Here is a 72,089-nt window from a genome sequence, read left to right on the forward strand (position 1 = left end):
TTTGGCTTCAAAGACTGCACGTTTGAATATACGCCCTTCGAGAAATTACACCTTTAAGTGGCAACGTTGTGAAAGACGGGACTTTCTTAGATTTCAATGACTTTGTGGTTTTATTTCACAGACTCCTAGAACGGTCCCTTCCAGGATGAATGATTTATTCTTTACAGACTAGAAATTTTAGTGAAAAGTTGGATTGTTTTTCAGCAGACTGCAGCACACTTCCAGTAGACCTGGTCATTAACGGACCATAAAAAAAAATAATTGTTACTGGTTCTACCAGAAAAGTGGATCAATGGATCATTGTTTTTATTTCCAGTTTGTCCCTTTTTTTTTTTTATAGAAGATCAGTGTTCCAGCAGTGAAATATATCAGAGCGCTGGGCAAATTGGGTACCGTCTATGGTCAGCTTTTTAGCCTGGGTGCACACACTGCAACTTTTCCTACCATCTAGTCACAAAATGCATTTTCATTAAACCCATTATATGGATTAAGGCTTTATTTTGCTACCAATTTCTCAACTTCCAGTTAAATAGCCCTCTCACGACTCCGATGACATATAAAATGATCAAGATGTTTGGATTGAGGCCAATATCTTAAATACTTACAAATTATATTTTTCTGTCTTTTAATTAAGTTATTTATTTGGACTTCATATCTGTTGATTTAAAAACTTGGCGATAACTATGACCACCAGTATACCTCCAACGGGAGCAACTCTGCTGGCCACAGAGCTAATCTGGGATTGTCCCGCTAAATGGACCTCCCCAGGGGGTGTTTTTGTGGGTGTTCATAAGTTGATCACTTGTTGGAAGGGGGGATTTCAATTTTGGGAGGTTTGCCATATTTCGACATAACTAAGCGGATTTAGCAGGAGCCTGGAAGAACTGGGTGACGACCCCTTGGGTAGCTGTAAGGGCAGCTATATTAGTTGTCTTCCAGTTTTCCCATAAACCTGCAACTGAAGAATGATTGAATAATGTTTTTTAAAAACTTGACAGAAGGGAGTCCCTCATTTGTGACCTTCATCGAATAGCCAGAGCCGAGAGTGGCTACAAAGAGTGTCTGTCTCTGGAGGACTCGGCCGTCTGTGCATTACACAAACTGTCCATTTATTGCAATAGGTACTGTGTAATGCTTCATTTCCCCTGTGGGGGTGCTACAGGGGAATTCCACACTTGCCTTTTTTCCCTACAGATAACTGCTGATCACAGGCCCTGCCAGCTGTAAGGCTGACTGTGATTAGCTTATTTTTGGGGGATCCTTCTAATGAAAAAAAGATAAATCAGACAATTTGTATTAACTTGTTTCGTTTTCTTTTGAGATGTAATCGAAATCTTTTCATATGAACAATATACACAAAGGGTAATAATATCAGCTGATGGAGACCGTTGTGGAAGTTTTGGTGCAGGACGTAACTATTGCAGGTACTTCTGTCTTCTCAGCTTATGGGGGAGGGGAGCTTTTTTTTTACGTGCGTTTTCATTGAGTGTTTTTGACATTCAGGACATAATATAGAAAAAGACCCTACATCTCTCCATCCTGCGTTCTGCACAATATGGAATGTAATTCCTCTTTTAAGATGTTTTCTAGTTATAGAATTTAGTAACCGGTTCACAGATCCAGACATGTCACAAGAACCCTGCATTGTGCTGTTCCTCTGTTATTCCTCCTGGAAGTGTATGAATAAATTGACAACTGGGTGTTGCATTTCATTTTTCCAAACCGGTTTGTTCCTACACAGTCTGACAATGTCTGCGTCGATTGGACAGTGTCAGTGTGTGTAGTAATTCGTTGTTATAACCAGTTGTCAAATTATGCATTCATTTCCAGGAGGAATGAGAGAGTATCTGACCAGATTTTGGTGCGTTTAAAAAAAAATAAATGTAAGCATAAAATTCACACCTGTTTCTACATGTAAAATCTGCACGAAAATGCAATATTAAGTGCAGCAATTACCTGCGTTTACCTGTGGTCTTGATGCGAATCTTCAGCATCATCTTCCACAATGTGTGCATGTTGCCTTACAGGCGTTTTCCCATAATAATTATTTATCTCCTATCCACAGGATAGGTGATAAATATGTGATCGGTGGCGATCTGTCCCCTGGGACCCCCACTGATAGTGGGCTTACCTTGCCGTTCCTGGGAGCACCATAGGAATGGAGCGATAGTGCGCATGCTCAACCACCTCTCCCTTCATGTCTATGGGGCTGCCGATGCCCTTTAATGTCTCCAATCAGTAGGACAGCTCTCCCTTATTTCAGATTGCGATATATAATACCACGAGCCTCTCTATTACAGACACTTTGCAGCTCACCGGTTTGCAGAACCAACACATCCAATCCTGTTCTAGGCATCGGTGGGAGTCCGACTGCTGGGACCCCAAATGATTGGACGTTGTTGGAATATTTAAATGTCATCAATGCATATAATGGGAAAAGCCCTCTGTCAATCCTGTAGAACTAGGAGAAGATCTTGTGTATAGAGTATATACAGGGTGGGCCATTTATATGGATACACCTAAATAAAATGGGAATGGTTGGTGATATTAACTTCCTGTTTGTGGCACATTAGTATATGGGAGGGGGAAAACTTTTCAAGCTGGGTGTTGACAATGGCGGCCATTTTGAAGGGGGCCATTTTGTATCCAACTTTAGTTTTGCTATCAGTGTGTGAAGAGTGGGAGAAGAGGGTTGCATTTACAATCCAACACAATGGGCAGCACTTTGAACACATTTTATAAGTGGTCAGAAACTTGTAAATAACTCATGAAAGAATAAAGTAACATTAAAACCAAGCACACCATTGTTTTTCTTGTGGAATTCTCGATACGTTTGATGTCACATGACCCTCTTCCCATTGAAAAAACTAAAGTTGGATACAAAATGGGCGACTTCAAAATGGCCGCCATGGTCAACACCCAGCTTGAAAAGTTTCCCCCCTCCCATATACTAATGTGCCACAAACAGGAAGTTAATATCACCAACCATTCCCATTTTATTTAGGTGTATCCATATAAATGGCCCACCCTGAAGAATGTATATTAGCCAATCTGTGTACATGATATAACTACTGGGTGAAAGGTGCTTTGGCGGCGGTTGTTACATTATAATCCACTTTCCGCCTGTTCTGTACTCCGGACTGTTGGGATAGTCTTCTCCCTGAAAGGGTCTTTTAATAGATGTGTTACGGCTTATAGTAATACAATACGGACAAGCAGGAAATAACGTCCTGCACTAAGCCCAAGATTTCTATGTATACATGGGGCTGCCGATGCCCTCAGCTGTTCATAACTTAATTCTGGAGAATCCGCATGCCACAATCCATCACCACAGGGGTGAAGACAGATGTGTGGGGGAGGGGGGTTCGACGTAAGATCATAGTCACTTATTGGTTTTTCATGTGAATAAAGTCATTTCAGATTCTTCACAGAAGGCCTATGGTGCCATTCATAGAGGTGTATAGAACTTGGCCTAGTTACTGTGCCTATGGCTTCCTGTGTAGATACTCAGTAAAGATTGCGGTTCTATTACCAAACGCATCCCACTGCCCCGGATACAGGCAAGACTTTGCAACGTCCTACATACTTTTCTACCTGTGTACGTAATAGGAGACATGGGATATGAAACATATAAGAGGACTCGTCTGCTTTAATTAAAAGGACCTTTTATTCTAAACAGATAATAGAAAAATACAGAATAGCTTTCTCATTAGGAAACATTAGATTCATTATATAAAAATTTTTTTTTTTAAAGTTTCTGGAATATTTTTGGGCAACGGTTTTTCCAAATGTAAGGAGGAACAGCATAGACTGGCATACAAATGTGTTCTGCAAAAGCCTTTTGCCCCCAAAGTCTGCCCAGAACAGAACTCCACCATTGGACTCATCAACTGGAGACGTCTTATACACAGACACCAGGGTCCAAATATTGGACATGCGCCTTATGCTAGGAATTAAGAGGTAACTTATTTCTTAAAGTGGCCATACCCGTCGCCTCATTAATTAGCATTCTGTAATGTATACGGGGCATTGACCCCCATCATGGACAGCACATGCGTACATTGTCTATGGCAGCAGCAGCAGCAGCAGCACTGCTCCTCTGTACAAGGTGCGGATCCAGACCATAATCTGAGGGTATGTGCACACGTAGTGACCAAAAACGTCTGAAAATACAGAGCTGTTTTCAAGGGAAAACAGACCCTGCTTTTCAGACGTTTTTTGAGCAACTCGCGTTTTTCGCTGCATTTTTCGCGGCGTTTTTTACGTCCGTTTTTGGAGCTGTTTTCATTGGAGTCTATGAGAAAACAGCTCCAAAAACGTCCAAAGAAGTGTCCTGCATATAATGTATATAAGTGTCCTGCATATAATGTATATAAGTGTCCTGCACTTCTTTTGACGAGGCTGTATTTTTACGCGTCGTCGTTTGACAGCTGTCAAACGACGACGCGTAAATAACAGGTCGTCGGCACAGTACGTCGGCAAACCCATTCAAATGAATGGGCAGATGTTTGCCGACGTATTGTAGCCTTATTTTCAGACGTAAAAACGAGGCATAATACGCCTCGTTTACGTCTGAAAATAGGTCGTGTGAACCCAGCCTAACTGTTCCTCCATAGGTTAGAGCATTATGGCATGGCCAGTGTTTTGACCTTCGGTATCTTGGGCCCATCTTCAAAATTTATTTACCCCACCCACCTTTAAGTATCATTTTACATAATGACCATGTTATCAATCAGGATTAATGGATGAAATAACCCAAATTGTGATGATCCTCTACATGGTCAGCTTCAGATAAGTTTGCCCTAAAATGGACCTCATGGGCTTTTGGCTGAAAACCTAGGCCCAACGGAGGAGCCTCAGGTCCTATTGTGAGCCAGTCTGCCCGATTTACTTGGCCAGACATTTGAGTACGTCACTGCATCATGCATGGAGATGCGACCACCTTCATTTTCTAATGATCGGACCTCTGTGGTGTTTCCAGAAGCTCAGCTATCAAATAAAATAAATTACGTTTACTTCATTTATTTGCAAATAAAATGTCCCATTTCCACATTTTTGGGGGATTTTCTTCAAAAATGACATTAATTCGAAAGTAAAACTCCACCTTTGCAGTCACTCTAATACATAAGGAAAGGGAATACATGCAGCTACTATGGGGCCCTTGGAGAGAGGGGGCCCAGTCCTGAATGGTCACATCCCTTTTGCCATTGTGTGGACTCCCTTCTCTAGAGGGACTACATTGTTAGCAAACCTAGAGGTGGAGAATTGGGTCATGGGCAGGGAGGGGAAAACAAACACCAGGCCCTTTCCTGCGTGGCAAAATGGCACCATAATTGAGGGCCATTTAGATTTTTGCTTTGGGGCGCCTCTTTTTTATGTACGCCACGGACATCAGGTAATGCAATATATACTGTACCTTTACTTGAATTCCACCTTCACAGATGGAAGCAATTCATTCATGTGATACAGCAGGGTATCCCATTACTGAGTACGGGTAGTCTTTATGGCAGCCTGTATTCTGTGAACGGAATGATGTCACAATACGCTGTGTCTGCTCCTCTATTCACAACATGCAGGCTCATGAGTAGCAGCTGAAGGGAATATAATTTCCTCTCACTGCTATATGAGTATCTCCCACTTGTTAAGTGAGTTATTAGGGTATTTGGTACAACCCTATAAAAGAAAAGCTCTTATGGCAGTCCTAATTTATTATAGTGTCCTCAAAGGTGAAACTTTATATTAGATCTTCTTGCAGAATATGTTGTTTCTCCTTAAAGGAATTGTATGAGATTATAAAAACATGGCTGCTTTCTTCCAGATACAGCGACAGTCTTGTCTGTGGGCTCGGTCTGTGTTGTAGTTCCCTGTACAATGGGCAACCAGGAGTGTCACTATGCAAGGAAAATCTGTGAAGGAGCAGCAGTGCTTAACCAGTCGGTTCCCACCGATAAGTAAGTGATGGCATATCCTTGTCATATGCAATCACTATAGTGGGAAGACCCCTTTAAGAACATAATGTAAAGGGCCTTTTACACCGGCTGCCGCTCGGCCGCTGCAGCGGCCACCGATCGAGACATCGTTGATCGGCGCTTGTTTGCTCCTGTCACACGGAGCTATGGATGGGGACGAGCAGTCGTTACTCCGATCGCTCGTCCCCATCCATTATTATCACGTCAGCCACGCGTCTCACTGTTCACACAGGGAGATGTGCTGCCGACGATAATATTTCACTTTTTTAAACCGATACGACCAGGAGAAGATCGAGCGTTTGCTCGTTCATCTGCTGATCGCTGCCCTGTTTACACAGGGCAATTATCGGCAACGATCGTTATATGAACAATCGTCTGCACGATAATCGCCCAATGTAACAAAGGAAAAATGTCACCCTGGACGCTGCCCAAGTTCCACTCTGCAAGGGTGATTTAGCACCATCTAGTGGTAGCACTACAACATGACCCTGACTATGTCTATTCTGTAAATCCCTGCTGTGTTGCATTTAGTATATTTGGTTAGATTGATTTCATTTTTCACGTATAGACTGCTACATATAAACATTTTAAATGCAATGTGGAAACAGTATAAATAAATTCTTAAAACCCTGATTGATGATCAGTTAAACTCTCACATTCCTCAACAATGCCAGGTCATGAATTTTAAATAAAACATAGGATCAAAGCAGGGAGAAGCAGCCACTTATAGGATTATGGCTACAACGTACCCTATGGAAATCACTTTTGGACAAATAATTTATAGAATCCAGTTTTCAACCCACCATTGTCCTTTCACTTAATCCCATCATTGTGGGAAATAGCAGTTTTTTTGAAAAATAAATACTAGGAGGCTAGTCCTGGGGGACATTTGTCAGCAGCCATTGGGAACAGATTTGGCTTGTAGTAAAGCGTCCTGAATTCTGAAATGCGTTCGAGACTCCATGGAATAATTCTTGTAGTTTTGTCTGGGGGAAGAAAATGAAATAATCAAAAATGTAAGCTTGAAATGTAACATAAAGGGTATATATACTTTTGCAACAAATTTGTTTAATTTTTTCTCCAATGGCTCTAAAATAAAAGATAAGCAACTTTTCAAAAAGTCCTAGTAAGAAATATGCTACCGTTTTGTGTCTACAGCTCCTATGCAGGCCTATGTGCCTTTAGACTACAAACAAACCCGGTGTAGTGTGATCCGGCACCCATACGCCCATCTGTCCCCTTCTTCTTGCTAATGTAGGTTAGCAAGAAATAGATAGATGGAGGGGAGTATGACTGCTGGATCAGACTACACTGCGTTTGTTTGTAGTCTGTAACTATGGAGACACACCGTAGTTCCCCATTGGAGCTGTAGGGATTGAACTGCAGTGAGTATTATACATAGCTTATAAGAGATCTGGAAACATCTTTACTGAACTGGATAAAATGTGAAAGCAATTTCAGATCATGTTCTTTATGGCGCAGGCAGAGCTTGCATTTCATTGTTCTGTGAGCCGCCATGGGACGCCGGTTACTGTTAGGAATTGACAGCAGTGAAATTCATTATTTTGAAATGTCTTATAACATTTCCGCAACTATTCACATAATTGGCAACAGAGGTGCCCAGGGAAATAATAAACCAATATATCCAGTTATAGCAGTTTATTGTATATATTGACTCAGGATCCAGCCACACAAATACTTAAAGGGGTTATGTGGGGACAAAAAAAAACGTATTAGCAGTGTAGTCCCTGCAGTATGTGATACACTCACTAATATACATTCCGCTCCCCCGTCGCGCTGATTCTGAGGGTCTAGTTGCACACCCTTCTTTGATGACGATACGACTCTTCATCATGTGACCGACCCTGCTGTACTATATGTACAAGCAGGAGCAGTAGTACAGTGAATACATAAAGTAAAGAGGGGTTGGTCACGTGATGAAGAGTCGTATCATTATCATCAAAGGAGGCTTTACAACTAGACTTCCGATCCCCCGGCAGCGCCATAGAAATCTATAAAAATCTCAGAATCAGCGTGACGGGGGACCAGACTGTATATTAGCGAGTGTATCATATACTGCAGTGACTACACTGCTAATCATTTTCCCTACATTATGGGATTGCATTAAAGGGGTTATGTGGGGAAAATGATTAGCAGTGTAGTCACTGCAGTATGTGATACACTCGCTAATATACATTCCGGTCCCCCGTCACGCTGATTATGAGATTTTTATAGATTTCTATAGCACTGCCAGGGGACCGGAAGTCTAGTTGTAAAGCCTCCTTTGATGATGATGATGATGATATGACTCTTCGTCACATGACCGGCCCCGCTGTACTCTATGTACTCGCTGTACTACTGCTCCTGCTTGTACATAGAGTACAGCGGGGTCGGTCACATGACAAAGAGTCGTATCGTCATCAAAGAAGACTGTGCAACTAGACTTCCGGTCACCGGCAGCGCTATAAAAATCTCAGAATCATCGCGACGGGGAACAGAATGTATATTAGCGAGTGTTCCCACATACTGATTGGACTACACTGCTAATCATTTCCCCCACATAACCCCTTAAATGCAATCCCATAGACAGCTTGTGTCCGGTTGGGTGGTGGTATTCTCAAGAAGAATTTTCCAGTCTAGATTAGTTAATATTTTAGACTATCCGATGGTCATCTCATGGAAACCTCAGGAATTACCAGTCTTCTGGTCTCGTGAAATGACAAACCATATTGCAATTATTTTTTTTAGAAGCAAGTGCCTAAATATAAGACTTCCTGGATGATCGGATGTATAGATAACGTCATACACTCCCAGTCATTGTCAGCTCTGCCACAGTGTGAGACGTTTGCAAACAATATGGTACATTTCTCCTTACTTTGCATTTTCAAGTAGTTTAATGGCTTCTTCCCTCTTGTCTTTCTGAAGATATAATAGCGCCAGCTCCAGCAGTGCATTGGGTACCAGGTATTCATCATATTTTATCTTCTTTTCACTGTAAAGGAAACATATTTGTGACGTAGCTTGACAGCACCTTGTATCTACGTATCTGATCCCGTTATTTCTTCATGGTGGACACATATGAGCCATTAAAATGATATGTTGATCGGGTGTTTTACCATTCTCCATTGCTCTCATACTATTCTGAATAACCACTCTACTGTCCATGAAAAACCTTTCCTCTACCAACATTAAGTATCTGGACACAGGGGTAGGCAGGATAGGTGGCTGCCTAGGGCGCCATGAAGGGGGGGGGGGCGCAATCTATGGATGCGGTATGGTCCAATCATGCAAACATATACTAAAAGTATGTTACACACACATATAAAACATGCATGGTGAATGAGGACTGATAATTATCAGCTGAACAATGGTTCATCGGACAGCTACCATGTTGAACTTCAGGGGCGCGCACTTCAAGAGCCCTGCTTTATGCACCCTAACTTATCCCATCCCCGCTTATCTATCCTAGATTGATGATCACAGTTGAAAAAAATATATGAGACTGGTTAGGTGTTCTGGACATACAAGGCTCTCATACCAATTGTACAGTAAGGCAACGGTCCTCAACTGGCGGACCGCAGTCCAAATCCAGACTGGGAATGCCAGATGTTCAGACCCCGCATACCTGCCGTCATAGATGTATTGACGGAAAGCAGTGGGTCCTCCAATGCATCCATGACGGAATATCTATCGTCAGAAGTGGAACTAACGGCAGGACCCGGACGCAAGTTCCTGCTGCTGGCCAGCGTCAAGACATTGTGAGTGGCGGCATCTGGAAGTGAAGAGGACCTGGGAGCGGTAAGAATATATATATTTTTTTTCTGGTCTGGGGTCTGAATTAATTTTAGGGGTCTTATTTATTTTAGGGGTCTGTGGTCTGAATTAATTTGGGACTGAATTCGTTTCAGGGGTCTGGTTTGGGATCACAATGAGTTTAGGGGTCTGATCTGGGGACTGAATGAGTAGAGCGGTTTGGGGTCTTAATTCATTTAGGGGTCTTGATGTAAATAATTCTAGAAAATTTGCGAAACTTTAACAAGACGACAACTTTACTGTAGGTGTTCAGTTCAGACTTTCACCTGAGCAGGTAAGGAGACCTTTACTAAAACTAGTCGAGTACTCCTGCTGTAAGATATATTCCAGCTTCCTATCTACCATCTGTTCATCTAACTGGATCTACTCCACTGTACCTAGAATAGACTGACATACACCATTGCCCATTTGGTTTACATACAATTTCAATATTATCTTTGCCACCCCTTACTCACTTTGCAGGGATGTATCTGAAGCACTCCTCGGCCTCGTCAATTCTGTCCAAATACTTGAAGCAAAGGCCTTTTAGCAGTTTCACCAGACATTGATCGTCCATCAGGAAATCAGACACTGACGGAGTACAAAACACATTTATTTCCATTATGTTTCTGAATTCACCAGATTCAATAATGTTCCTTAGTAAATACCAATGACCTTATTTTGCACAATGCACTCAAAAAGCAATTAGAAGAACATCCGAGGTAAGCCGACATGGCGTGTAGACTCACTATGAAAGGAAAATTATTATACGTCTGGATAATTGGAATTGTAACAATGAAAGCAACATTTACTGATGGGAAAATATATAGGATATATATCAGCCATAATGGATCTTTTACTAAAAGCATTAAAGATACTTTAGTTTAAGAACGATGCCACCTACAAAATCCACACTGCTTGACTGGAGCCACGAGTTCTTTCAGATTTTACAGTGTGAATATTTCCTGCAGTGCGGTCTCACTTCCCAGCTAAAACAATTGGTTCAGATGTTAAGGTCCGTGAATAAAGCACTTACGGGAATTTAAGGGGTTGTCGAAGGTTCGAAAATAATCTACTTTTTTCCATAGTACAGTGTCACTACTGTCCGTGGGATCCTTCCGGTCCTGCAGCTCAGCCCAATTCATGCTGCAATACCAGACAAAGCCCATGGACAAAAGTGGCACTGTTTCTGGATAAAAAAAAAAAAATCTTGGACAACCACAACATACGTATTGAAACCCCTAAGGCTGAGGCATATGTCCCGACATGCAAAAACACCCCAAAAATGAGTGCTTGCCTTAAACTACATCACTTGCTACCTGTAGCCTCTTCCAGATTTTCCTCTGCTTTGCTCAATGTGAGTAACATCTCTTCAGTGAGAGCCTTCTGCTTTCCAATAACAGCATAGCCATTCCAGATGTACATCATTTCCTGAAGGAGGAAAAATATAATAGTTTAAAATACAATAGTATAATATGACCAGAGTCTTAATCTCTTCTGTTGGACTTAGTTCTGATATAGAATACATAGAAGCCATCTCTATACCTGCATGGGGGTCTGCATCATGCCCCTTCCCTTTGGTATAATGCAAATCTATACTATCAGACCCTTTGTTTTACTACCAGCTTGCAGAATATTACATGATCTAGTATATTAAAATACGAAAATAAAGATATTGGTCTAAAGGGTCCACTTTAAATACCATTTACAGTTTCTATAGAAATATAATTTACATAGAAAGTTAAGTGAACACATTGCGTTACTTATCTTGTACTTATCCTGAGTTACAGCCTGTAATATAGTCTAGGGCTGCATTCATAATCCTACTGGTTGTCATTGGAAACAGTCAACTATCTTGTTGTCGGACACACCCCCTAACAACTTAGCTGAGCTCCTGTGATTCAGAGGGAAGTTTTCCCTTCCCTTTTCCCTGCAGGGGGGAGTGAAATTGGCAAGAGGTCTAAGAACAAATCATAAATGTCTTGTTCAGGGTGAGTTCTTGTGTGTACACCAGTTGTATAACATGGAAGATCTCTTCGTTCTTACACAGGTCTCTGCGATTGGTGCACAAAGGCACAGTCAAGATGCGGTATATATAGGAAAGTCAAACCCCCTCCTGGATTTCAGCCTCTTGCGCATTGTTTCATTATAGTGAAGTACCCCTTCTACTAGCCAATGCATAACGGTATCACTGTTTTAGGAAGAAAAAAATAAAATGTTCCCATACCAAAGGAGGGACAGGTAAAGAAATAGGATTCTGAGCTTGATATCTCCGAGATTTCCTTATAGCAAATTTTTCAGTTGGAAGAGATTTCCCGGCTATTTTAACTTTTAAGCTTGGCACCTGCCTGTAAAAAAAAAATAGAAACATATGTTCTGTTACGAATAGAAATCTGACATTGCTGGACTTTTTATACGAATATTAACATACTGTGCGAAGACCCAGGGCGAGGCATCTGGTCACATGACTTCCTGGCATTCACACTAATCCTCGGCTATTTTGCTGTGGCTCCAGATTTTATGAAAGAAAACGCCCAGTATACCATGTCTCCGGGCATCTGGATGGGTATCGGCTTCACTCCATTAAAATCAGTTGGATTTCATTCTCAGCTATTTGGTATCATGAAACTATCCAAGTCCGAAGCCAATGAGAGCCAAAACAGTCAATTTACCAAGTGTCTGACTCCCACTAATGCCCTGAATAAAGGGAAACAATGTTCCCAACGGGCGCAGACTGAGAGTGACCGGGGCCCCCAGACAATAAAAGTCATAGGCCCCTTACTAACCACTATAGTTATGATACACTTGCATTTATATTTATTTTTTTTGCATGCCACGCACTTTGAAGGTTTTTTTTTCCAGGCTATTATATTGATGGCCTATACTACGGGGCACTGCGGCCCCTTCACTCTAGTACCCGGAACAGCGACGTCCATTTGAGTGTAACTGTGCCTGGTACTGCAGCTCAACTATGCTCAGCACCATTCACTTTAATGGGCTGAACTGCAATACCAGGCACAGTTGCAGGGACATGGACTTTCTGCTGGTCGGTGAGGGTCCCGGGGGGTAGGCCATCAATGTAATACCCTTGAAAATCCTTTTAAGGCCCTTGCCTAAAACAAATAATTTTTGGGTGTACTTTAAGAGGTATTAAAATGTAAGAACTCCATGAAAATGTTTGGCAAAGTAAACAGAACAGGACAGACAGATTTCATATGAGAATGGGGGGTTCTCAAGTGTGGGATTTCCTATCAGGTAAACACACTTTGATACAATATCTCAGAATATGACCTCCAACTTTTCTGATCCCAGAATAAAATTCACTCGGAGACTCTTATATTGGAACAAACCTAAAAAGTCGAACTTCATCCTCTCCAAAAGGCTTTGTGTCCTTTTCTTCAAACATGCCGAGATAAGCAGCTTTCATGTACATATATGTAGCCTGTGAAGTTAATGGAGCACAAATTGTGTGTCATCCTACTAGATAAGATAAGTTTGTTGTAAAATATTTATTATACTCTTAGAAATCATATGCACCTTGTGCCAAACATTATACGGGAACGAACTGCTGCCTCATAGCCATATGAGATCAGTCATTTCTCACATAAGGCTGGGTTCACACGACCTATTTTCAGACGTAAACGAGGCGTATTATTCCTCGTTTTACGTCTGAAAATACGGCTACAATACGTCGGCAAACATCTGCCCATTCATTTGAATGGGTTTGCCGACGTACTGTGCCGACGACCTGTCATTTACGTGTCGTCGTTTGACAGCTGTCAAACGACGACGCGTAAATTGACTGCCTCGGCAAAGAAGTGCAGGACACTTCTTTGCAACGTAATTTGAGCCGTTCTTCATTGAAGTCAATGAAGAGCAGCTCAAGATTACGCGCATAATGCGAGGAGGAGCTTTTATGTCTGAAACGATGCAGCGGTTTTCTCCTGAACGTAAAAGACAGTTCTCGTGTGCACATACCCTAAGGTTTAATCGGTTGAAACAGGTAAAGGAAAACCATTCCCGCTGTGTACTGCATTACCCTTAAATATGTTGTCTCAACTTGACAACCCCATTCGTAAAAGGAAGCCACCATGGCCACATTGAAGTGAATAGGCGACAATGTAATACATAGCCAGGCTGACGTTCTTTCTTCATGGCTTTCCCATCTGGTAAATAGAGGGGGGGTCACGAGCGGGGGACCCCACTCTTTAAAATCCATAGGCCCTAATGTCATGTTGAGCCAGGACATATAATCAACAAGGTCTAATAGATTTTTTGTGAACCCGATAGAAATAGACCCTTGGGGCAAGTGATTGGCTGCAAATCAGCTCCAAATGGGGTTGTTCTCTGTTCGACCTCTGGTGTGCCCATTATTGTGTCAGAGCCTGGGCTCACTGGAGGATCCTCTGGGACTCTGGTGCCAGTCCCACCATAGTGGAGATACATTTTAAGAAGAAAAGAAGTAGAGTAAGACCATAACATGGTAAATCTTAGCGTCCGTTTGCACAGAGTTTTTTGGTGCTGACTTTGACGTGTCGGAATCAGCACCACAAAAATGGCAAAAATGCCCCCCCCCCCCCTCCTCCCATTGAATTTAATGAGAGGCAGAGGCGTTTTTTTTCCCAGACGTCTTTTGGCCCCTTGTGGGGGAAAAAAGCGGCATGTCACGGTTTCCACCTCTGATCTCCCATTGAATCAATCAAAGGCTGAAAAAAACGGCCTTAGAGATTGGATGGATTTTGAGTTGCAGTCAGTCATTTGGCCGCTTTGACTAATGACTATACATTACGTAATCCGTTATGTGCACATATGAGTTCTAGTCGAGGACTACAGATACTGGCTAATTTCTCAATTCTCATTGTTTACACACCTTTGACCAGGAGCTTTCCTTGCTGAGGAGATCCGCATAAAAATACGCCATCTTCCACTGCTGCTTGTAGGTGAAGCACCACATTAGCTGCCAATAACACATATGATGGAACTGCTTCCAGTTTTGTTGAGCTTCACAGCATTCCTCAAGCCTCTCGATAGCCTAGAACAAGATAATAGCATGGAACCATGTGGTCAGTGGAGCTGAATTTGTCATTTATCTCTTTGAAGCTCTTTGCACACCTTGAAAGTTAAGATCAGGGGCAGACACAGACGAGCCAAGGTCCCTGTTTTTTATGGACATAGAGCACCTTGCTCTTGCCAGTCTAAAAAAATCCCTTGTTGGAAGCAAATCCACCCGTAATTGGAAGCCATAGGAATCGTCAGCATAGTCCTAATCGAATAGACAATTGGAAGCTCTGTCGTTTCTGCAGTGGGCCCCTTTTCCTATGGGGCTCCTGTACAGGTTGCATTATGTAAATCAGCTCCTAGTTAATTAGGTTGTCAAGGTTTATATATTAAAAAAAAAGGGTCTTCTTTTTTTAAGAAGCAGCATCACTCTTGTTCATTGGCCGTGTCTGGTATTACAGCTCATCCTCATTTAATTAAATGGGCATAGCCGCAATACTAGACACTGTCTGTGGACAAGAGTGGTGCTGTCTCTGGGGGTAAAAAAAGCAGATCTTTTTTTTAATCCTGGAAATCCTCGCTTATATTCCAATGAACAATAAGACTGTACATTGTAATATCATGCATTGTATCAGCTCGCCTTTAAAAAAACATAAGAAAAAAAAATTTCAATTTATATATATATATATATATATATATATATATACATACACACACATATATATACACACACACACACACACACACACACACAGATAAAATATACAAATACACACAATGAATGCTATCTACTGCTGGAGCGAGAATGATTTTTTGGAGTAAGCAGATAATAATGCAATTTGATTCAGCTCATTCTCTATAGCTACACTATATATTAAGTTCCTTTGCATTGTGACATGGTCTTATTATAAGGCTGTTCATTTACCTTATCAATATTGCCTTTAATTTCTTCAATTCTTCCAGCAAAGAACAGGAATATGGCCCCCTGAAGAAAAAAAGTTATAGCAATTTGAAGCCTGATGATAGAAATGAATGAAGTAATCATTGATTTGACAACTTCACCAACAGAACCTGGATAAAAACCAAATAAAAGGGGCAATGTCTAATAATCTACACATCAAGCTACTTGAACTTCACGTAACATTCAATGTGGGGTTGTATAGAACTAACTCCAGTAAATACGTATGTCTAATCTTGTAACAAAATCTGTTCTAAAATTAATTTACCGAGTGATGATCTTGGGAACCGCAGCTGCAATAGGAGGAGGTAACATTTGGCAACATCCGCCTGGTCAATATACACTGCTGTATGGACAAGATATGTACACGATGAATTTCAATCCAATCGGGGAAACTTCTGCATGGAGTTTGTAAGTTCTACCTGTGTTTGTGGTGTGTCCCTTTAGGTGCTCCACCCCAACCACCCCACATACTCCAAAAATATGTTTAGGGTTATTAGATTTCTATGAAAATGGACCTAGAGTGAGCATAAGGCCTAATGGGGATGTCTCTTTCATTTATGGGACAGCTGGGTGACAACCCTGTGACTGCGGTAATACTGGAAGTGATATTTAGAGGCTGTACAACTTAAACATTTTTATTTAAAAAAAAAAAAAAAAAGATTTCAATCAGTGTGTTTTGTGCAACTTTCTAAATACCTTTTATAAAAAATATTTTTTTCTTTTTGAGATACAGCTGCTTTGTATCCTGTATACAGAGCAGCTGTATCTAGCGCTGGATCCTGTATCTGTCAGGTCCGCGGGACTGACGTGTTCAGTGTCAGCAGGTCGAGACACGCAGGATCAAGCTCTTATCGATTACATATAAGCTCACAATTTAGAGGTGATCGATAACAGGTGGATCCGAACTGCTGACACTGAATCCGTGAGTGCCCCTGATCTGACGGATTCAGGTCTCAGCGCACGATACAGCTGCCCTGTATACAGGATACAAAGCAGCTGTATCTCAAAAAGTACAAATATTTTTTAATAAAAAGTATTTAGAAAGTTGCACAAAATACACTAATAGACATTTTTATTTAAACAAAAAACAAACAAAAAAAAAACACGTAGCCTTTAATTAAAATGTTGCTTCTATGTTTATTTATTTACCCCTTGGTCGCAATAATATGCTTGTCTTTGTAAAATAAAAATATTTTCTGTAAGGTTCCAAAAGAGAAGAACGAGGATCTGACCACTAACTAAAGAGTTGTTCTGTATTAGAAAATCCATTTCCAAATACCCTATAAGAGAATCTCAGTTAACAGAGGGGGTTCCTCCTTTCGGGTCTCTTATATATCAACCAGAGCAGGGAATGGCTACGAAGAGTTTCATTAGCCCTGGAGGACTTAGCCGCATTAAACGGACAGCGCAATGATCTCAATGAGAACTGTGTAATGCTTAATTTCTCCTATGATGGCGCTGCAGGGGAATTAAACACTTGGTTCCCGGTTCCCCCACAGATTACAGGAGATTGCTGAGGGTCTGATCAGTGGGACAATCTGTGATCAGCCTATTTTCAGGGGAAGTCGGGGGAAAAGAGATTGTCTAAAGCAGACAGCCCCTATAAATCAACAGATTTATGTTTAAAACACAAATTAAACTGAAAATAAAGTGAACAGTGCACCTGACCATACCTTGGGATAGCGTTTTAAATATGGTTTTAGTAATTTTTCTGCTTCTTCAATGTTTCCTTTGCCTGTGCCTAGATCAGGAAAAGAATGATCCAATTTAATATACAATACCTAAACAAAGTTAATATTGGGCTGCTATGAACCCAAGAGAATACTAGTAACATAATGATATAATGTAAATCTAGTATGAAAAAATAAGCTCACCCAGCACAAAGCTCAGGAACGTGTGGTAGCACAGAAGAAGCAAAGTGCACAGCAAGGCTCGAAAACTATGGTCTGCTGCCCCCTCCTGGAGCTGTGTGAGTCCGTACTCCTGGGAACAATCAATAGGTGATAAAATATAAATCTTTACCAATCCAAACTCAGAATGTGAAACCACGGAATACTTTCATTACAATACTCCCAACTTCAGGATGTTAATCTCTGCGGAAAAGCTCACTTAGTATGGCCTGCCAAGAAGAGTGGAGGAAGGGAGATGACAACTGTGCTAAGCCTATTTCTGACTCAGAAACATAGTTGTCACTTTTCAAGTCAAATCAGCCACTGGCCTGACTAACTAGGGGCAAATACTATCATGCGTTACCTTAGGGTATGTTCACACAGTATTTTCAGGCATTTTTCAGGGCGTAAATGCCTCGAAAAAATACCTGGAAAAATGGAAGCTGAACGCCTCTAAACATCTGCCCATTGATTTCAATGGAAAAAACGGTGCTTCGTTTAGACGGGGCGTTTTTTTACACGGCCGTTTAAAAAACGGCGGGTAGAAAAATGCCCTGTAAAAAGAAGTGCATGTCACTTCTTTTTTACGCCGTTTTTCATTGCGTCAATACACAAACAGCTCCAAAAACGTCCGTAAAAAACATTTGATGCTTTAAAAACGTGTGAAAATCAGAGGCTGTTTTTTACAGCCGTTTTTACTTTAGCGTGTGAACATAGCCTTAGTGTTAAAAATATGTTTCAGATATGTCGGAGGATTTTCATACGTGACTAAAGTTGCTCTCACCTTGTTACCGGAGAATCCGACAAATTCTAAAAGCCGCAATATCCTGGTGGGTAACATTGATAATGTCTAGGAGAAGAGAACATAGCTGTGAGATTATTACATCGTCATGTACGGTACGTAAATTAAGGAAAGGTCACATTAGACAAAATTCACAGGATTAAAAAAAGCACTTCGGCCACATTAAGACAAGGCAGAAGAGCAGCAGATTAATGTTGCAGATTCCACACTGTAAGGGTATGTTCACACGTGCACCTCCGTTACGGTCGAAATGACGGGGCTGTTTTCAGGAGAAAACAGCCCCGTCATTTCAGCCGTAACAGCATGTGCAGGCGCTTGAACGCCGCGTCCATTACGGACGTAATCGGCGCTGCTTTTCATTGGAGTCAATGAATAACGGCTCCAATTACGTCCCAAGAAATGACAGGACACTTCTTTGGCGCGGGCGTCTATTTACGCGCCGTCTTTTGACAGCGACGCGTAAATATACGCCTCGTGTGAACAGACAAACGTCAGCCAATTGCTTTCAATGGGCAGATGTTTGTCAACGCTTTCAAGCCGTAATTTCAGACGTAATTCCAGGCGTAAAACGCCCGAATTACGTCCGTAATTAGGCCGTGTGAACATACCCTAAATCTGCCACAGTTTTTCCCAATGATGTTAATGAGGTTTTCAAATCTCTATCCACACGTAGAGAAAAAAAAATCTACTTGGAAATCAGAGCATGCTGCAGGTTTACGAATCCGCATCATGCTCATTAGTGTATGGAAATTTTACGGATTTTTACAGCAAATTTCACGCTTTGCAATGCGTAAGGTGAAATCTGCCGCAAATCTACAGCACAATCCTTGGCAAAATATGCATGTATCATCATGTACCTGTTGTTTCAGGTGACTTTTCAGAATGTGTGTGCATGAGGAATAACACTATATTTGACCATTATGTACTTGTATCCTGCATTAATCAACAGTTTACCCCCTTTGCAGTCTCAACCTCTAATTTTCAGTTTTCCCTGAGCTCAGCTCCAGGAGTGGTGGAGTCTAGCTGCTATTATGTCTTCCATACACTGCACACAGGGAGAAGAGGAGATCCTGCTCCCATTTCTCTCTCTCAGACTTACATACTCAGAGAAGCAGCAGCATGGAGGGCATCATACAGCAGTAATGAGAATGAGATATAACACTTACTAGAAGCTGCAGTGTGTCTGTGTCTCTCTGCAGCAGCTCCCTCCTACTCCTCTCTCCATATACATCTATGGTTAGCAGCTGCAACCTGATCTCTCAGTAAAGTTTTAAAATCTGCTCTCTGCCTCATGTGTACAGATTTGTCAGTGAATTCAGAGTGAGTGATCAGTGCAGGGGGCAGAGGAGCCTGATGAGCGGAAAAAGAAGCTGTTTTGTTGTTTTTTTTCAAAATTTTAAAACATTTCCCTATAGCCTTGTACATAAAAATATGAGAACGATTGTTACTCCTTAAATCAATTTATGTCAACAATATTTTAAAAAAATGTTTTTGGTTTTATTTTCCATGTTACGATCTATATTTTGCAGTTCTCATCTCACATTGGCGACTGAGCCCTCACAATAGGGTAACACGTGCTGATTTGTAGAGATCACTTGACCGGACTTGTATTACTACTTGAGCTGAATAAGGCTCTGTTCACACCCGTGCTTAATTTCTCTGCACTAGTTTAGATTTGTAGGGCAAAATATTTGACATTTTCACCATTAGTTATGCAGCCCTCCTCCATAGACTGTAATGGTGAAAAAACAAATCTACCTACATGTGGCACTGTTCTTTATCTATAAGAAACGTATATAATTCGGGTTTGTAATATAACATAGTTGGAGGCAGATTAGATAACTCATGACAAAACAATATACTGTAGCACCAGAGTTAAAAATGCCTAATACTAAGCAGACCGCTGTGTCACAGCAAGAGACTCCCGGAGGTCCCGGAGCCGACCATTATCCAGCTCAGTAAATATTTGCTGGATCTTTCTTCCCTCTATCACCCTATGTTTGAAGTTCTACAAAAACCAACACCGTGTGATCTGTGTACACAGTATGTGACGGTGACATCACAGTATACACAGTACTTTACACATCTTAGCAGAACCTTGTACACACTAAGGACTCTTAGTAGTTTATTTATTAACATGGTACAAATAGTATTTATACAATTAACCAAAGCAGCCGAGCATTAGCTTTGTCTATGCAGGGAATTTGGAGCTTTGTATCAGAAAAATAGAACTTCCACTGCTATAAAGATATATTCAAATAATCAGCACAGAATGTTGGACCTTAAAGCGACATGGTGTTAAAAGGTTGTTGCTCTTCGGGCCTGTTCACACTCCTTTTCAAAAGTCTAATGGTTTCCATTTTTTCACCGTTGTGTAAGGGTCCATCGTTTTGACGGAATCAATACCATAGTCCACTGCGCTATTCATTCCGTCAAAACGACGGAACCCTTACATAGCTGTGACAAACGGAAACCATTTACACCGGATCCGTCACCATTGAAATCAATGGTGATGCAAACAGAAATCTATGGTTTCCGTTTGTTTCAGTTTGGATTCCGTTCATGGTTCCCCAGACGGAAATGTCCGATAGAACCCATGAACGAAGTGCCAACGCAGATGTGAACGAAACCTTGGACAGTCACTTTTGGTGGTAATCTTTGGTTCTCATACAGGGATGAGGAGGCGGCTTCCGGGAACATGGAGGCCGCACTACTGTACAGTTATTAGGATTGGGCTGCAGAGTAGAGAATGTTTTCTTCTTTATGAACTAAAGGCTTCGGCCCCATTCACATCATGTTTGTGCTATCCGCCGGGCGTATATGTTTTTGAACACTAAAAAAGTATTGAAACGTATAGCTCGGAGTATACATAGACAATAATGGGTCAAACGTAGCCCAAAATAACATCCGTCTTGTCTATGTTTGTCATGGTTTACGTTGGGATACTGTTCTTTTTAATGTACTGAAAAGCATAGCCTGCTACGCTATTCTGTACTTTCTAAAAACGTATACGCGATGTAACTTTGTTTTAGCATTGATACCAATGGACGACGTATGCAAACGTAATGCTATAGGTTTGTATCCGTTTCCATACTGTAAATCTATCAGTTTTTTTTATTTTTTTATTTTTTTTTCTATCACTGTTCACTTTAAAAAAATAAATAAACGTATACTTTTTTTAGGTAAAAAAACGGGCAGAAAAGTATACCGATGTATGAGTGTTATGCTAAACGTACACTATATTAAAAAAAACACAGACGTAAACAGAAAATGGTATACGTTTTCAATGGTCCACGCTTTTATAAAAAAACGTATACACCCGGCGGATAGCACAAATGCGATGTGAATGGGGACTTAGAGGTATTTTGACATATTGCACTGAGTGAATTGACAGTATTAACCCAATATTAGGTAAACAGTATTACGTACCAGATTAAAAGCCCCAACACCCAACTTCACCCCACCTTCAAAGTGACAGTGGCTTTCTCCTTTCATGTAATTGGCACATTTCTGCAGAGTATCAAGTTCCCTTAAAAAGCAAAAACACACAAAATCTCATTAGTTGACAGTTTTCCCTATTAGTGGATAAAATATATGAAGGGTCTGTCCACCACCCTTTTACAGCTGAATATAGATATCTTCTACATAAAATGTTGAGTAACTTTGTAAATATATTGTATTACTTAATTTAAACAGATATGGAGTTAAAGTCCAGAGCTGAATTCACACTTATTTTAGCCGTCAATGTAAAAAGTGTCATCAGATTTAGCTCTGCTTAGTGGGATAGTCAAATGTTCCTACATCAGATTACTATACAGTGCCTGGTGTAAAGAAGACACAACCCAGAATGCACATTACCAGTACAAGATCTGTGCAGACGCTTGAACCAGCAAAGAACACTCAGAGATTTCAGCTCTGAAGCCTGCAGAATTGTGAATGCAGCTGTAGTCTATAATACAGTCTATAAATATATTACATTACTTTTCTTATGCTGATCCTATTTTACAAATTTACTCAACTGTAGTTTAATTCTATAAATAAACTGTAAAATGATGGATGTGGACATTGATGTCATACCCAACAATATAACAGCAGGACATTTGGTAACTTTAGGAAAGCCGTCCTGATACTGCATCAGACTTTGCCCTGTGGCTTTAGATTATCAGGTTACTAAGGGGCAGCTTGCCTCTCTGCCTTGGCTAGGGCATTTAGATATAGGGCTAGGGGAGAAATCTGAATGTTTGCCACGGTTAAAGGAAAAGCTAGCAACGCCCCTGACTACATGAAGCAATGGAGGGTATTTACATTTCTGCTATATCACATTAACCGTACGTAACCGTACGTACGTAACTGTACGCCACTGTACGCCATGGATTGCCTTACATTGAGGCACCATGGTGTACAGTCGTGTTATGGTGATCGCACAAGCACAACTGTGATTGATTAACTTAGATTTGATCACTATTCGGGTTAAATTGTGTGTTAGAGGCACACAGGAGCCGCAGTCAGCCGAGCAGTCAGTCCAGCTCACTGACAGATTCGGCTTTCAGTGACGTTAAGCAGCTTCTATGTATAGTGGATACATAGAAGCTGCAGCGCTGAAACAAAATAACATTTTTAATAAAACTATATTTATAAAAAAATGTTTAGGATGCCGAAACACATACATTACATAAAAAAAGGGCATACAAAAAGCTTTTCATAGCCTTTATAGGCCAAACAAGGCCAGTCCTTAAGGGGTTAAGGTGCTGCTTATAGGGGGTCAATGTGTGACAAATGCCACCATGTGTTTAATATGACAAATATAAATAGCAGAACGAGATAATGGCCGGAAATACTTATTTTTGAAGTAACCATATGTAATACTAAGCATGGAAATTAATCATATTAATTGATTTTTGGAATGTAGATGTGATGAACGGCCCCCATCATGTAGTTCTACTCACTTGTACGTCTGGTAACTGTTCCTGACCTTGATTCCACCTTTGATAAAACTGACCATGTTTTCATCCTGCAGTAATTAAAAGAGCAATTATTGAACTATTTTTGGCAGGATTCTAATTGTTTTTAATTTAATTTTAAATACATAGACACACTGGGAGTTCCACCAATCTGTAATTTTACATCATGACGGTATTATAGTCTTTATCTTTAATTACAAAAAATGTCCCAGGCAGCTGTCGATGTGTAGATTTGTAATCCAGCGGTTCCTGGGTCATCAGCCTCAGTGGGTTCCCCTAACCATAGGGACATAACATCATGAGATCACAGTGGCAATTGCTGCAACGGGATATGATGTCACCAATCCTCCATTACTGCACCAGGATCCCATAATAATGTCTCATGACATCAATGTGATCATGTGATTTTATTATAGATGGGAGGACCCCCCAGAGACTGTTGACACAGGAATCAAGCAGAATTTTAATGATTAGTGTATGGGGAGGGGAGGATGGGTTAAAATTTCAACTAAAAGTGGCCATACACGTTAGATAGCTGAGCATTCGGCTGACAGTTATTTGTTCCGTCTCCCCCATACATACATTGGTTACGGCTTATCTCTTATGAGATCAAAGGATTGGGACTGTTGAAATCCAACATGCCCGATCCTTTATAGTTACATAGGTTGAAAAAAGAAACATGTCCATCAAGTTCAACTGTTCTTAATCCATTACAAGACTTTCAATGCCTAGATTAGTTATAACCCTCAATGCCATTCATCAGTATATAAACGTCCAGCCCTTTTTAAAATGCTGACAAAGCATCTGCCGTTACTACCTCTTCACGTAGGGTATCCCATAGTTTGACTACTCTAACTGTTCAGAACCCTTTCCTAAATCGGATCAGGACACCCCCATAAAAATTAGATGGTCGACTGGTCGGCGGGTTTGGCCGACGTTCATTTAATGTGTACCTATAGTTTCAGATATACAGTAAAGCAAAAGTCTATTTTGACTACATCTGCTGTGCAGTTGAGTATTATCTATTGTTCCCTGTAAGGGTGGTTTTAGATGGGCAGATATTTGCCCGTGTTTAACCACCTTTGACGAGCGTCGATCCACAATAGATCTTGTCTATTAGCACTCGTTTGCTCCATTCAAAGGGAGCGATGATCAGGAGTAAAGAGACAACTTTCTCTGCGGCTTTTTCTCTTTGAGAAGTCTTGGTGGACAACTACAGGTGAGACCTACTGGAAACACTAAGTCGGGAAGACTCTATTTTTCAAAAGGCAAATGTTGTGTTGGGAACGTAGCACAGAATACAGCTCTTCCCAGACTGGAATACCACTCAGCTGATACGCCAGTCTTTATACTTGACCCTTTGAGATCAGTGAGTTATGCTTCCAGTCTTTACACCCGATCATGAATTTCACCGGAGAGTAGACTTTTTCCTTAAAAATTGTCATATATACAATATACTGATGATCTCATAAAGGAACTATGGACAGAAGATTATTATCTGCAATGACAAATGTATAACACTGACATGTCAGACCTGCAGGAACGTGAGGGCCGCTCTCTGAAGAAGACACTCAGCATAACACACCTCCGCGTGGATCTCCTCTGTAACACAACACACACGTTTTATTAGTTTCATCATTAGGCAGAATAAACTTATTGAGATCTATTATTGGGATTCATATTGATAAATATCAAAGGGTTTTCCAAGAATAAATAAAGAAATTAGATTATTAATTGTTGGGATAGGCCATCAATGTGTTATTAGTGGGAGACCGAACTCGGGAACCCTATCGATCAACATATGAAAACGAATACTGGTACTGTAAAGGCCACCTTACATGGGCCAATTATCGGGCAAATGAGAGTTCATATGATCGCTCGTTCCCGATCATTGATCTGTGTAAACAAGGCAACGATCAGCCGATGAACGGGCAAATGTATCGTTTATGCAGCATGAAATATCATCATTGTCGGCAGCACATCTCCCTGTGTAAAAATTTAGAAATGTATAGGGACAAGCGGTCGTAGTAACGATCGCTCGTCCCCATGCATTGCTGATCCTAGCTCTTTGTGAAAGGAGCAAACGAGCGCCGATCAGCGAACTGTCTCATTGATCAGCGCTTGTTTACACTGCCCATGCCGGGCCGTGTAAGAAGACACTAAGCCTTGCACTTGAATGGAGCGGAGCTGCAGTATCAGGCAAAGCCGCATGTAGTATTGCATCTGTATATACATTAAAAGAGCCATGGGGCTCCAGCAAGTGCCACAACCGCTTTATTTTACTGATCAATGAGGGTCTTGGGGGTCAGTCACCCACACCAATCACACAATGATTGCCTTTCCTAAGGGTAGGCCATTCATGTGTATTCCCTCAAAAAGACTGTATTGTAGGGATGCATCTCATTGAAAGAGTTGAAGCCTCATGAACAGCTCGGGTCACTTTTACAAAACAGTTATTTATCTATGAAGAGACTATGCTTAAAGGTTGAAGAATGGGAAAAAGGGGCAATTGCCCCAGGGCTTCCATCATCAAAGAACCCCACCCCAACCAAATACATGCAATACACTGCTGAGATAGTTTCTGGTAGTAAGATTCTAGTATATTATAGCTATAAAAAGTAATCTGTAGCCAGATTACATTAGCGAAGACATGTCTGCTACCTTCTGTGAACTGATCAAGACTCTGGCCATGGACTAAGTTGTTGAAGGAGTCTGCGACGGTCGATTTTTTCCTGAACCTGGTGGGAAGATAAAACACAAGGTTGTCACATGGATACGTGAAGTGTACACTGACGATGTTTCCACAAACAGCACAAGACTCTCAGAGGAAAGACAAACAGGATTCTAACCAGGACAAGACTTGAGGGGAAAGGGGGGGGGGTAGTTTATTTTATAAAAGAAAATTATTTTTGCAAACGTATAGATGATGACATTTCCATGACACAAACTAGGCACAAACATAAGACAACTAATGGAAATAAACTAATTTTTTTAAAGAAATGGCCATTATTTTTGATAATGGGTTCTCTAATTCCAAAGGGTTTGTATCACTTTTGTAACCAAAACCAACATCTGCATATGAAATTATGATTTATTAACTTTTATTTCACTGGATTTGCCTCCCCCGCTGCCATCATTGTTTCCTCAGTCTTCTGGGTGGGTTGGCGGGCTTACAACACACCATTCAGATCGCCTAGCCGGGCCTGTTGTTACTCGCCTTGCCCTGATGCAATCAAAGTCCTGTTCGGGCGAGCCAGCTCTATGCACACAGCCATCACTGCATTGCACATTAGCCCATATGGCCCCCACAAGGGTCAGGGTGAAGAATAGACAGGGGAAACAGCACTGCACGTGGCCGGCCACCGTAACAAGTCAAGCTGGTGGCAATGTCTAATGATAACCAATTCAGGCAAAGGGAAAGTTATTGATGTGAGGTGAGAGCATATCTAAAGATACAAGCATTATCGAGAATGAATCATGTTGAGTAAATTGCTTATTTTTCCAAATACGATACAATGAGCTATGAACTTAATTGTGAGACAACTCAGGACTCTCCTCTATCAGCCAGTGCAAAGAGTGGCAACAAAGAGAATCTCTCCCTCTGGAGGACTCAAAATGTCCATGAATTACATGGACAGACAATTAATTTTAAAGGGAACTGTGTAATGCTTCATTTGCCCTGTGGTGGCGCTGTAGGAGAATTGAAGACTTGCTGCCAGTTCTCTCACAAATTACAGCTGATCCATGGGGGTCCCAGCACAGTATACTCTGTGATCAGCCCGTTGTTGTAAACCCTTCTAACAAAAAGGGATTCGCCAAGGAAGAAAGTGATGATGATGATTTGTTTTATTCTTTCTTTTTGTTACTTTGTATTAGCATCAACCAAATGGATAACAGAACACAAGAATGTTAAAGGGGTTGTCACAAATAAGAAAAACATGGCTGCTTTCTTCCAAAAACAGCGCCACACCTGTCCATGGGCTGCGTCTGGTATTGTATCACAGATCTACTCAAGTGCATAGGGCTGAGCTGCAATACCACACACAACCTTTGGAAAGGTGTGGTGCGGTTTCTGAAAGATAGTAGTCATGTTTTTCTAATCCTGGAAAACCCCTTTAAGGACACATCTGCTATTTTAGGGTTTATTCACAAGGCTAAAAAGTATAAAAATGTTGTCAGTGTGAACTGATATGTTGCTAGGTTTACGGGCATTTAAAAAAAAAAAAAAAAAAAAAAAAAGAGGCAACATTGAAAATAGTCTTAATTAGTAATACCCTACCGTTTCGTGTCTACAGCTCTTATGCAGACCTACGTGTTTCTATGGTTACAGGCTACAAACAATATTGCTGCTTAAGAAGAATAATACAGCATGTGATGGAGGATAGCAAAAAAATTTCTTGTAGATTCTCACGGAATCCGCAAGAAAATAAATCTCTGGGTGCCTCTGTATAAAATGTAAGGCACAACGAGGCACAGTGCGGACCCATAGCAATCTCTGCCCAGCATATTATGGATCTTTACAACATGTATCTATCATATGTCTATCTGAATGTGGACTCGGAGTTACAATGCACTGTGACAGTCTCTCTGACTCATATATCGAAATGTAATTATATTATATAAACTTTATGCAATTAACTACATTCACTTATTAAAATAATAGATATGACTATGTACAAGTACTATGTCATGTTATACGATTCAGAGCAAAGAAAGAAAAAAGCGCAGCATCATCAGCGAAAATTACGTGAATACTGGAGCTTCTGATTGTTGTAGAGGTAAATCACATAATTGCATTGAGTCCCTTTGTTTTCTCTTGAGATTTTGCATTAAACCTGATGAGCAAGATATTTATTCACGTAGATACTCTTCACAAAGACAATTGTGGCAGCATTTAATCACTTGTTCTGTATACATGTATACGAACAGAGACAATTATACACGCAAATATTTTCAATTCTTTAATCGGTTTCTGTACACTGTGGAACCAGGCCATACCTCAGATATGTCCTAACTCCTTCCACAAATTCCCTCACTCCACCCAAGAGCATCCTAGCCCCATCCACTAGCCTCCTAACTCAACCCAAGAGCATGAGCATCCTAGCTCCACCCAAGAGCATCCTAGCTCCACCCAAGAGCATCCTAGTTCCACCCAAGAGCATCCTAGCTCCAATGAAGAACAGGCTACCTCAGTCTACGAGCATCCTAGTACAACCCAAAATCAATTTAGCTCCACCCGAAAGCATCCTAACTACACCCCAGAGCATACTAGCTCCAGCTACAATTACAGAGTCTCCACTTGTTTTAGATCCTGAAAAAAATGTGTCAGTCTTCTAAGAACCAGAACTATCTTTTGTGTAACTTTTTACAGAGTGTATAGATACACACAGTGAAAACGACAAAAATGATATCCTTAAGTTTCCAAATGCCATGTTAGACTCTGCATACTGTCAAGACAAGACTGTGTTTTTTCAAGTTTTGTGGGTAATCTTAATGTTTTGGATCGATTAATACAAAGGGCTGCCCACAAATGAATATAGTGTTACCCAACAAGTGGCTGAGGAGCCACATGTCACTTTCGGGGCCGCACATGCGGCTCTCTTGCTGTTGTCAGCTGAAGCGATTATTGTGTACTGGTGGCACTGGGGAGGTCATAGCATTTTTTTAAATTTGGTGCTATGGAATAACCATATTACTGTTAGTTAACACTACATTAGGAGCCATCACTCGGTCATATCTTTAATAGTATTTTTACCATTTAACCCCTTAATGACAACCAATACGCCTTTTCGCAGCGGTCATTAACGGGCTTTATTCTAGGCCGCCTTTTCACAGTGGCCAAATCAACGCCCTGCACGGGTGTCCCGTGCAGGCTGGAGTGCGGGCTCCTGCTCCAACGGGTAGCAATTGAAGTTTACTTCAATCGCGACCGTTTAACCCCTCAAATGTCGCGGTCATTAGCGACCGCGGCATTTGAGTAGTTTACAGACAGTGGGAGCTCCCTCTGTCACCCATCAACGGCCACAAATGCAATTGGCAGAGGCACACCCTAATAGATGCCTGTCCGTTTTATACTGACAGGCAGTATACCTAAGTATACCAAAGCCTTATATCTGCGATCTAAAGATCACATAGTGAAGTCCCTAGTGGGACTGAAAAAATAATGTGAAATAAAAATTCATAAAAGGTGCACATTAAAAAACAAACAATTTTTCCCCATAAAAAGTTGTTAGATTTAGTAAAAGTGTAGAAATAAAATAAAAACTACACAATGTGGTATCACCGCAATCGTAATAACCCCAAAAATAAAGTTAGCATATTATTAAAACTGCAAGTTGAACGCCGTAAAAAAACAAAATGCAAAAAACAATGAAGTCCACCAAAAAACAAGCCCTCATAAAAGAGTTATGGCTCTTGGAAAGCGGCGATGCAAAATAAAATTATTTTAGTCTAAAAATGTTTTTATTCTGCAAAAGTAGTAAAACATAAAAAAAACGATACATATTTGGTATCGCCGTAATCGTACCGACACATAGAATTATGGTAGCATGTTATTTACGCCGCACAGTAAACGGCATAAATGTAAATGCATAGAACAATGGCTAAATTGTTGATTTTTTTATATCCCCCTCCAAAAAAAGTTAATAAAAGTTAATAAAAAAATTCTATATACCCCAAAACGGTGACATTGAAAAATACCACTCATCTTGCAAAAAAGAAGTCCTCATACAACCATGTCCACGTGAAAATAAAAAAGTTATAGCTCTTTGAATGTGACTATATGATTAGAGCTAAGTGCTGCGTAATATGTTGGCGCTATATAAATATAGACTATGGAAAAACTAAAAACATTGCTTGGTCAATAGGGCCCAGAACGCATGCAGGGGAAGGCGTTAATACTCATTGTGGAACAATTCCACCTGTCATATTCTAAAAGTGGCTGCCAACCTGCAAAATGTTGGGGACCTCCGCCTCAATGGTACATTATTTTTGACTATACCAGAGATAATGCTGAATATACGAAGATAACTGTGGATATTTCTGTGACATAATGACATTATCAGATGTATATAGTACTCAGCGAAGGACATCAAATGTTTTCTTGATGCATGATGTTTTTTTTCTGTATTAGGGCCTGTTCACATCACCGTTCATTTCCGTTCCGGGGTTCCGTCGGGTGAACCCCGCAACGGAAAATGAAACTGACAGCACAGCTTCCGTTTCAGTCACCATTGATCTCAATGGTGACGGAAACATCGCTAATGCTTTCCGTTCGTCACCATTCCGGCAGGTTTCCGGTTTTCCGACGGAATCAATAGTGTAGTCGACTGCGTTATCGATTCCGTCGGAAAACCGGAACCCAGACGGAATGGTGACGAACGGAAAGCATTAATGATGTTTCCGTCACCATTGAGATCAATGGTGACTGAAACGGAAGCTGTGCTGTCAGTTTCACTTTCCGCTGCGGGGTTCACCCGACGGAACCCTCCGACGGAACCCCCGGAACGGAAATGAACGGTGATGTGAACAGGCCCTTATTAAAAGAGTTTTTCTTAAGTTTACATAAATATAGGTAATTTAATATATTGTTAAAATACTTATATGTTGTAATTTTAAAATAAAAAATAAATGTCACATTGGAATATCGGTAAATGCTTGTTTTATTTATTAAATTAATTTATCTTTACTTGTGGGTCTTCAAAAGATATATCCATTCTAACATAATTGTGCCCATGGACAGACTGAGAAAAGGGAGATTAAGAGATCACGTGACCACATTTGTGGCTGCCGAGCAATCCTGATCAGAAGAGGATTATGGAAAACATGAGTGCTCGCCATCACTATGATAGGAACCGAGCCCAATTGCCAGGTACAGATATTTTTACTATTCAGAGTGCCTCTATTGGTCAACATGTTGGGAAAACTTGTTCCTAAGACTTAAAAAAAAATATCTGGAGAATCCCTTTAAGTAGGTGGCCGACTTGAATTAAATTTTTATCTTGAGCTTTCTTCTTCCTAGTATATGGCATTTAAGCAGGGCCAATGCCTTTGTAACAATGATATGTATTATTATGGGAATTGAATGGCATAGTTTCTTTCAATTAGACCGCTATATAAGTCACTTGCACCATATATGTATCATACACATTGTATCCCCCACCTGGCCCTTGTGTTTTACACAAAATTATTTCATTGGGGTATGATTAATAGTTCGACGCTACTAAAATCGGATAGCAAATACACAGGTGCAGTCTACGGATCGCTATCCATTAACCCCCAAAAAGGATCTAACAGTCAGGTCTTCCCTGAAAATGTAACATACGTTGTTTCAATGCAATTCATCGCCATTCCTGTGTAATACGCACATAGTTGAGTTTCTATACCAACCTCTGACACACTGCCTGAGCTTCTTTCATGGTGTTCCCAGCATTCACTATGTCTTGAGGGTCAAATGTCATCATGGCTTGCATTTCCAGTATAGTGGCATATGTAAGAGCGTGGTACATACTCTCCTTGGACCTGTGTATTTAAAAGAGAGAAATCATTTATTATTATAAAACTTAAACCTGTACAAACAAGCCGTTGATGATATACAGTATATCCTTAAAGGCTATATATACCTTCGAAAACTTGTGTTTTTTTTTTTTTCTTTAATAAAGCAATGTGTCAGTATGATTGGTGCAACTTTCTAATTACTTTTTATTAAAACTTATTTTGACTTTTTGAGATGCTGTTATCGATCACATCTAAGCTCATAACTTATTTTTAATATCAAGTAATTAAAAAGTTGCACCAAACACACTGATACACATTTTTATAAAATTAAAAAAATATATTTTTTTTCAAAAGGTGTACATAGCCTTTAAAAAAAAACAAAAAAACACAACAAGACAAAGAGATTGGCTATAAGGAAATTAGTGCCCCTTATAACACTTCCCCTCACTTGCCATGTGTCTCAACAAAACATGGCGACAGACATCTTTAATATTACCCTCCACTGTCATCTGTGCCCATTGTTCTTAAAACAGATGTTGGTGACAGAAGAGGAAAAATACTAGTGGGCACAGGGTCCACAAACAAATATGTATGACTCAATGATATTACCATATTACGCCATCATTACCCAAACAACCATGTAGTACACCCAAAATATTTTAATGTATAATTGCCGTATTACAGAGATATTCTCCCCTAAAAGCAAAATATGGACCTGTAGGGATTTTGTATGCATCCGAACACGGTTATACATGAGCCCTAACCATAATTAAAAAAAACAATTATCTCCTCAGCTCCATGCTGTGTTACTTAAAGTCAGCGCACTGAGAAGCAATGTTACCAATATGGCAACAAGCATCATGTGTCTGGTAAGGCTGTGCCAGCTTTACCATCATATGTGAAAACTCTTAAAAGTTTTGAAGACAAGACCTTGTATACCTTGGATGGTGCTAAATTATTCTGAACCACGCAACAATTTTTTGCACTGGACAATCCCTACTTGTTAGAAGGTTCCCTTGACAAAAAGCAGAGCACAAAGTGTCTGCAGAGACCCCCAGCGATTACCTGTAATCTTTGGTGAAACCTGGCAGTAAGTGTTCAATGTACCTGCAGCGCCACCACAGGGGAAATCATGCATTACACAGTGCCCATTCATATCTGAATATGACGCTCTTTGTAACTGTTCTCCACTTTGGCCAAGAGATGAGGATCCTGAACAGAGGACCCCCCTGTATTAACTCTGAATTCCCTAATAGGGTGTAGGACAATGGGTTTTCTAAACTTGACAACCCCTTGTCAGAATCTCTGCTTATCATCATTTGACTCTGAACACTATATATTCTTCCATTATCTGGTCAACCTTGCTATGCTTATCATTGGTATCAGAGTGGTTTCTGGTCTATGTATAGACATAAAGTCATATTAAATGGCCAGTATGGGCTATAATATTATACCGCGTATAAGCAACTGTAGACTATAAAACAATCACCAAATCTTTCATGTCCTCATTTTTCAGATAGGATTGTTTCTTTAAATGTGCAAATTTGCACTAAAGACATTGCAGCCATCGCCAGTGATGTTATTTTTATCGTAAATCGGATTAACAATACAAAGAGATTGTATTTAATGGCTCTAAGCATGAACTGATCCCCAAGATTATCATATAGCAAGTCAGGGAGGTGCTAGGTGGGCCAGAGGTTCATTGCCGTGGTAAATAACTCACCATTTTGGGTGGGAACAGTAATGGTCTCAGAACTTTATCTGCGTTTACTAGAAGTTAATATTCACAATGTAAAGTTGTCCTAAAGGTCATTATATTCTGTATTGTTCATTTGATACAAAATCAGTCATGAGTGATGCTAAAATTTATAAAGAGACCATTTCATTTCATTGTATGTTCGTTTTTAGCTTTTATATAGCTCCTGATATTACAAACTCTAATATTGCGGGATTCTTCACACTGCCATGGAGGGGATGGGGGGCATTTGTATGGTATTGACTCATTATCAATTTGCAATCAAACTATACCATGGACCTGTCATATGAAGCAGCGCTTTAGGGGGCAAGGACAAATTCTGCTAACCCATGACAATGTAATAACATAATCAACAGAGCATTGACTAAGGGTCCTTTAACACTGGCCAATTTTGTCCGTAACAATGAGCGCTGATCCACAAGACAGTTCGCTGATCGGCGCTCGTTTGCTCCTTTCACCAGGAGCTATGATCAGTAATGTACGGGGACGATCGCTCGTTACTACGATCGCTCATCCCCATGCATTACCATCATGCCGGCAGCACATCTCCCTGTTCACACAGGTGTCCTGCCGACAACGATAATATTTTCTGCTGCATATATGATACGATCACCCGATGAACGATGGCTGATCATTGCCCTGTTTACAATGATCGGGAACAAGCGTTCATATGAACACTCGTTTGTCCCATCATTGGCCCGTGTAAAAGGGCCTTAAATCTCATTACCAAAAGTCTAGAGAAGCCCTGATGGTCCTAGTCATCTCCTACTTCAGATGACGTGAAGCAAGAACTCATAGCCACAGCTGATGGACACTGCATTTTCTAGCTCTAGAAAAGTCTAGACTTTAATCTCCATTTATGATATCAGCTCTTATAGAAGAATGTCCCCCTGAGCTTCCAGAGCCTGAATTAAACAAATGGTACATGGTACAGGAGACAGGAGACCGTATTTACGCAGATGACACGCTTGGTCCATCTCTATATAGTTTACCAATAATTTAGTGAATGCTTTTTGCAATTAAAACAGGCCCCATGATAGACTGATGTGACAAGATTAACAGAGGGTTTGCTTTCTCATATATTGGAAAGGCCATAGTATGCTTACAGGAAATGTACCAGAAAAAGATTAAAAACCGGCCCCTTAGGTTGCATATAAAAATTGAAAACCAATTTCCAATATCTTACTTCTATCCTGAAATATGATCAATTGAATGTACAGGCACAAAGCCTAAGGCTGCACTACTAGAATCAAATAGCCAAATACATTCATGTCCACCTAGCGAAGAAGAAGATATTGTTGTATTAGGTGATTTGAACACAGCACCAGACAAATCAGAAGACAACACAGACAAAACAGCACCAGACAAATCAGAAGGGGACATGTATTCTTCAGAATCTCTCAGTAGTGCAGCCTTAGGATTTGGGCCTTTAACTTCATGAAAGTGACTGGATCTCAGCATACACTAAAAAATATCTAACAACATTTTCCAAATGTATAAATGAGGGAAAGGACCTAGTTTAATTTTCTTCTGGTGGGTGCCACTGTGAAAAGTTATCCTGTTTCATGTTCCCATTGGGGTTAGGTTTCTAAAGGTAAATAGGACTTTCCTCTTGACTGGCTGAGAGGGATCATACAGCTTGTGTTCTTCTGTCACTGTCAAAGGGACACGTTGCTCTGATGGGAGTTCTAGTGGGAGTAGTAGCCAGACCCTGACCTATACTATCATCTGATGGGAGTTTAGTGGAAGTAGCAGCCAGGCACTGACCTACACTATCATCTGATGTCTCATCTATGACATGTCATTAAATATATTTATCTACACAACGATTCACTTTACGAATGTTGTGATACAGCACAGAATTCATGGTTCCTTTAAATAATGGCAAGTTGTTCCCAACACCACGCTACCAATTACAATTGGTATGATATTCTTAGGTAATACAGGTCTCATTATGTTTGGCTTAAAGCAAATACAGCGCACTGCAGTACGTGTATCTGAATTCAACTATTTACTCATCCGTCTATGGAATTTAATCCCAAATTACTTGGGGTTTACCCAGCAAATGTAATGTTCCACATGGATAGCAATAGACTCCACCTTTCTATTGATCCATTAAGGCTCCCTACCTGCCTGTAATTTTCTTTAGGAACCAGAAACCTTAAAGTGCTTGTCACATGAATGTAGCCCATTTTCAAATAGAAGCTGGACCAGTGATCGATCCACTGATCGCCACTGATCAGCTGATAGTTGCAGGTTCAGCTTTTCTAACCCTTATCGCTACCCATATCTGGCCATGTAGCACCACATGCTGGCCATTCAAATGAATGGATGCCCATAAACGTGCCTGGTCCTCTAGAGCAATAGCTGCTGTTACAGAGCGGCTGTGCATTCTGGATCATAGGTGTTCCCTAAGTGTGACACCCGCCTCAATGACATCCATGAGCCCTAATAGGTCATATGGACATGGGTTGTTGTAGCTAGACAATCCCTTTAAATGTGATAAGTAAGGGTCAAATACTTTTTCCTAAGAATGTATTATATAGGGCCTGATGTAGAACACACAAATTTGGTTTAATACACAAATTCCATTATTACAGGAAGAGTGACGGTCGAAAGAGCATTTCATCTACTATCCAAAGTCTGACAGTATTGTGGGGTCTAATACAGAAAAAGTGATAAAATGTGCATTCAAATAATCAATTAATATGTAGGCAGGATAAGAGAATACATCACTTATTGTGGATTCATTCTGTCTACGCAACATTTTCTATCAACTGAAGGAAAGTAATTTGGCAGATTTACACTTCTTATTCAATGGCTGGCACTGCCATCTGTACATCAGAGCAAAACAAAGAGCCAAGCAAGATAACCCTTGAGCTGGTGAAGAACAATATACACAATCCACAACAGATGGGGAAGAAAACACAAAGCGCCAACTACATAAACTCCAAATATTCATCCCCACAAGACAAATACCGAGACCATGAAGAAGTCCTGAAATAGAAATAAACTTGTAATGAGCCCCAGTCTGTAACATTGGTGAGGAGAACAATACGTACTTGGTCTGGAGGAAGGAGAGGGCCTCCTGGAAGTCATTGTTCAAGAACATGTCCAACGCGGTCATACATTCTGAAAGAGAGCTCTTCAAGTCCGAGTCCGGCTGCCTGGACAGTCAAAGGCAAGACAAGGTCAGCCCATGTAAAATGTATACGTACATACATATAGACAGGAATGTTAGTAATGATGATGATAATAATGATCATGGGATAACTATAGCTGTATGGAGCCCACTATAATAATTTATAGTAGGGGGTGCATTTTTCCTTAGAATACACACCTCAGCTGCTGCAGAACCTCTGTTTAAAGAGAAAAGAAGGAGATTCCTGTTCATGACTGATTGATAAATATGAAACAACCATCCTCCTCAGGGTATGTTCACACAGCTTAGCAAAATACGTCTGAAAATACGGAGCTGTTTTCAGGCGAAAACAGCTCCTGATTTTCAGGCGCTTTTGTAACTACTCGCGTTTTTCGTGGCGTATTTTACGGACATTATTGGAGCTGTTTTTCAACGGAGTCAATGAAAAACGGCTCCAAAAACGTCCCAAGAAATGACATGCACTTATTTTTTGCAGGCGTCTTTTTATGCGCCGTCTTTTGACAGCGACGCGTAAAATAACCCCTCGTGGGAACAGAACACCGTAAAACCCATTGCAAGCAATGGGAAGATGTTTGTAGGCGTAATGGAGACGATTTTTCAGGCATAATTCGAGGCGTAAAATGCCAGAGTTACGTCTGAAAACAGTGCGTGTGAACATACCCTCATAGTCAAAAAAGTCTACAGCATCTGCATGTCCTGCAACTGCTACCCCAAATAATTTTTTTTCCCGTTTCCTAGTACATTATATGGTAACATACTTGAATAGCTACAGCTCGTCCTGCAAAAATCAAGCCCTCAAAAGGACTATATCGATGGAAAAATTGACCCGCTGTCACATAAGACAATGGTTTTATAAATGGTACATAGTAGGTCTTGTAAGGCTGCGTTCACACGTTGTGGTCAATTTGTGCTTGCCGAAAAATGCAAATTGGTCGCAGCTTGTGAACCTTACAGATTTTTGCATTATGGACTAAGCGCTTCAAGTTACACCCCTGATTAAAACCCTCCATTAAACATCCTTACTGGACAATATGTATTGAATTTCTTATTAACAATTTCTCATGACATTTATTTTGTTGCTGTCCCATACATTATACATGAAGCCCTATTCGCACTGCGCTGTATGTGCAGCGTATCTGCACTTCAAATATATTCCAAAAACGTGCTGAAAATGCATCTAAATGATCTTCAATGTAAATGTCGAGAAATCCACTCAGTAAAGCAATTTAAGGTTTTTCTAAAAAAATTGCTGCAATATTCGTCAATCCATAAAAAGTGCAAAAATGCTATAAAGCAACTAAACAGACGAAATGTAACGATAAAAGGTCAATTATTGATGAACAACATAATATAAAAGATTAGTATTTCTTTACAAGATATTAGGCCTCTGTTTATCGAACAGTCTTGGCAAAACTGATACACTGCGCTGTGCCTTGTGTAGGGCCTGAGGGGACGGGGCATGACACAGGGATACAAAGAAAACCAAAGAGAGATTTCCTAAGTCACTGGAATGGGGCTGAGCTGCAATACGGACACAGCCAATAAACAAGAGTGGCGCACTTTCCAGGTAACCTCACTTAGATCTGTATCTGCTGTCAAAACTTCTGTAATTAATCATTTGCTTGTCTGCTAGGTAAAGTGAAACGATGGCATTCACTGTAGGCTGTAAAGTGAGATGCTTTTTTTTAACCTGTCTTCAGTATAGCCAGTATGGCCACTAGATGTCAGCACATGTGAAAACTGCAATGTTTCATCATTTATTTGCATGTGGATAGAAATAACAAAAATAAATTATTACTAAGAAATTAGTAGACGTCACTTTCTGATGATAATCCCTTTGAACTTTGAAAAGACATCCTAAATGTCTCCACGCTTGCTACTGAGGGTCAGTTCACACAGCGGATTTGCAGGTCCTGTCGCAAAATCAGCCGCAGAATTATTCCTGCCGTCAGCAGGAAGATTCCTCCACCTATTGACTTCAATGGGAGGTTCGAGCGGAATCCGCCTGGAGATCGGGCAGACGTTTATTTTTCCCGCAGGTTGAACAAATCAGCTAGCAGGAAAAAGAAGCGTCCGACTCCCATTGAAATGAATGGGAGGCCGAATTTTGCGGCGGAATCCATAGCGGGTTGCGCTGCAAAAATTCCAAAAAATTGCAAAAAATTGAACAGGGCCTAACGACACCTTATTTCTGACAAAATCAATGTCCTATTCACATACATAGCGAAAAAACATGATTTGACAGAGAATTCACTTGGATTTGGCAGCCGAATATCACCTGCCTTGCCAGAGGCGGACACAGACTGTACAAAGAATGTGCCTGGCCCCCCCATAACCTGACTACACCCGCACTCTTCTGAAACTATACAAATCTATATTGCACATTTTATTACTAGTTTAGAACACAAGTACCAAACACAAATAATGCAAATAATTTCCATATTTAACAACTGAGTATCACACAAAGCACTCATGTAACTGACTTATAATGACTGTCTTGCTCATTGCACTGTCACTTATCAAGCCGGACTAACGTGCGATACTTCACCTATAGGAATGTAATAGTGCTGAACCGAGGAAGGGAGCACAGAAAAGTAAAAAAATAAATAAATACTTGCAATTGTAATAACCAATACACTAGTATAAGTAAACTTACCTTATACAGCAAAATACTATAACCAAAGTAGAAAACCAATAATAAAATAAGGGTATTTGTGGTGGTGAAGTGGGGGTGGCACCATAACGCCCGATGGCGTCTAGTTCCGGGGGAGGGGGGCCCGGTGCTAGCGACTGCCACATTCAATTATATCAGGTACAGCTGAATACTATGGCGGAACAGCTCCCTGCTCCGCCATTACTAGGCTACAGGCCACGTTAGGCCTGCAGCCTATAAAAATCCCAGCACAGGCCGGAGTGATGACGTCACTGGATCATGCCGGCCTACGCAAGCATCCCGCTTCGGTGTGGTGCAGGGAACGAGGCTAGTAAAGTAAAAATAAATAAATATTTGCTTCTACAAGGTGGGGGGCTGTGGCACTATATACAAAGGAGGGGGCTGTGTGGCACTATATACAAGGGAGGGGGCTGTGTGGCACTATATACAAGGGGGCTGTGTGGCACCATCTACAGGGGGGCTGTGGCACCATCTACATGGGGGCTGTGTGCCACTATATACAAGGGAGGGGGGGCTGTGTGGCCCTATATACAAGGGCGGCTTTTTGGCACTATATACAAGGGGGGCTGTGTGGCACCATCTACAAGGGGGGCTGTGTGGCACCATCTGCAAAAGGGGGCTGTGTGGCACCATCTGCAAGGGGGGGGGGGGTTGTGTGGCACTATCTACAAGGTGTTGCCTATGTGGCACCACATACAAGGGAGGATGTGTGGCGCAATCTACAAGGGGCTGTGTGGCGCGCTAACTACAAGAGGGGGGCTGTGTGGCGCTATCTACAAGAGGGGGGCTGTGGCGTTATATTCATGAGGAGGGCTGTGTGGCGCGCTAACTACAAGATGGGGGCTGTATGGCGCTATCTACAAGAGGGGGCTGTGTGGCGCTATTTACAAGAGGGGGCTGTGTGGCATGATATTCAAGAGGGCTGTGTGGCGCTATCTACAAGATGGGGTCTGTGTGACGATATTTACAAGAGGGGGGCTGTGTGTGGCCTCTCATTTATTTTCTTTTAATTTATTGTTATGGTAACTCCCTTATAGAACCATATTGCTTGTAAAATGTACAAATAGTTTTATGCTCAAGTTACTTTAAAAAAAAGGTGAAAAAAAAAATGACATCTCATTGATTGGTAGAGAAAGCAAACACGGCGAGGGGGAAGGAGATGTCGGAAAAGAAGTTTGGGGAGGGGGTGCCAAACTGAATCTTTGCCCCGGGTGCAGGAGAGCCTGGCTACGCCTCTGGACTATACATTACAATATGTACATGGAGGTATATAAAGCAAGATGTGTCTATGACACGTAGTGCCCCCTTATGCACTATAGACCGGCATTTGGGAATATATAAGCATAATTACAATATGCACTTGAAGGCTATTCATGCCAAGGCCAGTGCCCAAGTTTCCATGGCAAGAGGCAGCCCACAGCACTTTGGTCAGTTGGAGCACTCTTTACAGTCTTTTTCCCATTTGAGACATTTATGTAATATTCACAGGATATGTTTGATAGGTGGTAGTCCCAACTATGACACCACACCTATCAGGAGAATGGGGGTCTCCCAAACCCTATCTGCCAGGAGAATCGGATGCATACGTATACTTGAATGAGGAGAACACGCATGGCCACGTCTCCGTTCAGCCTTTGCCTGGATTTGGCCACTGCCGTTCACATCATCTGATGGAGCATACGATCAGGGGGGAGTCTCCCGCCGATCAGACATTTTTATGCCATAAATATCTTAGATTGGAAAATCCAATTAACGCAGGGTTTGCAAAAAACAAAAAACGCGAGTCATAAGTTGCCCAAATAATCCTGGGGAGTCATTATTGCTGCATTGAGCAAGGGTCAGAGGCAGTGGCAGCCGTATTTGCCATACTTTCCTACTCTGGTTTCAAAGAATCCCTTTTCTGGGCCAGCGAACCGCATTTCCATGGGAAGCAACTTCGCACAACAGTACAAGTTGCGTCCCATCGTAGCCCCAACCTTCCAAGCTGCAAACATTGATTACCACCTATATCTGGAACTAGATTATTGGTTTGTCCCTCTGTAAAAATAATCAAATAAAATATTGATCAGATAGATAGCTGCAACAATAACATGCGCCCTGCGGCTCCAATTACCCTTTATATTATCAGTATTCAATATTACAACCTGCCTCGATCCTCTATGGATTGAAGTCCCAAGGGAATGTCTACTGTAAACACTGACATAACAGGAATCACAGCTGAGCTACCTCGCTGCCTTGTCTGTGTCTCGCTCGCTCTACCTGTTTTCATCTTACGTCACAGAGGTGGAGCAAAATGGAGGGTGTGTGTGAACCGAGGCAGCTGCAATGTGTCATGCCAGATAGGAGAATGGGGCACTGCCACCTGAACTGTCACCTCCTACGCCTCCTCGCACTTTATCAGGCCTTTGTCTAGAATTGGCAACCACTGTGCTGGGTGTTGTATAGTAACCACGATATTTACAGCTCAGTGGTGCCGCAGCCCGGCCCTCACCCTGCAGATAGGGGATATAGGTGTGTGTAGCTCCTTATTCTTGTTCTGCTCTATTGCTCAAGAATGAGTCCACCAGTAAAACCAGTCTGCCCAGTCATCATAGTTTAGCAGCGCTGTATTCTGTTACTGTGAATAATAGGATAATGTTACTGTATAACAATCATCTGTATTTCTGAGTATTTCAGCCCTTGGTAAACAATGGTCAGAACATGATAAATGTGTCCTGAGATCACCGAGGTCCCTGACATACACAGGTGATGCTGATACAATCTGGATCAGTTACTATTAGAGTACAAAAAACTGTTATCGGAAATGAGGACGCCTGTGATGTCCTGAGCCAGTTGGACCACAGTTTTTTATGACAAATAATCAATTGTGTTTTGGCCGTAAAAACGGCCATTAATATTTATCAGTCAAGCTGATTGGAAGATTGCATGGCGTCCAATCAGCAGGACAGTTTAAAGAGGCTCTGTCACCACATTATAAGTGGCCTATCTTGTACATAATGTGATCGGCGCTGTAATGTAGATCACAGCAGTGTTTTTTATTTAGAAAAACGATCATTTTTGACGGAGTTATGACCTATATTAGATTTATGCTAATGAGTTTCTCAATGGACAACTGGGCGTGTTTTACTATTGACCAAGTGAGCGTTGTACAGCGTCTCTGTGATTTACAGCACAGCACAGCGAGATCTCGCTGTGAATGACAGTTTACAGCATAATCTCGCGAGACTACGCTTGCTATGCTGTAAATCACAGAGACACTAAAGAAGTGGTCAGGAGAATGAATACACATCCCGTCTTGGCTGGAGGTAATGTATATTCATTGTCATGACACATGAGTAACGTTATAGTGTGTTTATGTGACTGCACATAGCGATATAGCTATATCACTATGTGCTGTGCAAATTAATGGAGAGAAGTGTATGACGCTGATTGGTCACTGATTGGTCAGCGTCATACACTCCTCTGTACAACGCCCACTTGGTCATATAGTAAAACACGCCCAGTTGTCCATTGAGAAACGCATTAGCATAAAGCTAATATAGGTCACAACTCAGTCAAAAATGATCGTTTTTCTAACTAAAAAACACTGCTGTAATCTACATTACAGCGCCGATCACATCATGTACAATATAGGCCACTTATAATGTGGTGACAGAGACTCTTTAAGGAGGTGGCAAACTAGGCAATTGCCCAGGTCCCCCATTTCCTATGGGGCTCCAGAGGACAGGAACCTTAGAATCAGGATAACACCAGTATTACTCAGCAGTATATGGTGATATTATTTGAGAATTGAGTTATAGGGTATGTGCACACACACTAATTACGTCCGTAAATGACGGACGTATTTCGGCCGCAAGTACCGGACCGAACACAGTGCAAGGAGCCGGGCTCCTAGCATCATAGTTATGTACGACGCTAGGAGTCCCTGCCTTGCTGCAGGACAACTGTCCCGTACTGAAAACATGATTACAGTACGGGACAGTTGTCCTGCAGCGAGGCAGGGACTCCTAGCGTCGTACATAACTATGATGCTAGGAGCCCGGCTCCCTGCAGTGTGTTCGGTCCGGTACTTGCGGCCGAAATACGTCCGTCAATTACGGACGTAATTAGTGTGTGTGCACATACCCATATTGTTATGTATGAACTATATGGAACTATTATTTGGATACTGCATATTATTTGAGCTATGTATATGGCAGTGATGTCTTGGCACTATATGGTAGTATGGGGGCTGAAATTACGAGAAAAACTGTCTAAAATTGGCAAGAAGTAGGACGTAGACTTTTCATGTTGTCTAGGCCCCATCTTCTATAAATCTGGCCCTGAAAATCCGATGTACTGACATACTGCAGACGTTATGTTGTTTTTAGCTTTTGATGGCTTCTGATCACAGGTTTGCAAAGGCCATATAGGCCAATGTTCTTTAGGAAAGGGACAAAAAAAACAAAACTGTTGCTATAGCGGGCGAATAATTATAGCGCTAATATTTCATCCCTTGTTTTATAGATGGTGGCATTACTCCCAGGCATGTTTTTGCACTGTAATACCTGTGATGCGGGTGGCACCCTGCCCATGTGGACAGAAGATTGAGCCAATTGAGCTGGGGCCTCTGCTTTCCACTGCCCCCCCCCCCCCCCCAGGGCAACAGCAGGAGCTGCCACTTACAGAGATACTTTTGTATTCGAATATACTGTTACTGTTCAAAGTTATATATATTTTTTTATTTTTAAGGTTTTTTTTATACACACAATGCATCTTGGTAAAACCTTTAGAAGTGTTTTGGCACTGATTTTGACGAGGAAACCACGTCAGAAACCACGTCAGAATCAGCACTGAAAACCGCCCACAATCGCCTCCCATTGATTTAAAATGGGAGGCACAGGTGCCTTTTTCCCCCGAGCGGCTTTTAGCTACTCGCGGGAAAAGACAGCAGCATGTCCTTTCTTACCATAGTTCCGCCTCTGATTTCCCATTAAAATCAATGGGAGGCAGAAAAAACTTTTTTTTTTGCCCGCGGTCCTCAATGGCCACGGGTGAACATCGCTGTGAATATGCAGCGAAAGCCGCGGCAAAAAAGCACAGGCAGGTCAAAATCTGCCTCAAAATTCCTGAAGGAATTTTGATGCAGATTTTTTCTGCCTGCATAATACTCCGTGTGAACAAGGCCTAAGTTTTACAAACATCCTGTCACATGAAGATTCTGTTTTTCCCTGAAAAAATTTCAATGTTAGTTATGATACAATATAATTCTACCTTGTGGGCATCTAATGAGGCGTTACTTGACATCATAGGATATGTCTCATCTTATATCAATTCTACCTGAGAATTGCAAGCAAAAGTGAAAGAATCAGACGACATGATGTGACACTCCCCCTATATAGTCAGAAAATGACAAATCTGCTACATTTGAACTATAGCTTCAAACACTTTTTTGCTCTGTCACAAAAAAAAATCTGTTGCTATGTGAAAACAGTCATCAAGGATGCTAGCTTCTGCTGATTGACCCAATTAGTTAATCCTACCATTATGTACCCAAACTACTACACAAATAACACATGATAAGAATCACAGATCTGTCAACAGCAGTATGTTGGTTGTTTCAGTTAGCAAAAAAATTTGTGAAAGCACAGAAACGGCAATTTTTTTTCTTCAACTGGTATTGTCTGTAGATATAATTTTTTCTATGAAGCCATGAGACATATGATGAAAAAATGCTACTGTATTCTGCTGTGTTTTTTCCATCCGAAATTCCGAAAAAACGCTGCAATTTTGCAGTGTGGACGAGCCATTACAAGGAGGCACAAGATGCTTAGAAGAGAGACATTACAAAGAGTCTGTCACTGCAAAAGAAATGAACACTTCCTGGCTGTTTCTGTATACATCTATACACCCAAATCTCCTCTCCCCCACATGATCAGTGCATCATCGGGGGACCATCTATAGACAGTAGAAAGCAGATGAAAGGGCATAACCCATAACAAGATCAGACTACACATAGGGTTTATTTGTAGTCTGTAACCATGGAGACACATAGCCCTGCTTAGAAGCTGCAGCTACATATGGTTGGATTTTTTTAAAGAAGATTTTTTGCAAAGTTGCTTAAAGAGATTGTCCGTTTTCAGCAAAATAATGTTATTTTTTGTATCATTTTTGTATAAAAAGTTATGCAATCTTTCAATATATATTTTGTATTAATTCCTCAGATTTTTCAAGATTTCTGCTTAAACAGGAGCATTCATTGTTTACTTCCAGTGGATAAAAGTCTGTCCTGGTCATGTGATGGACACACAGGTGCACGGCTCGTTAGAATTACAGTATGTGTATCAGAGTTTTGCCTACTAATGATCCCAACACCTGTGTGTCCCTCACATGACCAAGGACAGAATTTTATCTACTGGAAGTAAACAATGAAGGTTCCTAAATAACAGCAAGCAGAGATCTGGAAAACCAAGAGGAATATAGACAGTATATTGGAAAATTGGCAAACGAGCGCCGATCACGAGCGGTCTTGTTGATCGGTGCTCGCTGCCCCGGCCGATGTAAAAGGGCCTGTACATATGTCAGCACTCAGGACTGTGCAAAAGAGTCCGCACACTGCCGCCTGTTTACCTGGGATTGGCTTTGTATTTGTCGGCTGTACTAATGAAATATATTATATTATCTTTGTGGTGACCTGAAATGTGCAAACATGTAAGTAAGATAATAAGTACTTATCACAAAGATGTTACTTAATAATACTGTATCTCTGTGGGCCTCCAATTTCATACTGAGGCATATGTAGTTATCTCCTCACAGATTCAATATAAATCGTGCCTGTTCCACTGCATGACATATTACAGAGGTATTCTGCTATAGAACCAAATGTATAATCTAGTATCTCTGTGATATATCCTTATCTCATTTTTTGCTCTTTGCACTTACAGTAAGTACATTTTTATTCCATGCAGCGTAGAAAAAAAACCAGTTGCCACCTGGAAACCATCATCAAGCAGATGTTGATGGATCTGATATGCTAAGTACATCATATTTTCAGTTTATTTGCATTCCTTTATTCACATGTTTACCTTTTTGACAAAAAATACATTGATAAAGATACATTCATGTGAATGCACAACAAAAAGCACAACCGCTGTCATAGCAAAATCGCAACAAGAAACGCAACAGAACTTCATGCACTAAATGAACTAAAACAAACTGGTTGTTCAGGTCATGATTTAGGTGTGTCATAGTAATGGAGGCGAATAGTTATGCATTAGTTTTTTTGTGTTTCATTTTTGTAATTAAAGTTGATTTGTTTCCATGGGAGGAATTCCTACACCAGTCCTAATATAAAAACCACTGGAGTAAAATCCTCATAAATCAGGGGCATCTCTAGCTGTCCATGCGCCAGAAAGGGAAATCTACGCCACTATAATTTATGCCAGTCGCCAAAATGTTGCAAATTATTGCTCTAAAATGGCATGTGCCATAATTTGCAACTTTTTTACGCCATAATACTGGCATATAACCATAAATAAAGTTCCCCCTAAATGTTATTTTCTGTTTATTCGTGTAGTGATTCATTGTGGTTACACAGTAAAACGTGAAAAAGTCCAATGAGCGAAATCATTTTCTAAGAACTGTATGTGCTCAATGTGATCCTGATCTAGTAAAAAGGTTATGGAGCATCTGTGATTTATTTACACAAGGCAATAAGAAAACTAAAAAACACTGGGATAGATAGATAGATAGATAGATAGATAGATAGATAGATAGATAGATAGATAGATAGATAGATAGATAGATAGATAGATGTGAGATAGATAGATAGATAGATAGATAGATGTGAGATAGATAGATAGATAGATAGATAGATAGATAGATAGATAGATAGATAGATAGATAGATAGATAGATAGATAGATAGATAGATATGGGATAGATAGATAGATAGATAGATAGATAGATAGATGCCCTGGGTGATTTTAATTAGTTTAATGCTGGTCCCCACTATCCCTAGATATATGTAGGATTAGTCCCAGTTCTGGGTCTATGTGTAGCATAGGGACCCACCTTATAGAGCAGTGGTCCCCAACCTTTTTTGCAACAAGGACCGGTTTCATGCTTGAAAATGCTTCCAGAACCGGTGGGGGGCTCGGCGCGGGGGGGGGTGGGGGCGGGGCGGGGTTTGGCTAGGGTCAGTTCGCACTCGGGATAAATACTGCAGATTTTCCACAACGGAATTAGTTGCGGAAAATCCACAGCAGGAATACAGTAGCAGCAAAGCGGATGAGATAGAACAAATCTCGTCCACACGCTGCATAAATAGTGAGCGGAAGAACCGCTTGCAAATTGACAGGCGGTGCAGAGTTTTATTCCGCAGCAAGTCAATTGTATTTGCATGAACACTGCTTATTTGTTGCAGGTTTTCCCCATTGAATTCAATGGGGCGGTAAAACCCTCAACAAATAGCAGTTGTTGCGTTTATTGCGGCGAAATTGCAGCGATTCCGCCACAAAACCACAACTCAGACAAAACAAACCAAAAAAACCTATACTTACCCAGAAGTCTGTGTTTCTTCCTCCAGGCCGGCCTCCTGGAATGACGTTTCATCCCATGTGACCGCTGCAGCCAATCGCAGGCGGTAGTGGTCCCTGGGATGAAACGTCCGGCCTGCTAAAAGCTCAGCAGTTTTCCACAGCGGACATTCCAGGTAAAAAACTGCACCACAGTTTGGTGCGGCTTTTCGCCCGAAATTCCCTGCGGCCACCGGATCGGATACCAGATACCGCGGCCCAGTACCAAAAGATTTGCGGCTCGGTCGTTGGGGATCACGGTTATAGAGGACGCATTGTCGTGGCAGGTGGGTTCACACAATTTGATCAAACTGTTCGCTAAGAACTTCACTATTGTAAGTAGATTCAGCAGCAATGAATATTTATTTATTGATAGTGCTTTTCTTGATAGATAGATAGATAGATAGATAGATAGATAGATAGATAGATAGATAGATAGATAGATAGATAGATAGATAGATAGATAGATAGATAGATAGATATTGATGAGAGCAGTTGTATTTAGTTTAGCTCGGCTGTAGGCTACAACTAGATGAGGTCAAGGGTAGATCATGACGGCACAAGGTTGGATTGTTTCCTATCGGTTTATCTCGAGTAACCTGTCAATCACTCTCTTTGTGAGCTGCAGAATAAACTATAACTGTTTGCTTTCCTTATTTCTTGCCCTTTGTGAGTATAAATGGACAAGTGTAAAGGTTTAATCCTAGTGAGTAGGGATAGATAGATAGATAGATAGATAGATAGATAGATAGATAGATAGATAGATAGATAGATAGATAGATAGATAGATAGATAGATAGATAGATAGATAGATCCAGATCACTGTCCAGCGCAAACCAATAACTGGCCAACCCGATCAAGATCTGCTCCTCTAGCCTGGTTTAGAGAATTGGTCATTAGGATGTATGTACCATTTTAAATTAGGGTATTTTGGTCTAAGCCAGTGGGCATAGCTATAGGGGGTGGAGAAGTTGGGGCTGCACTCTGGCCTTGTAGCATGTGGGGGCGTAAAGGGCATCCTTGCCCCATATGAGGACCTCATTACTACAGATATGTTACAGTGTTTGCGTACAGATGCTTCATGTTACTTCTTGATGCAAAGTTGCAGAAGATAATACGATGTCTTGCAATTGTTTTTGGTATGGACATGATATAACTGTACACAGATAATGGCATTGACCAACACGTCCAGCAATGATCAAATCCGTATTGATCGCATTATTATATGTCAACAGCATTTGTGGCGGCCATAATCCAAGAGAACTGATGCACTTACAGAGGTGTCTGCTTAGTGTCTACATAAGACAAGCAGCGTTTACTAGGAAATTATGTAACGTCATGCTGGAGAATAGAAAATATTGATGTAGCAGAGTTGAATGTGTCATTTTATCATTTGCTTTGTACGTTGTGTTAATCTTATAGAAAGCCATAAATAAAACATCACATAATATCGGAGTGAGCTGTGTCAAATGGCAAACTAATTTCTCCTACTTCTAACACACTCAGCTGTGCTACATCTGTAGCATATAATATACATTGCACAAATGGGCCAGACTGTGATACTAGCTCCACTATGAGGCCAAGAAGTTACGCCCTCTTAACATTATGTCCACTAATTAGATGCATGTGATGAAATGCATTGTCCCATATCTCAAGATATTCCTGAAGTACACATAGGATTTATGTATGTATCCCAAATCCATGGATAAGTCATGTGCGTATGTCCATAGACAACCACATGTAAGCAAAATCATCTCAACTCAACACCCTCCCACCCCCATTACGCAGCTGCTGTCCCCAAGGTCACCATCTGGGACCAAATATTAACCAGTAAAGAATGATAAAAAACATGAACAAATGGGTTATTTAAAGGGATTGTCTGGTTTACAAAATACATGTTCAAATATCCTATTAGGGAATTCTTAGTTAAAAGAGGAGGGTCCCGCATTTATCAGTGAGAGTGGAGAGCGGCTACAAAGAGCGTCTCTCACTCTGGAGGACCCAACATGTGCATGCATTCCACAGACAGCCCATTCATCTCAATGAGAACTGTGTAATGCTTCATTTCCCCTGTGGTGGCGCTGCAGGGGAATTCAACACTTTCTGTCAGGTTCCCTCCCAGATTATGGCTGATCGCTGAGGGTCCCCGCTGGGACAAGTTATTTCACCCAAAAATAAAATGTACTTTTCAGGTGGGAAGAGCTTATCAAAATGATTACAACTTGATTGCCGTTCCATGATTTATATAGCAGTACAGATCTTATTATAGTTACTGTAAGCTCCCTTTACTACAGCCAGTCATCTCTTGCTGCTGACAGCTCCGGATGACCCTGCGATGCCTATCATCATTATCTATACTTATATACCTTATTACTCGTAAGTGTGCGCCCGCATACTCCCACCACAACAACACAGCGATAGGAGCGGTTACCAGGACAGCGGCAATCATATGTTATTAATGAGACCGAGATAAAAGATATGATCCCTTGTAGTTTATGCAGTGTACTCCATCATGGCCAAAAACACGACTTTGCAGTACGAAGTAAGATAATTGCATGCAGCAACATATAAAGTATGGTTTCATACTAACTGACTGGATGTACACTCTATTATTAGTAAAGGAACTGCAAACAACTAATACAAGTATTAGGTATTAGGCTGTAACGGAAAAATAATGCCTATTTAAAGAGGGTGTGTGGCATAGAAAATCCTTTTAAAAAACCTAATTAGGAAATTTTGACATAATAGAGGGAATTCCCCATTCCCTGGCTATAAAAAGTATCTCCCTCTCTCTCTGGAGGACGCAACATGTCAATTCATTACATGTACAGCCCATTGATTTTAATAGGAACCATGTAATGCTTCATTTGTCCTGTTGAGGTGCTGCAGGAGAATTGATCACTTGCTGCCAGGTTCCCTCACAGATTACAATTGATCACTGGAGGTCCCAGTAAGATACTGTGTGATTAGTTTATTGTCACATTAACAAAAAGGCATTGTGCAGAGTGGAGAACCTCTGTAAACTGGTCACAGAGCAAATATTTAGTCCCAGTCAGTGAAACAATCGTAAATGAGTCCAATATGGGAACATTCATTGGTACACAACATACAGGCACAGATTATTTTCCACAATCGGTAAAATTTCCTCCTTGAAACATTGTTCCAACCACTGTACAAATCCATACAACTGAATATTTGCATTGCCCAACATGTGAAATTCTTAGTCAATCTATTAATCCGGCTTCACACAGTAAGGCCTCATGCACACGGCTGTGCCCATAATCACGGTGCACGATTACGAGCATGGCCGGCCGCTGAAAGCTTCTCGCATTTTCGGCCCATGCTACTATACAAATTATGGAAGCAGGGTCCGTAAAAAGCAAAAGATACGACATGTCCTATATTTTGCGGAGGCTTTCTATGGCCCGGACGCCTTTCCGCAAATATATGGGAAGGTGTCCGTGGTCAATAAAAGTGAATTGGTCCGTAATTGCGGACCATAATTACGGTCAAATTCTACGGCCGTGTGGGTGACGCATGATTGTTTTTGTACTGGATCCAAAAAAAGTAGACAAAAACCCATAATCTGACAATTCCGGACCCAGATTATGGGTATGGGTTATTTCCGACCATGGAAAAAATCTGCATGGAGTTTGCAAAGATAGAAAATGTTGATTGTGAGCCCCACTGGGGACAGTGAGTGATTTCAACGACTGAACCGCGCTACAGAATAAGTTGGCGCTACATAGAAAGCAGAAATAAATATGGTGATTACCTCTAATGCCTGATTACTGTTCAGACGACGGAAGGAACAGATTGTCATTGATCATAGACGCACAGATGGTCGGTGCAAACACTATTATTCCTTAGCACTGCGTCTCTGGTCAACTATAGTTTTAGAGCTTGCAATCTACTTAACACATTGTAATAAGAGCAGTAATTACCCAGCAAATAATTCCTATCTATATGGCAGTCTTGTGGACCATAGAGCTTACAATCTACAAGGTACTCATCCAGCACATAGGTGCACGCATACATTGTTTCGGACACTTGCAGATTTGCGACAACATATCCATATCTTAAATGCGACCTGAAAGCTCTTCTCACTGATACATTTGTGATTCGTTTCATTTTCAGCCTGTTCTACCGGTTGCTCTCTCCGCTGTTCTAAACTTGCTTTGGGATATAACGCAGCTCCTGTTACGCAATGTAATAAATAAATAACTAGCAAAACATTAAGATTGTTAAAGGGAATTAATCAGGGTTAACGCCTTGTGAGCCGGAGGGTGCTGCTGGGTGCACAGCTGTGTCTCGCAGGCCCATATGAGGCTGGGGTGGGCACAGAGGAGGCTGTAAGAGAGGTCAGTATATATGTTCTCTGTACTTACCCTCCACCTGTATCTCTGGACATGCTGCTCGCCTGGCACTTAGTGGAGTCTCTCCAGAGGATAGACACATACACAGCAGTAGCAGGGACTGAGTGACTGTCACACACAGGGCTTGGGCAGGGCTGGCTCTGCCCTCTCACAGCTCTCTGATTGGGAGCTACCTTGACATACAGTGTGCAGCCAGCCTTCTAGACGTCAGCTGGACGCCACTAACATCCTACACATAGATTGCAAGCTCCTTGGTGACAGCATGCTGCAGAAAGAGAGCACGGATTCTTACTAGACCATCCCTATAACATGCACTGGAAGAACTGGAGAAACTTCCTAGACCAGTTACTAAAAGCAACTGAATGAGAAAATCAGAACTTCTGCAGAACCTCTTCACAAAGTAGAACCTTATGAACGGATTCATCGATAAGAGGTTCTGCATCAGCCGGTGCATCCATTGCAAAATAAATCAATCCAATGTCAAATGTCAGTTCTATTTAATTAATTCATAGGAATTGTAACTAAATGACACAAATGATGATAATAACCAATATAATAATAAAAATCATAATAATCATCATAATAGTCTGTACTGTTCAGATTATACACCTATACATTTTTTACATTTCAGAAACATTTTCCTGCGTCTCTAACACCATGATATCAAATCGGGAAAATGATAAAATTATTACGAAATTTTATTTAAAATGATATACCTTTAAAACGTCTGATTTAGTAAATAGCAAAGCGATTTTCCAGTTTTATGTTAATAATGCTTAATCACTGTGTAAATGAGAAGTTATATAACTTTCTAGTATTATTTAGGTTTGAATTCCTCACCATTTTCAAGATATCGGTTTGCTGTCAGTGAATGAGAATACTCTTGTTTACATTCAAAGGCTGCACACCCCTACAAACTGGTCCTGCTATCAGCTGAGAAGTTGACAGGCCGGGTTGCCATGTACCGCAACGGAATTCTGTGCGGAAATTCCGCAGCATTTACAGTAGCAGCAAAGTGGATGAGATTTAGTAAATCTCATGCCCACGCTGCAGAAAATAAACACAGCGTAAACGTAAATCGACCTGCGGTCAAGAATTAAATTCCGCAGCATATCAATTTATGCTGCGATTTTGTTGATATTCTGTTGCGGGTTTTCCTGATTGAATTCAATGGGGATGCAAAACCCGCAACAGAAAGCCAAGTGTTGCGACTTTTGCTGCGTAATCGCAGCAGTTATGCCACAAAAAAATGCAACTCCGGAAAACCAACAAAAAAAAAATCATACTTACCCAGAAAGCCCTCCTTTGTCCTGCTGTCCGGCATCCTGGGATGACATTTTATCCCATGTGACCGCAGCTGCCAATCACAGGCTGCAGCGTCACATGGCATGCAACGTCATTGTATTAGGCTGGACTCCGCGCAGAGAAGATGGAGGGGGTAAGTATAAGCGTTTCTTCAGCAGCGGAAATTCCGTTCAAAAACCGCACCACAAGTGCGATTTTTCGGACGGAATGTACTGCAGGTTCCAGGTCGGGCACGCTCCGTGGTTTTTACGCAGCTTAACCGACCCGTGGGAACCCGGCCTTACAGTTGTATCCAGTCTAGGCAACGCTCTGTGAGATAAATACATCAGCAGCACATATCTCTCTGGTAGTTTGCTACAATGTATCAGTCAGTGAACACTTTTGTTTATTGCTCCAGAATGCGTCTGTCTGGTTCCTGAGCACATATATTATTTCATGATTTGATACAATTTGGACCTAAAAATATTTTTAATTTGGCAGATTTTTATGGTAATGTGTAAATTAAAAATGATTCTAGTTTATATATATGAACCATGACGATCTGTCACACAATGAAGCCTAAGTGTCACTCGTTGACCATCCCAAAAATTGGGATATATACTCCTAACCACCCAGGACAGGAGGTCCTAGTAATCCCATCCCATTTTCCTGACTCAAGTACATCCATCACATCCTTGCGCAGCTTCTCACTACCCATTAAAAGGGGGATAAGTCCAACCTGGAATAGGCCCCCACTGTTCAGGGGCCCCATAGCAGTCACCTGCGCTGGCTCTATGGCACGTATGGCATTACTTGATGGAATCAGTTGATCCCATTTTCTCGTTCATCGGTTGGTCACTTCCCTGTTTACACAAGTCAATGATTAGGAACAAGTATTCATATAAACACTCGCTTGTCCGATCATTGCCCCATCTAAAAAGGCCTTAAAGGGGTTTTCCAGCTTCTGACAACTGATGACCTATCCAACGTACATGATCTGTGGGGGTTCCACACCCGGGCCCGCACAGCTCAGCTGGTCCGGTGCTTCCGGGCACCGGACGTACAAGCTGGAAGCAGTTAGCTCCTGCCACGGAATAGCGGCCGAGCTGCAGTACTGTATTCAAGTGAATAAGAGCGGACCTACAGTTCTACAGCATGGCCGCTATGCTATGTACGGAGCCAACTGCCTCCGGGTTCTGTACATAGCATTATGTGCCACAACATGCGGTGCCCGCAGGCTACTGGAGCGGCTTAACGGTGCTGGGTCCGGGTGTCGGACCCGCACCTATGACATACTGATGACCTATCCGGTGGATAGGTCATCAGTTGCCAGAAGGTGGACAACCCCTTTAAGATAAGATGCTCATATCCATCTTCCCTAAAGAGAAAACATAGTACAATGGCTGAATCCTGGATAAACAATATTACAATATGGAGCACTATTGACATCGGCATTATACAGAATGGAAGGTTATAGAGTTAAACCCCTTCTCCATTGTCTTCAACAGTGCTGGGATCCCAGGCTGAATGCCTCAAGCTATTACAGATAGGAAAACATTTAAGGATTGGGGTTCTTTTGTTTTTGCAACTTTTTAGAAAATAACTCTAATGTCAGTATCTTTTTGGCCTCATTGGAGCGCTGTGATGCTGCCATACTGATGGGAGACCCATGACTTTGTATGCTGGAGCTCAACAGTCAGATGATGTTTCTAGCTGTATAGCCGCCATTAAAGTACAAAGTACACAGGGACATTGCTGGGACAACATATACCAGGGACAAGTTTTTAAAAGCTGTGATTGTATGGGCAGATTAGGGACAGCTGGGTACTGGGGCTTACTACACAATGGCCTCTTTCACACATGGTTCTGTGGTGCAGTTTTGTTAACATTTTGTAAAAATGCTACCCCCAGAGAATGCGGCTATTCTGTGAAAATGCCAAAAGGGGCCAAACATTTTGAAAAATGTCACAAACAAAAACACATTGGAGTCTGGCGTTCACGGCGTGTGCCAAGTTTATTGTGAGTTTTAGACCTGGTCAATTTTGAAAAGTGTCTGTAAGAAAATGGGCACGACTAACAGGAGTCTTTACATGTGTTAGCGCATCCTAAAGGTCGGTTCACACGTAGCGTACATACTGCAGATTTTTTTTTAACAGATATAATCCACACGCTGTGTAAATCCTGAGCGGAAAAAAAGCTCAGAAATTGCCCAGCGGTGCTGTTTTGTATCCGCAGCATGTCAATTGTATTTGTGTAATCGCTGATTTTTTTGTTGCGGGTTTTCCCTATTGTATTCAATGGGGAGGTAAAACCCACAACAAATACCAGATGTTGCGGTTTTTTTTGCGCCGGAAAGGCAGCGATTGCACTGCAAAAAAAAACGCAACTCAGAATTTTTTTAAAATCTTATACTTACCCAGAATTCTTTTTCTTTGTCCAGACCGGCCTCCTAGAATAACGTTTCATCCCATGTGACCACTGCAGCCAATCACAGGCTGTAGGGGGTCACATGGGATGAAACGTCATCCCAGGTGCCCGGGCAGCAGGACATCGGAGAGACGTGTCACCATGGCTTTGTAAGTATGAATCTTTTTTTTCTTTTGGTGCAGTTTTCCACTGCAGACATTCCGGTCAAAAAACTGCACCGTAATTCCCTGCGGCGCACAGGATACGCTGTGTGCTTTTACGCAGCATACCCGCCCGGTGTGAACATAGCCTAACCGTATTGAGTCATCTCCCCCATTGTGTTTTTAAGGACTTTATACATGCTAAAATAATCTACACCACCTATGGGGGAGCGGTGCATCAGTCTCACCCCCAGTGCAGCGAGCGCTTAGTTCAGGGCGCAGGTCCTGTTGATGGTGGTTTAGGTGTTTGGTGGTTTAGGTTGAAAAATTTTAAAAAAAAAGTGTCTGAAAAACGTGATAAATGAGTTGCATAAATCTGAAGCCCAGTTTACTTTTACCTACAGACGTGTCAGAAAAAGAGTCACAGGGACTTTTTAAGGCCAGGATCACACGAATCATATCAATACAGTTGTTGGTGCAGTTTTTTTTAGCCAAAGTCAGAAGTGAATCCAAAAGTAAGAAACGGTATAGAGAAAAGACTGAGGCATCCCCTTTCATTTGTGTCCATTCCTGTGTTTGGCTAAAAAAAAAAACTGACCCCAAAAACTACATCAAGGCTCGGTGATTCTGGCCCAAACACCATCGGCAAAATGATCCTGGAGTGACTATGAGAAGCCGGCAAAGTTCTATTCATAAATGAAGAGGAAGCGAGAGGAGATCTTGCAGCAGCAGCACTTAATTTGTGACACATGACACAGACTTGTGTGCAAAACTAATTACAAACCGAAGGGATATTTTGCTGGAAACCCATTAAGCGCCTGTAAATCTCCACTCACTGACCAGGAAACGATGCTGCCCAAATAAATAGGGGGTCTGTGATGTGGCTGGAGAACTTCCCTTATGCATGTGCAATGATCATTATACACGTGTTAGACATGCATTTCAGCAAATTAAGCTTGTAGCGCCTCGATTTCTCAGAGCTGAATACAATTTTACAATGAGGGACATTTATAACTGTTGTGCTCCTACTGCTAAAAATACTATTTAAGAAGCAGGAAAAAAAGACAAATTCTGCAGTAAATTAATCAATTTTGATTATTTTATTTTCAGACGTAAAAACATACTAGAGGACCTGTCAGCACTCCTAAAAATGTCTGCTTTAGTAAATACTAATACTCTCTTAAAATTCTGATTGCGGAGCAACTTTTCTCAGAACTGTAACAAACATTATTCCTCCTACAAATTCATGAATAAATTGACAGCTGGGCGTTACCAGTTGGGGGTGTGTCCCTACATAGACTGGCACTGTCCAATCAGAGCTCACAGTCTCAGACTATGTCGAGACACGCCCCTTTCACAAGGAGATTTACAACTGGGTGTTACCAATGTATTCATAGATTTCTAGGAAGAATAACAGAGGAATAGCACAATACAGTATTTACTAAAACAGACATGTCAGGAGAACTCATAGGTTCTATTTAGGGCACGTTCACACGACACAAAAGAAAAAAAACCCCGACGTGTGAATGTGTCAAATACGCTAGCGTTTTTGTAAAGTGCTTTTTAAAATACCGCCGTTTTTTTTATACATTTTTGGTGTGTTTTTATGCATTTTGTATGCGCTTTTTGTTTGTTTTTTGGTGCCTAGATAGGACTACCAATGACTATGGGAAAAAGTTGTGTTTTTGATGTATTTAATGCGCCAAAGAATTGACATGACGCTTTTTTATTACACAACACGTGTAAAAAACGCGTATGTACTAATGGCGCGCTTTCCCATGCATTTGAATGGGAATCTTTAAAAAAAATGGATGTGTATTTTGGCACGTAAAACACGCCAAAATACGCGTCACATGCACGCCGTATGAACAGAGCCTTAAAAATAGAAAAATAATTTCCCCCATGGAACCATTACCCCAATGGAGTTTCTTGATGCTACAAAATCTATTCCTACTCAGATGCATGCTGTTCAGTTCCAAGATCAAAAGCCTTTTAGGGAGGTACTGGGGACTGGGGACTACTACCATATTAAGTCAGGCTTAATGCATGTCTGAGGTTATTGTTAAAAAAAACATCTCAAGATACCTCACACTAGTATTAGTATACGTTTACCTCTCTTCCGTCAGAGGAAGAGAGGATCGAAACATTAAACGGAAAGAAACGGTTCCATTAGAATTACCATTCATTTCAATTGCTTTCCGTTTGTCTACGTTCGCTAGGTTTCCGTTCCTCTCTTTCTCTGACGGAAGAGAGGTAAACGAATACGAACGCTAGTGTGAACTTAGCCTAACATGAAGGGTGTGATATAGTTATATGTAGTGTCTGGCCGTTGTGTCAGTGTCTTTGAGACACGCACCTTAGAGAAGGGATTTGGGTGGAGTAACTGTTTACATTACACTTTGCCCTGGATAGAAACATATTCACTATCTGCGTTGGGTTAACCTATCTTGGCCTCCTATGTTACACATTAGCTGTATAGAATGAGTCATCGTCCAGCAGATGATAAATGCGGAAGCGTAGACGCTACAGTGACGGAATAGACTAAAAAAGTGCCACAGTGAGGAAGACGCGAGAATCCCTAAAAGTTACAGTATCCTGAATGGTGGCAGTGCTGTCAAAGAAGAATTTCAGTGTTTTCAGCCCTTCACACATATGCAGTTGTGAAGTTTCCCTTATATTCAGGGACTAAGGTTTCGTTCACATCTGCGTCGGGACTGCGTTCAGAGGTTCCATCTGAGTTTTCTGATCAATACGGTAGTCAACTGCGTGATTCATTCCGTCAAAATGATGGAACCCTTACACAACAGGGACAAAAGGAAACCATATGATCCGCATCCGTCACCATTGAAATGTTGATACAAACGGAAACGTATGGTTAAACCTGCAGGGTAAATAGCGTAAAAATAAACAAACGCCAGATGTGCTGCTTTTTTGGTCGCCTTACCCCCCAAAAATGTTAATAAAAAGTTATCAAAAATATACAAATCACCCCGAAAAACAAGCTCTCACAAAGCTCCACTGACATAAAAACAAAAAAGTTGTGGCCCTCAGAATATGGAGAGACAAAAAAATGTTTACCACTCGGGGAATGGCGTAAAAACGACAGAAATAATTTTTCTATTCCATTCCACTCCACAAAATAATTTTTAAATGTTTTCCAGTACATTATATGTCACACTAAATGGCGATGTCGATGAAAAAATAAATAAGTTATGGCTTTTGGGGGTCGGGGAGGTGAAAATAAAAAATGTTTTTGGAGGGAACGGATTGATAATACACAAAAAGTTTTCATCTTTATATTTATAAATGACAAATTAAAGGGGTTGTCCAATACCGGACCACGGATGTCCTATCCACCGGAATCACTTGAATAGAAGTAGAGCTGCAGTGCTGCAGCTCGGCTGCTATTTCGTGGCCGGAGCCATCTGCTTCCAGCATGGACGTCCGGCACCCGGAGGCAGCCGAAATAGCTGGCTCCGGGTGTCGGACCCCCACCGATGATATACTGATTACCTATTCGGTGGATAGGTCATCAGTTTTCCAGTAGTGGACAACCCCTTTAACCCTTTATCTGATTGGTTACAGTGCGCCAGTGTTCCTATTTTGTACCAGACCCGAACATATTAGATTGTACAGAAAGTGACGTACAGCTATCTCATCATTTTAAGTAGCGTTATGAATATTTCCGTAGGTCCCAGAAATGATCTGAACTTTTTGTCTCCATGGGCTAAAGGCGTTTCCGATAGGGCAGTACAAGAATGTGGGCCCAACCCGGATTGATCCCATCCTCATTGCTCAGATACTTCCTAGGCTTTGCTTCACCCCGGGCAAAGATTCTGTTTGCAGCCTAAGCCCTGTATCTTAATATCTTGGCCAAGGCAGATTGGCTTGTTGGCACTGCCCTGGTGTCCAACACCTGGGAAACGTGTCCTATCTGACTCCCCTAGCTCCCCCTCTTCAGAGGAACTGGCTAGTCACGTTGCGCCTCATGACTTACACACTATCCCTCCATGTTTCACACACTTGCATCCCATTATTCATTTATTTTTTAGGCACTTTACTCATTACTGCCCCCTATATTTCACTTACATTATTACACTTGCACATACACTATTCATTATTTCTTACTACACATCCCATGCACCACATACCACTCCCCTCAAGACTAGTGGGAGTGGCTATTATTATTTAAAGCACCTGCTCACTCGCCTTCATCAGCGTTTCTGACCTGGCTGTGTCCATTTGTAAGTATGGCCTTTTTCAGTGTTTTTGCATAAATGTCCTTGTTTTTATCTGTTTTGAACTGCATTGTGAGCAAACATGGGGCTGGAAAATTGGCCCTAGGGTCATGCAAGGGCGAGGAGTAGGAAACAAACACCAGGCCCATTTATCCTGGGTGGCCCATTTTGATCTTTGCTATGAGGCCCCTCTCTTCTATGTACAACACGTCCATAGACACGCTGATTGTTGTAACAACTTCTTGTTATTCCATGGTCCCACCATCAATGGCCATCATTAGACATTCATAGGCCCCTTGGCTTTGTTGCAAGATGTCAATAAACACACTATTAGCATAAGAGAAGCAACATGGTCACAGTCATAGTTCTGAGAATACGTAGCATGTAATCCAGCTATGGAAAAACAATCTGCTATAGAATGGTAATGTAAAGTTGAAAGTAGTAGTAGTAGTCCGCAAATAAATACACATTGTAGTTTGTTATATGTGACTTAGGGGCACGTTCACACTAGCGGCTTTTCATCTCTCTTATACTCTCTCACTGAGATGGAGGCCCTATATACTACACGTTATATAGACACCAAAGTCTTGGCATACATTGTAGTACAGCTGCTCTGGCTCCAGGACTAGTATGCGCAGTAAGAAAAAAAAACACCAATTCTTCTTGGCATAAAATTATCCAAGTTTTACAGAAATCCAAGAAGCTCCGCAGCACACGTTTTAAAAGTATAAAAAAAAAGAAAAAACTTTTAATCGACCTTTCAATCCAAGTGCGGGCCTTTCACAAGCCTGCCAAATGCCGTTTTTTCTTACTGAGGATACCAGCAGATGTTGGGCCTACAGATTTGTAGAAAAGTTGTACAACCGGCCATAGAAAAATAAATGCACCACATTCCTTAAATCGATGTGCGCGGTCTTGGGGAATTTGGCGCATGCTACATTGTAAATCACATATATACAGTACATCAGTATTAGTACGTATGCCCCCGTGAGCGATATCACCTGCTGGATTGACTTGCAATTAATTCTATAAACTGCACGGACTACGCAATTTGCTTCCGAAATTTTCAAAAAACATGTGACCATCGTATGTGGTGTATTTCGATCGACTCTTTGATAACGTCTTTTGCTTCCCTTTTCTTGATGGTATTCCAGGCACCTACTGGATTATTCTTCACCCAGAATATGCCAGGGATGTGACTAATGTAAATACGGTCTTTTTCTAATCTGCAACAATGTAGCAGGAAATTCACAAATCCGATCTATAAAATTGTATTTGCTTTTGCAGTATTGATCGTCGTCTCTTATCAAGAGTAACGACTCAGGAGACTCGTGTGACAATTCTGTTTCATTGCTCCGTCCGTTCAGAATTCTTTGAATGTCTGGTGATGAACATAATGGAGGGATAGGCTGAAAAAAAAGAACCCCGCCATTGTTCTTGCAGCCGGTCCTCACCCCAGGCTCTCTCTAATGCTACAATTGATTTTACATATCTGGTTTATTACTCAGCTTCTTTGTACATTCAAAGAGTCACTTCATGTTTTCACTGCAGTTGGATTTGTTGCCTGGATTACTTAGTTTAACCATTTTCTCGCCTGTGCTCTAAGGTGGGTACAGGGGATAAATCCGGATAATGTAGTAAATTTTAAAAGGGACTGTCTAATTTGGACAAACCATTTTTGAAGCTCCCATTGATGATCTGGTAGGAGGGAAAGACTTTGAGCTAAATACTCAAACTCCAGTGTCACGGTTTGTGGGTATGTGGACCCACTAGGCCGCACCGCCGTAGCAGGGGGGCAGCTGGCCAAACAACAGGAACCCCAGAAATACAAAGTCCCGCACACGGGTACCTGGATAGTCCAGACAATGGCCGCAGCTCTGGCACGGATGGAGGTGGGTGCAGCAGGTAACACCAGACGTGGTGGATGACAGCAGGTTGCGCCAGACGTGGCGAATCCCTCTGGACGTGGCAGATGACACAGGACGTGGCAAGGCAACAGCAGGTGTAGTAGACACGACTCCATCTAGTAGGCACAGGAACAAGAACACAGCACGGGATACAGGAACAGGTAACAGGGCACGGGTAACAACTGGAACAGGAAACACTAAGGGACCATTTGCAAGACAGACTTGGGAATACGAACAACGCTCAGGCAGGGATCAGAAGGGCTGGGGCCTTCTTATAGACGAGGAAATCATGTGGTTGATAATGATAATTGTTTTACAGGTGCGCGCGCTGGCCCTTTAAGAGTGGGCACAAGCGTGCGCGGGCACCCTACAGGACACAGCAGACCGGAGCGCTGGCGTCTCCTAGGAAGGAGATGGGGACGAGCGCTCACGGATCCATGGCTGCGGGCGTCGGGAGGTGAGTAAACCCGACGGCCCATGGCCATGGACGCTACACCCAGTCTCTCTGGTAGTTTGCTACAATGTATCAGTCAAGAGTACGGGCTGTTTAGCACACAGAGCATTGCCTAGACTCAATAAAATGGTATCTACTTCTCAGCGGAGAGCAGTATGAGTTCTGTAGAGTTTGCCACAAACAAATATCTTGAAAATGGTGAAGAATTAAAATCACACAGGAAACAATTACCAGCGTTTCATATATCAGAAGCCCGCCGCACTCCTTTTAATGAATTTGGAGCCTCTTTGGCTGTCCATGCGCCACAAACTGAACTCTATTTCCACTATAAGATACGCCAATTTGTGGCAAGAATTAGAATGAATTTGTTGGGCCACGTGAGGCCTCGCACACTTTTTAGAACAGCGTTAAGAGTGGTGTAAAATCTCAAAAAAGTTGTACATTTTGCGCACCACAGGAATGCACCAAAATTGGAGACCTTTTGTCCACCAGATAGGAGGCGTAAATCGCATAGCAAATCACCCTCAAACTATATTAGAAAGTTGTAGAATTTTTCATTTATACAGCGACTAAGCTTTACCTACAGAAAACCTCTTTAACCCCTTCCCGTACTGCAATAGCATGGCACAGGTATGGCGTGTGCAGTTATTAGATATAACAGACCGCTGACACTCTACTCCAATAGCTGAGACTAGAGATCAAATCATCCCATGTAACCCCTTAGCTATTCAGTGTGTTCATGAGGGGAGCGCTCCCCCAGCCCCTCATGACAATGATTGAAAACTGGCTCCTGCAACTTTAAATATTCCCTAAGGGTGTATTGACATGGAGGGGCTTTACCGTGCGCTTCATACAGCCGAGCGAAGACGATTAGATAACAATGAATCTAAAGCCGACCATGGATATGAGGGATAAAACTCTCACACCATTGGCATCTTTTATTTGTCCTCATTCTTTTACGCAAACAGGTGATAACCGTCAGGCAATTGTCAACATTTTTATCTGCCATGTTGGCTTTTCTTCAGCCAGTAGTTAGTCATAGCCTGAAGTTCTATAAGAAGTGTATTTTATTTCCTTTTTTCTCCATGTCGCATCTGGCAGTAACTGTGGTCATAAGTGTGAAGGTCATAAATATTTGTAGTGGTATCAGGCAAAAGTCGCTAGTCCATTGGTTGGTTGAAATCTCACGTCTATGGTCAGCGTCGGGTGTATCAACACGTGCTAGAAGTGTCGCCCAATCCAAATGCATTTTTTGCCTCAAAATGCTGCAATGCTAAATTTCAGGTAAAACACGAAAAATACGTTTTACCACGCACCCGCAATCGGGCGGTCGCGCATGCACGCTTCTGCTCCATATAGGTCTATGGAAGTTGCATTTTTGACAATCGCTTCACACAAACTCCTCACCGTGATCAAACATTCATCACTTATCCTGTGGATAGGTTAGAAATATTGCTAGTAGGAAAAAAGCCTTTAGACTCCTAAAGCCGTGACAGCGGCACTTTGATAGATTACAGTGCAGACAGTTAATCGAGTCAACAGTAAAATGTCGCCATCATTGAGTAGCATTAGATGAAGCGATGAGTCCTACCAAAGCAAAACCCTCATGATTTGTCTTCTGGGCGGGATTTTTTATTTGTTTTACTGAAATGAGCGTCAGGCCCCCTGCTGTCAGAACTTGGAAATGCAGGCGTTAGATGAAAGTGTACCTCCCCTTTTCCTATAGAATGCGCACATTGTGGGGATTTACAGTACAGTAAATAAAAGTGTGACACATTGCGTTGTGGTAATCATTGTGTTTTCTGCTCTCTTAGGCCCTCACAGTTTTTTGGCGCGGATTTTGACGCGGAAACCACACCAGAATCTGCCAAAAACGTCCGAAACCACCACTTACTGATTTCAATGGGAGGCGGAGGCGTTCTTCCCATGGTTCGGTCTCTGACCTACAATTCAAATCAATGGGAGGCAAAGAAAGTGTTTTTTGCTGAGTTGTTTGCCCGCAGCCAAAAAAACGCGGCAAGGAAGTGCAGGCAGGTCAGATTTTTTCTGCCTGCAAAATGTGAACAGGGCCTTACATTGGTTTTCCAGGTGGTAAAATCCTCACAACTGATTGGGCAGGTAGAGTCCATATATTCTCTCGGGGGATACTCTGATCTTGTTCCACATACTGGACCATCAATTGGCTTTATGCAAACAGGAACCGTTCATGGCTATTTAAACGAGTGACATCATAAAACAGTCAGCAGAATCCGAGAAATCTTTTCCTGTAATGCTTAATGGCTGAGAACGTGATCTTGTAAATCTCTGAAGGGTTGGAGAATCACAAGGATGACAGAAGAGTGTGTGATATTAATTTCCTGTTTGTCCCGAGCTGAATAAGTCTTCTCAGGAAGCCGGCCTCCTCTGTAAACTGACGTTCAGGGGAAGAACGCACTGAGCTTTATGTAACAGGGTTAAGATTCGCAACGTTTGATACGGAGTCATATGACTCGTGAGGTTTTCTGCCCCAACACAGACAATTGGCAGCGAAGCATCTCCCTCTGCATGACCCGTGCCTGTTCCTATAGTTGTATGAATGACTGATCTTAGCGAATCACATCATAAATGTAGTAGCGGGAGATACAGTCCTTTAGGGTAAGGCCCCATAGAGCAGCATTGACACGAATACTATGCAGCCAGCATCCTGTTCAGTGCGGCTGTCAAATTGATCGTTAATGGCCACACGTTGTTGGTAAAACCACAGCGCACTATTTTGCAGGTATACAGACGTTTTACCTGTTACAATGCACGGACATTATTTAGCACCATTATTGACCGCCATGCCGAATAGTTTGCCAGCGCAACAAGTTAGCCGCATCAATGTTGCTCCATGGGGCCTTACCCTTATACCCAGGACTGTAACTATAACAAGGGAACATCCCTAAGATTTGCCTTCCTCTGGGTCAATATCTCAGAATAGTAGGCTGAACTGGATGGACAGATGTCTTTTTTTTACAAACTAGGATACTGTATAGGTTCCCGTGTATAATATATAGTTGGACACACCTGACAATTTATGCTCCTCATGATCTTATAAAGACAGTTTGAAGCGTCTAATTAAATGGTTGAAATACGTTTATGCCGATGTAAACATTCATTATTATAATAAAATTCTCAATTGGATAAAATACACTTTTTTTCAAAAAGTCCTCGCCCTCTATTTGGTTTCCTTTTTGGCTCTAAATATACAGCTCCCACATACAGCCGCATTACAGCTGTCTGAATAAAGCCTGAGTGTATAGTCACATGCAGCGGTAATGGTGTGGCAGAGCCGTAACATTCCTGCACCGCAAAAACGATGGCAAAGCCGTGCGTATTCCCGTTGCATGATCTGGTTCACGTAGCAAAAATTTAATGATGGAAAAACCCCATTAAAGTTTGATAACCAAAAAAAAAAAAACAAAGCATATACAGTACATATCTGGTATCCCCATTCCAAATTGAGTAAGACGCTTTTTGGGTCCTTATAGCCCTCCTGACCTTGTTGTATTCCCAGAAGAGATAGATTAATATTATTATTATTTTTATATATATCTTTCCCTGTACATTCCATACATACATCTTTGCCCTCGATTGACCCTACTGTTATTACATTGGGGGCTGTTCGCATACATATAGATCCGGCACTTTGATGGATTACAGTGCAGGCAGTTAATTAGTTAATTGAGTCAACAGTAAAATGTCACCATCATTGATAGGCATTGGATGAAGCAAGGAGTTCTACCGAAGCAAAATTATTTCTCTTCTACCTAACAAAAAACCTCTAAGGATACGTTCACACGGCTTATTTTCATCCGTTTTTCGGGCTGTAAATGCCCCCCGAAAAACAAATACAAAAAAAGGAGGCTGAACGCCTCCAAACATCTGCCCATTGATTTCAATGGGAAAAACTGTGTTTTGTTCCCACGGGGCAATTTTTTATGCGCCGACTGTAAAAAAAATAATAATAATGCCCCGTAAAAAAGGAGTGCATTTTACTTTTTGAGACATTTTTGGAGCAGTTCTCATTGCCTCAATAGAAAAACAGCTCCAAAAACGGTCGTAAAAAAATGCATCAAAAAATGCCTGATGCATAAGAAACGGCTGGAAATAAGAGGCGGTTTTCCGTTGAAAACCGCTCCCTATTTTATAGCGTTTTTTTGTTAAGTGTGTGAACATAGCCTTAGGGGGGATTTTTTTATTTTTTTACTGAAATGAACGGCAGGCCCCCTGCTGTCAGAACTTGGAAATGCAGGCGTTAGGTGAAATTGCACCTCCCCTTCCTATAGAATGCGCACATTGTGGTGATTTACATTACAGTAAATAAACTATGACATATTGCGTTGTGGTAATCATTGTGTTTTCTGCACTCTTACGTTAGTTTTCCATGCGGTAAAATCCTCACAACCAATTGGACTTTTGGGGCAGGTCCATATATTCTCGCAGGGGATACTCTGATCTTGTGCCAAAAACGCACTGGACCATCAATTGGCTTTATGCAAACAGGAACAGTTCATGGCTGGGGAGATGCAGGAAAAATGTGGCATTTATCCATAATTTTGGTAGTTATTTTCCTGAAATATTGCTAAAAATAAAAGATTATACAATTATGCATTTATTGCATTATTAGGAGAAATTATACTTGAAAGATTATTAAAATGTACACCTATATTTTCAGCCAGGTAAATACACTATAAAAACCTCACACAGATGGCCACAGGTGCATGGCTCGTTACAGTATGTGTATCAGAGCCGTGTCTTCTGGTCATGTGATGGACACACAGGTGCACGGCTCGTTACAGTCACAGTATGTGTATCAGAGCGGTATCTTCCGGTCATGTGATGGACACAGGTGCGCGGCTCGTTACAGTATGTGTATCAGAGCTGTGTCTTCTGGTCATGTGATGGACAGACAGGTGCACAGCTCATTACAGTAGGTGTATCAGAGCGGTGTCTTCAGGTCATGTGAAAGACACAGGTGCACGGCTTGTTACAGTATGTGTATCAGAGCTGTGTCTTCTGGTCATGTGATGGACACAGGTGCACGGCTTGTTACAGTATGTGTATCAGAGCCATGTTTTCTGGTCATGTGAGGACACAGGTGCACAGCTCGTTACAGTATGTGTATCAGAGCTGTGTCTTCTGGTCATGTGAGGACACAGGTGCACAGCTCGTTACAGTATGTGTATCAGAGCCGTGTTTTCTGGTCATGTGAGGACACAGGTGCACAGCTCGTTACAGTATGTGTATCAGAGCTGTGTCTTCTGGTCATGTGAGGACACAGGTGCACAGCTCGTTACAGTATGTGTATCAGAGCGGTATCTTCCGGTCATGTGATGGACACAGGTGCGCGGCTCGTTACAGTATGTGTATCAGAGCTGTGTCTTCTGGTCATGTGATGGACACAGGTGCATAACTTGTTACAGTATGTGTATCAGAGCTGTCTTCTGGTCATGTGATGGACACACAGGTGAAAAAATGTTTCAGATTTCACTTTACTGAACTACAGTAAAAAATAGTGTAGCACCGTGTTAAAAGTATCATACCTACTGTACTTTTGTCTTTTTTGACACAAAAGTATTTAACATTGCACTTTACTGAACTAATATTTTGTGGAATAACCTTTGTTTCTGAGAACTGCTTGACATCTGTGTTGTATGGAGTCGACCATCTTCTGGCCCCCTTTACAGGTATCCAGTCCAGGAAGATTGGGCGACATTCCACAGTTCTTCTGCATTCTTGGGTTTTGCCTCATAAAAACATTTTTTTTTATGTCATCCCACAAATTCTCTATGGGATTGAGGTCAGGGGATTCGGCCGGCCACTCCATTACCTCAATCCTGTTTGTCTGTAACCAAGATGTTGTTCGCTTACTGTTGTGTTTTGGGTGTGTCACCCACTTCAACATTTCAAGGGCGTTTCTTCTTCGGCATAGGGCAACATAATTTCCAAGTATTTTGATATATTCAAACTGATCCATGATCCCTTGTAAGTGATAAATAGGCCCAACACCATAGTATGAGAAACATCTCCATGGCATGATTTTTGCAGCACCATGCTTTACGGCCTTCACAGTACACTTTGGTTGAATTCAGTGCTCAGCGTCGACTGACAATGTCTGCGGCCACTAGACCCCAAAAGAACAATTTTGCGTTCATTACTGCACATAACACATAATGTTGCGCCATTTCTCTTTGGGCCAGTCAATGTGTTCCTTGACAAATTCAGGACATGTCTTTTTTTTTTTTTCAACAACGGGACTTTGCGGGGAGTTCTTGCTGGTAACTTGCCTTCACTTAATGGTCTTCTGATTGTAGCAGATCACTGGTGACTTCAGATCTTCTTTGATCTTTCTGGAGGCGATCATTGGCTGAGCCTTTACCATTTTGGCTATTCTTCAATCCATTTGAACAGCAGTTCCCCGCTTCCGTCTTTCAGGTTTTGGTTGCCACTTCAAGGCATTTGAGATCATTTTAGCTGAGCAGTCTATAATTTGCTGCACTTCTATATGTTTTTCCCTCTCCAATCAACTTTTTAATCAAAGTCCATTTTTCATTAGAACAATGTCTAGAACGACCCATTTTCCCCAGTATTTCAGAAGGAAATGCGCTATAACCAACATTTGCCACCCTCCTACCTTAAAGAGACTCTGTCCCCAGTTTAATATTTCCCTATCTCCCACCTAATCTAATAAACGCTTTGATGCTGATAACGACTGTTTTTAAAAAAAAACGTTTTTTATTGACAAAGTTCTGATGAATTTTTAATTTATGCAAATTTTTTGTAAAAGCCCAACTGGGCGTTTTTTTTTTTTTGTTTCACCAAGTGGGCGTTGTACAGAAAAGTGTATGACACTGACCAATCAGCATCATACACTTCTCTTCATTTATGCCCAGCTTGATTCACAGCACAGCATGATCTCTTGAGATCACGCTGTGACATGAGTTCCTTCGGAGCGACGGGAGTATGACCAGACATTGCCTCCAGCTGTGCCAGGACTGCTGAGGAGGATAATCATCCTGGCACAGCTGGAGTCTATGTCTGGTCATTCTCCCGTCACTTAGGTGAAGGACATGCCGGAGGAAGTCACGTCACAGGGTGATCTCACGAGATCACGCTGTGCTGTGAATCAAGCTGGGCAAGAAGTGTATGACGCTGATTGGTCAGTGTCATACACTTTTCTGTACAACGCCCACTTGGTGAAACAAAAAATAATAATTTGAATAAATGTAAAAATCATCACAACTTTGTCAATATTAAACATTTTTCCAAAAAAACAACACAGTAGTTATCAGCATCAAAGCGTTTAATATTTCCCTATCTCCTACCTAATCTAATAAACTGGTGACCAATCCTCTTTAAATAAGGGCCAAAATTGACACCGGCTATTCCACAGAACGAAGGACTTCACCAATTTAACTCCTCACTGCTATTATTATTTTGAACAAGCCCCTTTCAGTTAACGATTCAATTCCTCAGAATGAGCGGCTCGCATCTCCTAAATGTTGGCTCTGTATTTTTTCTACTACACTTCCAGGTAAATTATTTGCTATGTAGAAATATCACTTCTAACAAAAACATTGATTTAATAAGGTTAATGATGTTAGACGGCTATTTTTTTTAACACTACTGTAAATTGGAAAATTGTATAACTTATTTATACAGAAAATAACAATCTGAATGAAACCGGATAATCCCTTTTAAGTTTGCAAAGATTTTTCCATGGCCTCTCTATATTTAAATACCCTATTAGGGAATTCTGTGCAAATACAGAGGGCCTCAAATTCAGGACCCTCATCTATTAGCCAGATCAGCTACAAAGACTGTCCCTCGTTCTGGAGGACCCAAGATGTCCACACATTACACAGACTGCTCTTTGATTTCTATGGGAACAATGTAATGCTTTATTTTTCCTGTGGTGTCGCTGCAGGGAAAATGAACACTTACTGCAAGTTCCGGTTAACAGCTGATCACTGAAGGTCTCGGCAGTGAGAGACTTCCGCTTATCATCTGGTGATGTCCAAAGCAGACAACCACTTTCAGGGTCTCTCATTTTTCATGATTGATCAAAAGAAACATAAAGAGATCAAGGTTGGAATCATTGTTCCCACTAGCATCAAGAGTAAAAATAGAAGCAAAGTTCCTTTTATATAGTTCGGAAAACTTTATTGAACCATGCTCAATTGCTGTAAAAACAAAATACTGAAAGCAGCAATATACAATCATGAGCAGAGATCAGCGCCGGCAAAACAGAGCACAGCTTTGAGGACGAAAAAGATCTAAAATTGATATTGATTTTCCAGGAGCGGGTAGTAACGGAGCTTTGATGACATCCCCTCCAGCGACCTTCTGTTCAGAGACAAGGAAGGACTGTTCTAGAAAATAATATATGAAGAACTTCCTATTACGACTGAGAACAGAAGCAAAAAGGGGAGGACGGCGGCAGTTTTATAAACAAGCAATCCTTCCGTCATACGTTTATGATGGTAATATAGATTTATGAGCAGCAATGATCTTTATATAGGTTGAGGAAAATACAATATGTGGCTCTCTACTAGTTTTACAACTACAACTCCCAACCTACCGCTCTAAGGGCATACTCATGTAGTGTTGTAGTTTCTCATCAGCTGCAGACCCACGGGGGGTTACAGAGGAGTAAATGACATTGTTACAGCGTTGACATCCTGGAAAGTCAGGCATAAAACACAACAGCATCACAATGCGGTATGAAAAACAAGCAAACGTTAGGTAAATTCAGGTTGTGTTTGCAAAAGCAAAAAAGTAAGAAGAGATGATAGACCGTGCTGGAAAAGGGGGAAAAAAATTGTGTACATTTAAATCAAATATTGGAATTTCCAGAATTTGCCCAAACAATACCACAAGGTAAAAAGTTAACAGAACCATTTAAAGAAATCCTTTTTTTTGTCTTCCCAAAACTCAGGATGCCCATCAAAAGCATAAAAAGGGTCCGATTTATCAATAAGCTCTATAGTAAATACTGACGTAAGGAGGTTCCGCAAACTGGCGAATTCAGATTTTTTTTTTTTAGCTGCAGCAATATTGATAGTCGAGATGAAAGCCGCACGGCTTATTAGTCACAGTCGGGCACCATAAAAGTGGCAAGGTTTTCTCATTTTTGCACTACAAGTCGCAGCACATCCTATGTTCTGGGTATGGGTGGGGGGGGGGGGCAGGGGAGCAGTCAGTTTATGGTCGATCCTCTACTTTAT

The 72,089-nt window shown here is 41.4% G+C and overlaps 1 protein-coding gene across 1 annotated transcript; it reads right to left on the reverse strand.

Annotated features, from left to right (window-relative positions):
• Positions 1-6,330: 6,330 nt before the first annotated feature.
• Positions 6,331-52,466, reverse strand: TTC39A (tetratricopeptide repeat domain 39A). The gene is made up of 18 exons (XM_075832134.1): positions 52,404-52,466; positions 36,687-36,791; positions 31,761-31,892; positions 26,034-26,110; positions 24,907-24,974; positions 23,358-23,422; positions 21,841-21,940; positions 18,394-18,459; positions 17,595-17,703; positions 17,394-17,461; positions 15,685-15,744; positions 14,632-14,793; positions 13,112-13,203; positions 11,989-12,109; positions 11,081-11,192; positions 10,238-10,352; positions 8,845-8,961; positions 6,331-6,955 (listed from the first exon to the last, which is right to left on the reverse strand). The coding sequence occupies exons 1-18, from the start codon at positions 52,424-52,426 to the stop codon at positions 6,862-6,864; spliced, it is 1,686 nt and encodes a 561-aa protein (XP_075688249.1). The 5' UTR covers positions 52,427-52,466; the 3' UTR covers positions 6,331-6,861.
• Between the last annotated feature and the right edge of the window lie 19,623 nt (positions 52,467-72,089).

This window comes from Rhinoderma darwinii, chromosome 7 (assembly GCF_050947455.1).
Source record: "Rhinoderma darwinii isolate aRhiDar2 chromosome 7, aRhiDar2.hap1, whole genome shotgun sequence".
NCBI classification, from domain to species: Eukaryota; Metazoa; Chordata; class Amphibia; order Anura; family Rhinodermatidae; genus Rhinoderma; species Rhinoderma darwinii.

Bases quoted from the DNA above. Each gene is read 5' to 3' on its own strand.
- TTC39A (XM_075832134.1), bottom strand. From the start codon at position 52,426: ATGTCCAGAGATACAGGTGGAGG. The intron at 15,745-17,393 runs GTATGGTCAGGT...TTTTTTCTTCAG, and splicing joins ATTTAAAACGCTATCCCAAG to GGGGCCATATTCCTGTTCTT. The intron at 14,794-15,684 runs GTAAATGAACAG...ATCTTGTTCTAG, and splicing joins TTAAAGGCAATATTGATAAG to GCTATCGAGAGGCTTGAGGA.